A 62,351-nucleotide genomic window follows, 5' to 3' on the forward strand; every position below is an offset into this window, starting at 1 on the left:
AAGGCGTCACCAATACCTGTGAAGTCTGCGAGCGCAGCCTCCTTGATTCCTTCCGCTTCTGCTCTCTTGGTTGCAAGGTAATAACTCTGAATCTTCTAATGTTACTATTAAGCTGTTTGGTTGCTGGGAGATTAAATGGGAGAAATTGGAAGCCTGTGTAGGATTGTATTGTTCTCCTGGCAAAACAAAGAAACAATTCGTCTCAATTGAATTTGAATGTGATACATTTGTTTAGGAATTCATGATTGTTGGTGCAAAGTCTTCAATTTTGATTTTTGGTGGTCATCCCGTTCTTATTAGTCGGCTTTGAATTATATTACAGATTGTTGGGACATCAAAGAACTTCCAAAGGAAGAAAAAGCATCAGCTGGCAATGGTATCGGATTCGGAAGACTCATTCAGCAGCAGCAGCCACGGACGGCAGAAGAGCAGCAGCCACAACAGCCGTAAAGATCAAAGCTTCTCTCCATCAACACCACCCCCAACTGCCACTAGTTTCCGGACGATCAAGCGAAGAAAGGGTATTCCACACCGTGCTCCCATGGGAGGACTAGTCATAGAATACTATTGAATAGTAGCTTCTAGTTTATGATGCCTATCATCACTACATATACAATGTAGAAAAAGTTCTCACAGGATACCCCGACTGGCATGAGAACATAGCCACCTTACTTGTGTACATAGAAGCAGCAATAGAAGTTGAAAAGTTGGGGGTAGAAATTAAAATAAATGAAAAAAAAAAAAAAAAAACAAGACTGGATTGCAAATAAGCTTTTCTTTAGCTATGAAGACAATAGGGTTGCTACTAGAGTGGTTGGTTATACATAAGTCTTGGATTAGTTATGGGGCAAAAATGTATATATGGGTTTAGTGTTTTTTTTTTTCTTATGGTTTTGTTAGTGAAAAGTCTATGTACTCCCTGGAAAAGGGAGGGGATGTTAATATTTAATAATGGGAATGATAGATTTTCTTCTTATTATGAATATATGCATATATGCTCTTCTTTCAAGCTTTCCATTTTCAGAAAATTTTGATCCTATGGTGTTGATTAATTAGAAGGTATGATGAGTCCTTAAGGGCCTTTTTGTCATTGGAACGTGTGGATGGTATTAAAAGTTAGGTCGGACAATAGTTTTACGAATTTCAACATTTTTTGTTACCACCTACCTTAAATGTTGAGATGGGTGCAAAAAATTTTATAGGGATGCACAAGAATATACGATTTTACATGAATTATGTGCGTCATTCTCTGTATTTAAAATAATTGGGATAAAAAAACAGACATTCTTAACATTTTCGTTTGGCACTTGTAAAGCTTGCATTGGTTAAAGTGACAGGGATGGTCATTAAGTAGGTGAGCCGCCCATGGTTTGGATTTTTATACAAGTGGGTTTGGTCATCACTTTTCAATTCATATTTAGTGGGCCATTTTTGTGTCCTTTGATTCATGACCGTACGATTAGATGATTACGCAATTTGATCTCTTTTGGGGTGATATGGACCGCATCTTCTGTGTTTTGGCTGCTACTTGTGGGCCCTCAATTACTTACTCATCTAATTTCTTCATGAACTCTCCTATCTGGGTATATAAAATACAGATCACTTTTTCATCACTAATTTTAAATACGTCGGAACCAAAATTATGAATTTCACTTGTTATTTGATTGATTCACATTCTTAAAATGTTATCTGTATTTTAGATCCGTATAGGAGAATTCCTTCTCGACTCTTGACAAGTTACAATTGTTCTACTTTTCTCCATTACTGAATCATGCACACGACTTTCAGGTTTTAATGCTACAGGTGACTTTAATTTGCTGACGTGGAATTTTGTAAATTTCTCTAAATACGTCCAAATTGCCGACCAAGTGTTCTTTCAGCCAATGAGAAACTAACACATGAGCCCATAGCGTGACTTACTAGAAACCATAGTTGACTCGTGGTTCGGCCTTTTGTTTTACTGGTGATTTCTTCTTTATTGAAGGAGATGACGTGCCGGCTACTTGTACTGAGGCTGGTCTCTCTCCCTATACGATGTTGATTCACTATTGCTGTGTGAGTGAGTGCGATCGGGAATGTGCTGCCACGTGTCCCTGATATGCATCAAGAGTTATCGTGACCGTCCAACGAATCACTTTTTTGGGTTGATCGAGAACTTCCTAGTCCAACGATCATTTTATAATCCCTGGATCAATTTTAAATTCGACAGTGACCATCTTCTGTACACAATGGGTCATCAATTTTGTACACAATGGGTCATCAATTTAGTCATGAGTTGAAGCCCAATGCGCAAGTAACTAGATGCAGGCCTGTGCCATCGGCTCTTGGCTTATGAAACGCAAGATGTTTTGTACCACCGATTTGAATACCCGACCTGAGGGATCTTTCAACTCTAAACTCGATGATATAACCACTAGGTTAATATGAAGTTGTTTTGTCCAGTGAATCACATTGAAGGGTTCATTGTCAGCTGGTATCCTATTGGGATTGTGGTGACAGACTAATCATTTGGACAGTAATTATGAAAACTCGTCTTTTGGATAATAATTATGACTCAAACCGAACATTTTACGACATATGGTAATTCTATGATTACGTCCAGTAAGGGTTTGCTACGCTTGTGACCATCCTAAAAAAATCACATTGAAGTGATCAATGCACCCCACATCTACGTGTGGAGCAGCCTAGAGCGTGCCTATGGTGCCAAGCCTGAATAATTTAACGATCATAAACAAAAATTTGGCAAATCAATGAAATTACATTGTCATTTTTCTATTATATGGTTTGAGAAAACTAATTGCTTATGGTGACCAACTCATTTTAGACTCACAAGAACAATGAAGAGATGCCTCACAGAAAATGCCTCTAGTGAGACACGTTAAACATGTGCACAATATATGATTTCCCTTTCCATACAACTCTATCATCAGATTTCCATTATTGTGAGTGAAAGAGATATGAACATGGTTTTATTATGTTGTCATAGAAGAATGATATGAGTTGTCTATATTAGGTTGTCAATTCTATGTAGATAGGTTATAGATAAGTTGGGATTGACTTACCTAGTTATGGGGCTGGTAAAATTATATCCGATCTGGATGATCGAATTTGTCCGACTTGGATTAAATCAAGTTTGAATATAAATTATATGTTTGAAATTCAGTTCTAAACACAAATTTTTTATCTGGTTTAAAATCAAGTTCGGGTCGGAACACATAAAGTTTGTTCGATTTACTTGTCCAAACCCTAACCCGAATTAGGTTATTATATGGTTTACTTGTTTGGATTTAAACTGCTTTGGGTTTGGTAAATTAAGTACGTTCGAAATTCAATCCGCACATATAAATATTTCATAAACACGTGATGTTGTCCGACCAGGAATCTTTTTATTTTTTTCCACCTTGTCTAGCTATGAGTTTTTTTAAGGCAAGATGTCCATTCATCAACAAAATGAGATGATACATATGAATCATATTGTGGGTCCTAAGTGGCATGCGATTAGTTTACATTGGTTGGTTTTGTTCACTTTCATTCAGGCCACCTAGAATAGCTAATTAAATATGTAGTTATATACATTGTTCCATATGTGCTTAGTTTCAACATTCAAGTGATCTCACATTGCTTTCTAGCTTAGCAAGTGTCACATATTAATTAAAGAATTGGCAAACTCACTTGTGATCACTACCAATGATACTTCAAAAATATATCACAATAATGATGTTGGATGAGGATAAGGCTTGGCTACTTGACTAACAATGATAAGATACTTTAAAATTTGCAAACCCTACATAACTGTTGGAGATGGGGCAATACATTGCATGGGTTTCGACTTTCAACTATGGAGAAAGAACAATTGGTTTTCGAGCACAAGTTGGACAGATTTTATGTCAAAAGTGAAGAAGCCATTTTGGAATTTTTGTACAAGTTGTACACAAGAATCCAAAATAGCTCATTATTTTTCTTCTAGTTTTGGGCATTTACATATATGGGTTTTTTTTAACTCAAATTTAAAATGAAAATACGTAAAATGTTTTGGGTTCATATTTAACGATTTAGAATTGTCATGATTTTTTTATATTAAATTTTATTTTTATTTCAAATAAAAAATACATTATTGAATTGGAAAAATCGATCAAAATATAAATATGATTTCTTTAAAAAAAACATTTATTTAAACCTTAGGATTGTAAGAGCATAATGACTTGGATATTCAAGGGATGGGTCCTAACAATTGATTTGATATTAAGAGACTTCAGAATTCTTCATTGTTCACTTTAAAACTTAAATGACTGACCCAGAATTAAAGGGGTCAATGTGAGCCTAAGTGTTACTTACGAACATCGCCTAGATGTGGGTATGATGTGCTAGATATAAGGGGTCCAACTCCCTTAACAATTTGTAATGATTTTCCTAATTGTAGGACCACTGGCTCGAGCCTGCAGAAGCCGTTGCTGGACCAATTTCCTGGGTCCATTATGAGGTGGGTTTGGAAGGACAAATCCGTGAGGGTCTAGGCTCAAAGTGGACAAACTGTTAATTATTTGATATGGAAACTGGGAAGGGTTGTTGGTATCAATAAGTTGCACAGGCTGTGCCAGGAATTTTCGTAGTGATTTCGAGGCTCTGCACTAATTGACGAAGTTCAGACCAGTTATTGAAGACCAAGGCTAGGCAAAAGAGAACTTCGATTTGGACTCACTGAGGCCCATTAAGTTCTTGATAGTCCATGACAGGCAAGCCTATAAGAGTGGCCCATGTGTTTCCCTTGTTTTGGACTTTGCGAGATAGAAACAAACAGAATCAATTGATACTTGGGCCAGTCGGAGATGGACATGCTGCATTGCTGCTATTAAGATCCATTATAAGGTTTACCTTGGATATAGCCCATGAGGCTGGAAAGCCCGTAAACGTTTCAAAGAACAAAACGGCCCATGATTTTCCTTGTTTTTGCCTTCTTGGATTAAAAGTGGGCCACATTGCTCCCTTGGGCTATTGCTTAAAAGGCCTAAACGTCCAAACAAATTGGATTCTGTTATGATTTGGTGTGCCTGATCTTAACGAAAAATAGACATAGCCCCCCTCCATCAATATCAATATCAACATCAATATCAGCTAATGGGGAGTAGTGTAGTGGGTGTATCAATACTATATCCCAAATCAGGTCTCCAACGGAGTGGTATACAAATAAAATCTTAGCACCTCACACATAAGTAAGACATTTTCTGAGCCTAAGAACTATTGATGACGGTCCATGAAAAATAAATCTGTGGGCCTGTGATCTAGAGCGGATAATATCATTGATGTGCTTAGGCTTAAATTTTCCAATACGGTATTGGAGCAAAGTCTCGATTAATTTGGACGCGACCTCTACCTATCAACTTATTTGGTCTAGCATAACCATCCTATAAGTGCAAGCGAGTGTCAATACTATATCTCACATCAGATTGACGTAATCCAAACCGAGTGATATAAATAAAATCTTAGCACTCTGACACAAGTGACACATTCCCTAGGCCTAAGAACTATTGACAACGATTCATGAAGAATAAATCCGTACCAACTCATGATTCAAGAGTGAACAATATCCTTAACGTATTGGGATGTGAATTTTCAACTTGAGTGTCAATGATGATGTATGTATAGTAAGATGTGTGGTAGTCATACTCTCCCATTCAATCATTCCAAGAGACATGAGTTCACACCTGAATCCCCGAAATAAAAAGTCGTGTAGTGGGGCTGGGGACAAAATCATGTAAAGAGCTGTAACCCTAATAAAGTGAGCTTGACTAAATTTCAATCAAAAGCTGTAGTCCTACAAGTCAACATTTCGGTGCATTCCCGCAAATGACGCTGAACCCATTCACACCTTCCACTCAATTTTCTAACCAAAACATCGAACCCAAGAAACTACAATAATCAGACCACGACAAGACACACACAGACACACTACAGGCTACAGCCTCAATTCTTGCACAAAGTAACATTAAAATAATAATAAAAAAACAACAGTAATGATACAGATCTAGCAGCGGATATCTCAGTCGTACCGATATGATTTTATGCGTATCATGTGGGATATGTGGAGACGACAAATTCATTTGAATCCTATTCATGCAACTCGACTATTGAGATAAGTGGAATACCAACCGTTGCTAAACAAATCCCAGTCGCACCCAAATCGCTACTAGCAGCTGTAGCTAAGTTATTATGTGTAGCCTTGCTTGTACTTGCGAAAGAGGTCGTCTGTTTTGGCATTCCTGAATGCACAACAACCAATCAAATAAACTTTAATCAAAGCAACAAGAGTGATGAGCAATATGATGTCTGCTACTCTCCATTCCTTCTTCAAATTGGCTAGTAAACCAGCTTTGCATGAATCACAGCTGTAGCACAGTTGGTTTTGATCATTGTTCCAGTTCAAGCAGTCCATGTCTGCTGCATTGTCGATTGGACTAATCCAATATGTTGGGTTCACAAATGTGTACCCACATTTGGTGGGTGGCTTGCAGCATCCTGACTGTAGAAGTATACACAGTTAAGGCAAAAGGTATATAGAATAATTATATATTGAATAAAGGAGTAAGATAGGGAGAATAATTAACTTTGAAAAAAAAGAGACTAAAACTTGCTAGATAGAAGATTCTATGACTTTGTGATCTGTAATATATGCCATACTTGCAAGTTATCCTCTAGTATGTGTTCATTTCCTTAAATTTAACTAAAATTATGGCACCCGGTTCTAATGGGCGGGATCACAAACATATGTAATGTCAAGTTTGGTGGTGCTGGATGAGCAACCTAGTGCCAATAAGACTAAGTTTCTTGTCCTACATTGCCCATGGAAAGATGTTTGTAATCCCACAAATGAAAAATGAAACAAAAATTTCATAACTAATAACAAGCGTTTTTTCCGGGTTCAAATTAGTGTGAGATGGTGCTGGTCCTATGGGGACAAAATCGTGCAGATCAGTATGGGTCGATCCAAAACGGATAAAGTGTTACTTGTGCGCAGGAGTGGACTGTTTCAAATGGTATTGGAGTTGAGCATTCAGGATTTAAGGTATGGACACCCACGGACGTTTATGGGCATGTGGGCTGCACAAGGACATGGGCCCTTAATGGGGGAGTCTATAGCGCCCAACTCGAGTGGGCAGGGCCACAAATTTCTGCAGTCTCAAATTTAGTGGTGCTATGCCAGTTACCGTAAAATTAAATCTCTTGTCCCACCTCAGGGGAAGAAATGTGAAATGCATGATATAATAGGTCAAATTTCTTAATTAGTAAGAAACTCTTTTTCTGAACGGAATGGTGTTAGGCATAGGAAAACAAAGTCGTACAGATCAGTATGAACGGACTCAAAATGGACAAAGTATTACTAAATAAATAAACAAATTAACAGAAAGAATGAATTACCTGTAATGGAGTAAGATGAGCATTGAAGAAATCTTGTGCCATGCGATACCTCTGGTTCAATTCAGGGCACATACTAGTTGAACTAAGACAGCCTCTAATCCGATCCCACTTATAACTACTCTGAACTCTCCGGCGAAGCCAACCTGAAAAGTCATCAAGATGATACTCCAAATATGCCCTACTTGGTTCAAGCTCTCCATGCCCTCTAATGGTGACCATGTACACAAAAACCACCAGACAAGCAAGCAATATTATAAGAACAAGCATGGCAATCAAGTAGAATATGAGAAGCCATGGAATCCTCCAAAACCCTCCAACAAAACCAGCTAAACCCACAACTAAGATCAAGATCCCTAAGATAATTACAGGCCATTGGAGGATCTTGACACAAGAGTTGTCTGGTTCTGTTGCAAGCCAAATCCCTGCTCCAATGATTGGGATTGAAAGGAGCATAGAGACAAAGTTGATTGCACCTATGACATTGTTGCTTAATGCCATCTTTGGTTGGGAGGATTTCTTTGGGTTTCTTGTTGGGGTTTGTGTGGGTTTTCTAGGTGTTGGAGATCAATGGTTTACACACCGATTAGTTTTAGTAACATGGGTCCATGTTCTTTTGTTCTAGCCTTGCTTTGGATGCCTAAAGTAAAATATAGTGATAATTGTTTTTTTTTTTATTAAATTGTGTTTTATTTTATGAATTTTGGTGTAACTTTTTTTGAGAGCAATGGGCCGGGAGGAAAAGGCCAGATTTTCAAAGTTATGGTTCGGTCCATTTATGAATGGGCTTTTGCAAAAGTGTTTGGGGCATCTAACTCAAGAAAAATTAAGGCTTTTGATTGGAATGGAGGGTTGGGGGCTCAAAAAATTTTATAAAATTTTTGCAAAATCATATTTGTTTTCTTGATCGGTTTATAAATCTAATGATATATTTTTTGTTCGAGACAAAAAATAAATTCAATATGAAAAGTGCATGAAAATTCTAAATTGTTGAATATAAAAAAAAATTCCATACACTTTTCATGTTGAAGGTAATTTTGATTTCAAAAGAAAAATGTATCGTTATATTCGTAAAACCGATCAAAATATAACCCTTCTCCCAAACAAAGGTTGAAAATTTTTAATTTGGACAACAAGGAACTATCGAAAATGCTAACAATTCCTGAGATGAGGTGGTTAATATAAATGAAAATGACATGTAGTACAAGAAAATAGGTAAAAGAAAAAAGAATTATCCAAAACCCAAATGCATAGCAATTGAAATTACTATTCTACCCCGTCGCGTCTCACTCCGGCTTAAATCTTCGTCCTTGTTTTATCTTCTTCGTTGCCACAAAAATGGCGGCATTGAAAGCAGCACTCTCTCTTCCCTCACTCCTCTCTTCGTCTTGTTCGAAATCCTTCCTCTCTCGCAATCCGCAACTCTATTCTATCAAGCTTCAGATTTCCAATTCCCTTAATGCTCTTTCTCTCAAATTCCCTCTCTCTCATTTCCCCTGCCAAACAAGAAAATTCTGCATTCAACAATGCTCCACTACACAGGAGGTAACTGTAGAAGCAGAGCCAGCGCAAACTGAAGACCCACTCCTGAAGAGAAAGATATATGTGGCCAATTTTCCATGGACTTTCACTGCTGCTGATTTCAAGACCATCTTTGGGCAGTGTGGGACTGTCACAGATGTTGAGGTTATCTCTTCTTCAAGACTCGTCCATTGGTCTTTTTCTTTCTCGTTTCGAAAAATTGGATTTTCTTTATGGGTTTTTAAATTTATTTTTGTGTTGAAATGTAGATTATAAGGGACAGAGATGGTAAGCAAAAGGGCTATGCATTTCTTACAATGGGTTCAGAGGAGGAAGCTCAGGCTGCTATTGAAAAATTTAACTCTCAAGTGAGTTGCTCTTGTTTTGGATGTTTCTAAGGGATTTGAGTTTTTGTTACAGAATTTTATGTGATTTTTTGATTTTCAAAATGCCCTATTCAATAGTAGTGTTGAACTGATACGAGAAATGTCAATTCCAGCTAAGATTTTGCTTTGTACGGTTCCGCTTTGCAATAAGATGAATGCTTTATCAGCTCAAAATGCTTGGAACTGTCTATGATGTAATATTGGTCATATGGATTTATTGGCATTTTGCGTGTTTTCTTAGCAACTTCTCCTGAAGGACATACTCTTTGTTGCTGATGACACAAAAAGTTTCATATAGGCAATAATCTGTATAAATTCTGACTTCCAAGTAGCTGAGTCATGTTAGAGGATAAGATGTATTATGATGTATTATGTATATCTTTTGGAGAAGTAGGACTTAAAAGAGGCAAACCAAGAAAGCTGGCTCAAGCCACATGAAATGAGTTTAAAATATACATAATGTGTCTTTAATCTTCCTCTGGCATGCTTTCAATTCAATAATTATTCCAATACTTTCTGTTTGTTTGTTCTATTTTTAACATATGTCCTACATGTTTGTTTATTCCTAATTGCTCAAGGTTTTAAAGACATCTGGCTTGTGTTTGCAATTAATAGATGTAATCAATGGGAGATGAGAACTGAGTTTAAAAGTGGCCAAAATTTCTTTGAAGGAACTGATTTACGTATGACCGCAAAATATTTAAATTTGATTATCGACATTGCAGGAAGTGTCGGGGAGGACATTTAAGGTGGCGTATGCAAAAAGGTTAAATAAACCTGATCCTCCACCTACTCAGGTTTCCCCTGCCATAGAGACACGGCACAAGCTTTATGTCTCAAATCTTGCTTGGAAAGTTAGAGCTAGTCATCTCAGAGAATTTTTCTCCACCGATTTCACTCTAGTTTCCGCCAGAGTTGTGTTTGAAGGCCCTTCAGGCAGATCTGCTGGATATGGATTTGTTTCATTTGCCACAAAGGAGGAAGCAGAGGCTGCAATTGCTGCTTTGCATGGGAAGGTGAGCAAAGTAAATCTTTTTTTGTGTCTTGGACCTTAAAATTATCAATCCTATCAGTTCATGAACTCTTTTTTTTTTTTTTGTCAAAGTTGCATTCTTCTAGATAATATTTTCCTTACATACGTAGGTTAAGTATGATTAGCATACATGAGGTATATAATTGGCATTAACCATGACACTTCGTTCCAGATATCCTTTTTTGATATAGTTTCTGCCAGAATGGAGCATAATTTGAATTGTGTCGGTTTATGGGTAGATTGAATATATATACTACTTCTAAGTGACATAAAACGTGTTTGGTTTGAAGTATTCTATTTTCCATTTTCATTTTCTATTTTGATCATATTACTTGTTAACTAATTATGATAATAAAAAAAACAAAGATGACTTTTTTTCTTCCCCTTTTTAATACTCAATTGTCCATACTATGTAAATATTGACTATATATAGGCCTAGTTTGGTAAGGCATTTTGAAAATAGCAGATATACTAGTGGAAATGGTGGTAGCAGAAATGTTGGAGAATTTTAGTAGCAGAAATGCTGCTCGAATGTTGTGTGGTGTTTGGTTGAACTTTTGCTGGTAACATTTTTGCTGAGTAGCATATATTAAATGATAAATATTTTATAATATCAATAAATTTATTTATTTATTAATTAATTTATAATAACACATGAAGTGAGGGTATAAATGGAATAAAAAAATTAATGGGGATAATATTGACTTTTGACGGTGAAATGCTACTAAAATGCTTTATACAAGTAGCATGTCAAAAGTAGCATAAAATGCTGAGTAAAAATGTCTCGGATTACGTGCCAAAAAAACTTGTTTGGTAAGGCTGTAGCATTTATACTAGCAAGTAGTATAAATGTTACAAAAAATACTCCTCCAAACGGGGCCATAGTGTATATATAGATAGCACAGCTATATAAGGATAAACATGTGTGTAAGTATTGACTATATATGTGTGTGTGTATAGATATATAAGGATATATGTGTTGTAAATCCACATCCTCATAGCCCAAGCAAGTGAGCTAGGCCTAATTCACGTAAGCCTAGTAAAAGGCCTTATTAGTGGTTAAGGATGAGCTTATTCCTTATAAACAAGGAGTTGTTGCCACGTCTTACCGATGTGGGACTTAACAATATGTGTGTATATATATAAGGATATTAGGATATATATAGTCAATACTACGTAAGGAGATATATATATATCTAATATTTGCATCGCTAATGAAGTAATGATTGGCGGGTATTGGTCGCCATTTTTGGAAATTTTGACGGAGCAAGCTCCGTGTTTTCAATTGAAAATGGTAAACCAAACATCATTTCTATCTTTTCTATATTTTTAGAATAGGAAAATAGAAAATGCTCAAACCAAATAGCCTCTAAGTGTTTTCTTTTCTTTTTTCGGTCCCATCTTAGAATCTTTATCATATAGTGAATAAATGTTAACTTTCTTTCTCCTGCAGGAATTGATGGGTAGGCCGGTTCGCTTAAAATTCAGTGAAAGAAGTGTTGTTGATCCTGAAAACAAGAAGGAAAAGGAAGAGGCGGAGGCGGAGCCAGAGCCAGAGCCAGAGCCAAAGCCAGAGGAAGAGGAAGAGACCCCACCTGAAAATTCCTAGCCATACTGATTAAACATTGAAAACATTTCTATGGTCTGTACATTTTGATTTTCCTTTCATGTTTTGTCCACCAATCCTTGCTTAATTTATTTTGTATAACCTGTACTATATTAACGGCCTGATGATTTTAACTTTTAAAACTTGGATGGATTCATGATGCGTCATGCTCTGTTTCTAACTTTCTATTGTCAGGATTTACAGAGCTTTCAGTGCAACATCACTAATAACCGACCATCTCCAGAAAAGGGAAAAAAAACACTGTCCATCTAACAAATTTTGTCTTCTCTCAACACCCATAGCAGAGTCAACTATTGTTGATCATATAAGAAAACTTTTTATTTGTCTTTCATGTTATTGTTTTTGATCCTTTGTGTCATACTCGAACAAGGTTTATACGTTTGTTAATCTCATCACATGCAACCATAAAAGAAGTTTGTTGAGTCCCTCAATTTGCGCAAATAACTAGTGTCAGTGTTAAGACGTGAGTATGTCCGCATGTAGGAGGGCTGTGTAACAGTATTGGGCATGTTTTACATATTCAAGTCAACACTCTGGGCAACAGCTAGCCAACCTTTCTTGACTTTGTACTCATCACATGTATATATGTTGATGTTGTCAGTATATTTAAAAGAAAATTTTATGTGTTATATGTACCAAGAAGATTGAAGGGCATTAGAATGGGAAAGATTTTGGACAGTATAATTTTTTCTTTAATTATTTTTTTTAATTTGATTTTATCAATAATTGAAACACCTTTTTCCTTGATTCTCTATTTAATGATGAACTTAATCACGTTCCTTGATTTTCTGGAAAAATATCCCTACGTCATTTTTTTTTGATATATAACAATGGTGAAAGCTCTGTTTTATTTATATATATATATTAGAAAAAAGACAGATAGAAAACATTGCAAAATTCGAGTAATGTTTTGAGTGTGCAAAGGTCACTGACACAGAGAGTATTATGGGCTTGTTTTATCCTAGGGACGATGTAGTTGATTTATTGTTTGTACACAAGAGGCAGAGCCACGAATTGTCTTAAAGAGAACAATTAGTATGTGACTCAAGTCATCGGTTTCAATTTATTGTTCAACCTCCTTATTTTGCATATCCTCAGGTAATACCTTTAACAATAGCTAGCCAACCCTTCTTGACTTTGTACTCATTACATGTATATATAAATCAGCCAAGTTAATCTGTAGCAACAACAATTTCACTCCATTTTCTCTCAACATATCAATCCATGGCGGGATCAACAAAGAGGTACTAGAGCATCAATCTACATTTTCCATGGTGAAACATTTCATTCACTGTTCCATTTCGTATTTGTATGCAGGTACGCTGTTGTGACAGGGGCAAACAGAGGGATTGGACTTGGAGTAGTTAAGCGATTGGCTTCCGAGGGCATCATTGTGGTGTTAACAGCCAGAGACGAGAAGAAGGGACTTGAAGCTGTGGAGAAACTTAAGGAGTTTGGTCACATTGTTTTTCATCAACTTGATGTCACAGACCCTGCTAGTGTTTCTTCTCTAACTGATTTTATCAAATCCCAATTCGGAAAGCTTGATATCTTGGTATTACTACCTCATTATTCCCACTTGTCTTAAGTTTTAGAATTCGATTCTCCTTTGTTGTCTCACATATAGATATATATGTTCATTTCATTTACAAAGGTGAACAATGCAGCAAGTGGTGGAATTAAGCTCCTCGGTGATCCTCCAAAGTCTCGGGTTCCTGATGAGGTTGAGGTATGCGTGTCATTTAAATTTTAACATAGGATTCAACCATTTAGAGTATAAGAGTACGGGCTTGGACAGTTGTATTCTGATTTTGATTCTCAGTATAGCTTGTTGCCTTATTAGATAAGTACAGATGTTGACTGCATGAAAACCTGCCGGAATTTGGTACAGGTAAACAATGCAGCAACCTCTGGAGATGCGCTCCCGAGTGATGTTCCAAAAAATGCAATTTCTGAGGATGTAAGTGCCCAAATTCATGTGTACAATTATGTATGTTGATTAGTGGAATGACCTTTTTTTGGAGTAGTTCTTGATGGATCTTGTTGTCTTATTTGTTGAATTAGTTTTGTTTATCTTTGCTGATTTATTTGCTTTTGTTGTTGGTGAGAGTTAGGGACTGACTGACTCCTGCTATGATAAGATTTGTTGTGTTGAGAATTTGTGTGCTTATCAAATGTTTGACGAAATGTCTCAACACTTTACATCATTTATGTTGCTACTCCATAAACTGGCAAAGAGTTTTAAAATGTGGGTTTTCTACTAGGGTCTACTACAAGTTTGGGACTACTGTGCATATATATTGATGTACTGAGATTACCAAGTTAATTTCTTTGCTAGATACCGGAGATTTCACAAATTGATTGGACTCAAATTCTTGAAACTTATGATTTAGCTGGAGACTGCATCGAAACCAACTACTATGGTCCCAAAAGAATGATTGAGGCACTTATTCCCCTTCTCTTGTTATCCGATTTACCAAGGATTGTTAATGTTTCCTCCATTGGAGGCAAACTAGGGGTAATTTCCTTATTTCTCTCATCAGAGGTGTTAGCATACCTTTCCAAGTAATTTCCTTACTCCTTCATCTTACATGAATTGTGAAGTAAATAGTGATTTTTCCTCTTTTTTGTTCTTTTTTTAATGGTGATCATGTTGTAGTATATAACAAACAAGCGAGCTCTAGAATTGCTGAGTGATGTTGAAACCCTTACAGAAGATAGAGTGGAAGACGTATTGAGGGAGTTCCGAAAGGATTTTAAAGATGGTTTACTCGAAATCAATTGTTGGCCTTGTAAACCATCTTCATATAAAATTTCAAAAGCAGCTCTAAATGCATACACAAGAATTATGGCCAAGAAGTACCCAACTTTCTGTGTCAACTGTGTTTGTCCTGGACCTGTGAAAACTGAGACGTCCTTCCATTCAGGCACACGAACTCCTGAAGAAGGTGCTGAAGGTCTAGTGAAATTGGCATTGCTGCCTAAGGGTGGCCCTTCTGGTCTCTTCTTTACAGAGAAAGGAGTGTCAACCTTTTAATTAGTGAAAAGTTTATGAGATGAAGGTTCAATCTTAATATGCTTTTCACTTTTCTAAACGTGAATAAGGTCTAGGACCATGTAATAGGCTACTTAAGCAGTCATTGGCTTTAATTATGTTGTGATATCTTGCTGTGTTTTGCATTCCAATTTCCAATCAAACTATATTGAAAGTATGCCAAAGCATTATATGTAGCGGCCTGAATAATATTTAGAAGATTTCTTGACTTGGTCTTATTCCAGTGTCAGTTGGATTGTTTTTGTTTCTCTTTGCCGATTTGAATGTTTACGTTGTTGTGAGAATTGGGGGTGATTCATGTGGCATTAAAATCTGTTGTGTTGAGAACTTGCTGCGCATACCAATTGTTCGACGAAATGTCTCAAAAATGGTTCTACGTTACTTATGTTAGTTACTGCTCTATAACCTGCCTAAGAGTTTTGGAATAAAGGCCGTAGAGTACAGCCGGGGCATCCCATTACTGTACACATACAGCTACTTATGAAAATGGTTTAGTAAAATGCCTACACAAGAGTTTTGGCCAAGAAGTATTCAACTTTCTGCGTCAATTATGGCTGTCCTGGAGTGGTGAAGACAGATAGGTCCTTTCATCCAGGCACACGAACTATTGAAGAAGATGCTTGAAGGTCCTGTGAAGTTGGCATTGCTTCATAATGATGTTGTTTACAAAGAAAGGAAGGATTGCCAACCTTTTGACTAGGAAAGCATAAGCAGTGAAGTTGTCTTTATTGTGAATAAGGTCTAGGACCATGTAGTGGGACTACCTGAGCAGTCTTCAATGACCTTGTAATGTCTTTATTCGTATTATGTCCCACTCAAGCTATATATTGAAATTTGAAAGCATATATCTGTCTCATAGAAAAGATGTCTGAGACACTTTTTTTCATCTCTAGTACTCTTAACTATTAGGTTCCGAACCACTAGTTGAAGTGGTAAGAATAATGTATATCACCATGGTGATCGGGGTTCGAATCCTCTCTCCCTCGTTTAAAAAAAAAACTATTAAGTTGTGTCTTGTGCCTAGAATGGTCTGAACTAGAAGAGCATATTGAGAAGATTTTACCCATTTAATGGCAAACTTACTGAAACTACATTGACTTGGTCAAATATGCCCCTAGGATTATTGTTGTTGTAGGGGGTGTTTGCCAAAGAAGTTCTGACTTCTGACGGTCAAGTTTCTGATGGCAGCAAGCCAAAAAATAAAGGAGATGAGTGCAGGGTTGAGAGGTACAACCTTTGGCCGTTGTGAGTGGCACGGCATGGAAGTGTTTGGTACACTTTTGATTAAGAGGCTTGAGGTTGGGTGCAGGCTTGCGTGCTGCAGGGCCTGTGTCTTTGGTGTCAGTGGTTTGGTAGCACGAGGCTCAGGGGTGGCTTGAGGCGGGTGCGTGGCTTGATGTGGCTTGATGGGGGTGCGACAGAAGGCATATCGAGTGGTGAAGTGATGGTCTGATGAGGCGGGTTTATGAATCTGTTTAGAATGAGATTTGGGCCGAATATCTACATATATGTAAAAAGTTAAGTAGTGGGCTTGCCATACTTGTTGAAGGTGGGCTTGTATGAGCTGTAGGGCCGGACCCAACAGCTGTAGTGATAAGTGTCCAATACGATTTTTGACCACTAGAGTTGTCACTTTGGAGATAGAAGTGGGAGACCACTCTGGAAGTAAGAATGAAAAGAAGTGAAAAGGTGGTCATTTGTACCTTAAGAGAACAGGGAGGATGATTGGGAGGAGAGAAAGAGAGTTCTTGGTTCTCTCATTTGACCATAATTACCCTATTTCAAAGACAAACACAGAGGCTTTGACCAAATCTTGATCAAAAGTGTATTGATTTCAGCTTGCTATTTGGTTCCCTCTTTATTTAAAAACCCAGGAAAAGCACTAAGACTGTTGAAAGTTTCTGGGAGAATATATAGGAATTTTGATAGAACACTAATATCCAGTCTCATTTGCAAACTTGGGGGGTTAATTTCCACTACTTGATTTATGAGGTTTATACAATTCAATACTTTTTTGGAAAAGAAAAAGGACTATGTTCCATCCAATCTACTTCAACCACAACTAGCTTGAAAAAAACAATTAAAGCATTGATTACTTTAATAATGCCCAACTAACATCTCCTGTTAGAAATTCAAGTCCAAACACATCGAGGATATTGTCTCCTCTGGACGTTGGCATTGGCCATCGCTATTGATTCTTTAAGCCCAAAAAACACGTCCTTGTATGAGAGGTGCAATACTTTTACTTATATACCACCACTTAGTTGAGTTATACCAATCTGATGTGGGATATTAGTTTAGATCTCCTTCGTCAAGAGACCACTATCTCCCAAAACGAAAACAAAAGCTATTGCCAAGGAAAAAGAAAAAGAGAGATACCCTCAAAGAAAAAGAAAATTAAAGAGAAGAAAAGCTGGAAAAAGAAGGGAAAAAAAAATCACCACCTCATTTTGCTATGTTTGCTCTGCTGTTCACTCAACTCTTCCTTTTTTTCATTATTCTCATCTCTTACATAGATTTTCATCACAGGACTTCTCACTATTATGTGCTTGCCTTCCAGATCATCGTCCCGCATTGCCAGTTCTGCTTACGAAAACCGGTAACTATTTGCTTCTTCTCTATCTCACAATAGCATCATTTTGTTTAACTGAAATGTCAATTGCATAGAATCCAGCAAGAAAAATTGTGGGTTTAGAGTCTTAAATCGATTGGAGTAGTTGACATGGGATCTCTGGAGAGCCCAAAAACCTGGATACCTTACAATTATGCAAACAGTAAAGACTGTTCTCAAGGCTTTTGCAGCATCTACTGCCCACAGTGGTGCTACATCACCTTCCCTCCTCCACCTCCAATTGAATTCCCAGATGATGATTCAAGCCCAACTTTTTCACCTCTTGTGATCGCGATCATCGGCATCTTAGCAAGTGCTTTTCTTCTGGTGAGTTACTACACTATCATTTCTAAGTACTGTGGAGACAGGGGCCGTACAAGAAGAGAAAATGAGGGAGAAAGTGAGGGATTGGGAGAGAGTCACAACCCGTCAATTCATGAGCCATGGCATGCTCCAACTTCCGGGTTAGATGAGTCCCTGATCAAGTCAATTACTGTCTGTAAGTACAAAAAGGGAGATGGGTTGATTGAAGGCACAGATTGTTCTGTTTGTTTAAGTGAATTTGAGGAAGATGAGAGTGTTAGGCTGTTACCCAAGTGTAGTCATGCCTTCCATGTCCCCTGCATTGATACTTGGCTTAAATCACATTCCAATTGCCCTCTTTGTCGCGCGAATATAGTACTAATCGGTGCTTCATCATCTCCGTTAACTACTACTCAAGCACGAGATACTCGCTCAACTCAGTCACAAGTGATTGAAAATGTAGCTGCTGATGCAGAAAATGCAGAGAGTGTTGTTGGCGAAGTGGCAATGATGCAATGTGAGGCACCAAGGACTCACACCATAATTGAAATCGACGGAGGATACCAACATCAACATATGAGGAGGTCTGTTTCAATGAATCATTGTGTTTCGATTGCCGATTTCTTGCGCGTGGACCAGGAGAACAATGATCATGTTGAAGAGTGTTATGGAGATGGTGCAACTGCTGGTTCTTCTAAACAACAAGAAGAGGAAGTAAGCAGCAAGAGTAGCCAGAAAAGAAGGATTGGTTCCATGAAGAGATCAGTTTCAAGTGGAAGATTGCTTCTTGCTAGGAATGGTTGGAGAGTAAGAGACACAATTACTCCTGTCTGAATATTAATTTTGATTTATATGGGGATTAACTTCACATTAATATATGCTTTTATTTCATTAATATAAGACTGAGAATTCAATTTCTCTTGAAGTTTTGTTCTTCCTTTTTTCGCGCTTAAAATGTTGGTTGGTTTATATGTCAGTCAGTTGGATTTGTATCAGTCCGATGTGAGATTACAAGTCTCGACAGCATATAAAGCCTATTTTTCATTGATGTTTCCATTAGATTTTTTCAAATTTGTTGCTCTGTGAATTACATGCAACTGCAAGCAATGTTGTTGTTCTACATAGTTAATTAGCTCCCCTTACAAGCTCAATCTTGTGAAATTAAAGATAATTCGACAAACATTGTTGGAAATCCCATTCCACCCACATCAACTTACAAGTCTTGACACTTCCCCGCACTTGTGGGTAGGTCATGATATCATGTTGAAAATCCGTCCTTCCTTGGCCAACACATTCTAACACAACTAGAAAAAATTTGTGTCTGGAAGTGAAGTAAAAGAGGAAGAAATTGAAGAAACATAACCAAGATTTATACTTTATTGATGTCACCAACTGAAAAGCCTGATCTCTCTCCAAAACCCCCATTTTTATGGTCTGAGATTTCTCCAAATGTAATGCAACTTACGGTTGAATGATGTTGTCCTCTAGTAATTTCAATCTTTACATGCTCTTGTAATCTCAATCTATGCCTATCTTCCTCTTCTTCTTCTTCTTCTTTTACTTTAGTCCTACCTACTGAATGCCCCGTCGAATGAGACCTCGGAAATCTGTCAATCTTTGCGCCTCTTTCGCTGCGTTTCATCCCATTTTGAGCAAACTGATCACCATCTCCTCTGTTAATTTCCTCAACATCATCATCTTTAATGGAAATGCTGATTGAATCTGAATGTGTTGAGCCATTCTGATGATCATGTGCGGGCGGTGGCGATTTTTCTAACGACTCTTTAGGCAGATCAAGATCTCTGCGACAGACTGGGCATGTTTTGTGAGATTCAAGCCACAAATCAATGCATTCTTGATGGAAAACATGGTAACAAACTGTTAGAAGGCGAAGGAGATCATCGTCTTCGAACTCTGCTAAGCAAATTGCACATTCAAACCCATACTTCTCGCGTCGAAAGTCTTTTACTGTCGAATATGTGAAGGTTGGAAATGACTGTATCAATGAAGGATCAAGGCCTGGATTTGCTGGAGCATTCGTGACCGCGATAATGCCTGAAGGGTTTCGCCGGAATTGCCATATGTTAATGAGATTTTGAATGAAACACTTGCAGAAGTATATTGAGAAGAACCCCATAAAGAAGAAAACTAGGAGAACCACAGTTAGAACGATTGTTATAGGAGGAGAGACAGGATTTTGTGGTGATGGTGATGGTGATGGTGATGGTGGTGGTGATGATGTTTGTGGGATAATATTGGAGCTTGTCGTCGACATAGCCAATGCGAGTGGCCGGAGATGGTAAGGTTCTGGCCAAGGGTGTCTGATGGATTGAGACTAGAAGTAGCCAAAAGAAGAAAATGAAGGTGGAGAAGGTGATATGGGGGTACTTTGATTGTTTTTCTTCTTCTTTTCTTTTGTTTGGTTTTGGTGGGGAAGAGAAAAACAAGGTGGCTGGTGGTATGTAATGTGAGTGAATCTTGAGTTTTGTGATTGCTTAATTTGGGATGATGATGTGGAGGGGGTTGGTTTGTTGTTCTTGGCAAGGATGCTGCCTTATTGAACGAGTCATTGTGGAGAATAGAAGGATGAAGAGAGCTTTTGTATGCTTCAATCTTAACCAAGTATTCCATTTATAAATTTTGTGTATTAATCTTACATGTTAATTATTAATCATGATCATCAATGACGAACCAAAACCAAACACGTACAACCTTACTCTTTGGACATCCCCTATAAAAGATTTGGCCCGATGCATGGTCATAAGGATATTGCTCTTAGTGATAATCGAACTGAGAACCTCCCGAATCCATACGATTTGGATCTAGAGAGATTCACCAATTAGGCTATCACTCAAGTACTTTCAGCTGCATTGCTATTTGATTACTACTAATCTTTGGGGACTTCTCACTGAAAGATTTGTTTGCCATTCTTTCACAGTTAAAAGAGGGTTATGCTGTGTCATAGCATCTCCAACAAGATTCACTTTTGTCCTACAGAAAATATTGGGGAATTTTGGAAGCATAACATTCGAACAGTTGAATATTGGGTAAGTGCAGGTATTGAGATTGCAGGGGTAATGCAACTACTGACACTGCAAAATCTAATTTAAAAAGCTGAACTTCTGATGAACAAACAAACAGAGAGAGAGACTGTAAATTCGCGCAAATGGTACAAATACAGAGATAGCATTAGTCTCCAACGGTGAGTTCATCTAGTGATTATAGTTTAAAAACAGGGATCAAAGACTACAAAGCAACACAAGATTCAAGCAAACAGGATAACAGGCCGCGCAATCAACATGGGGCTAAGAGCCCCAATAAGCAGGTGTGAAGGGACTTCAGGCAAACAAGAATCTCCTTCTGATGCTCCATCATGAATTATGAGAATTACATTCTTCTGTTATCCCTTCAGTCTTCCTTCATGTAGGCTGTCTAAGTTCTCATTAGATTTCGTCGAGAATTTGCAGAAAACAGTTCGAAAATCTTATTCGATATCATCAATCCAGTCACCATATATCCTACTGATCCTGTCCGGACCCTTCCATTTCTGATGAGTTCTCTGCCCAGGCTTCTGGATTATAATACATGACCTTTGTGATGGAACTCCAATAAGATAAACATCTGAATGAGGAACTGAAGGGACCAATCCAACCATGCTATCTGTGGGAGTGTTTGAAGGCACGCCAGCTTGCTTTGAATCAGCTGGGCCAGCTGAAGAATTAGCTTCTGCCTCAACAAGACCTCCACCATACCGATGTAATTCTGCAGTAAAAAATAAAGATTCCAAATCAGATACAGCCACATGATCTCTTACCTATCATGATTATTTAAAAGAAAAGGTATTGACATTTGACAATTTGATCTAATTAGTTCTATGTGTTTGGTATCAACAAAACAAATGAAGCACAGAAAAGCAGTTAAATAAGTTGGCATGCCACAAAATTGCTCAAAGTAATTAACCAAAAAAAACAACCCTAAGAACCACCATGAAAGCAAGTATTCCAAGCACCATGGTATCTCCAGTCGAGACATTGGGATCAATCATAAATAAACACAATAAGTAGCCTAAGAAAATCGAGTTCAATAAGTAGCCTAAGAAAATTGAGTTCCAAAAGATTAGTACAAGCATTATGATCTATGTGTGAAGTCTGCAAAGTATGAATGATGTTCTTCTGTGAAGCATACCATTTCCTAGGCATCAAAATCAAAGTAAAAAATCAAACACTTCCATAGACAACCCCAAGATCTAAACTCCCGAAGATGGGCATTCCCTTTTGGAATTGTGCTTAATTTGAATTATATTTCAGTCCAAATCAGAGAATGGTTAGAATACTGGCTAGGCTGCTTGCTGTTGACTAAATGGCGTAGATTCCTATTCTTATAGGTTATAACAAGCCTGAAGGAAGCACAGAACCACTGAATCACAGTAAATTTTAGAGAAAGAAAGTAGAGGACAGCATGACTGAAAGACTTCAAACTCCAGTGACGTCAGTCCGTTTCTTTCTCCTCCTTTTTAGTTGCTTTGAGGAAGATTTGAAACTCGAAATTCCAACAAAATGAGATGGACATATTTGTGAGCATTGCTTCACCGTGAATACTGAATCTGAAGACAATGACTCTGTCGGAGAAAGATTTGCTATTAGATGGTTGTTGGCTGGTTGCACATAGAAGGGCGAGTGGGCGACCCCCTCTTTCTCTAGTGATCAATCGGGTCATGGAGCCTAGAGCTCACAACAACCAAATATCTTCTCCAATACCATGGTTTAGGATTGGAAGTTTGGAACTGTTTTCAAACACAATGAAGAGAGTTGCATACTTATATAAATCAACATTATTAGCCTAGATAACCTAAAGAAGTGTGAAATAAACCTTCATAAGACAACCAGGCTAATACAAATGCACAAGTCCAGTCATACAATGTCTATAACTAGCAATTCACGTAGCTCAAAAAAGCTAGTAAATATGACAAAAAGGATTTAGATTTTTGTAGTGGCAGTTTCAAGTAGAAACTAGAAAGGCAGAGCCACATGTGTGATTTTATAATTAACTGTTAAGACAACTACTTTGATCCATTCACATTTCCATCCAAATAAAGCAATAATCTTCAGCATTCAAAGATGGCATAAGGTAAAGGTACCATAAAGATGCAGCAATTCTACACTTCTGTACGACAGTCGAAGAAGCAATGGTTTTAGTAAATTCCCACAACAAATAAAAATTTCTGTTGAACAGAGGGTTTCAGAAAATATCTATAAAGGACAACACACTGCCATTCAGACATGCATTGAAGGATGCATCCATTTGCCATTCCTATACTCACTCCCTAAATGTCCTACAACAAGGGTTGCACAGTGGATACACATTCATTTCAATTGCATTACCAAAATTGGGTACATGGGTTGCTAAAGAGATACAAAAACAAACACAAGTCTGCAGATAATGGATTGATAAATGAAAAGAACTGCATCAAATAGTAGTCACAAAATGAGAAGTCCTTCAATTTTCATGACAAATATTATATCTTAAGTCTTTTCTTTCTTAAATTGAAGCATTTCAAATTAATATGGTCAATTAACACAGCTCTCCACATCAAATCTCAAAATTGCTTCTGAACTACAATTAGTAGTTATTAGTTAAAGTCATTGTCCAACTTACTCCTAGTCCCAACAAAAATGGAAAAAGAGATCTATCCAAACCATATTGATTCATTACCTGCAGCACCATGTGCAAAATGGCACTTGCTCCCAAACGGGCAATACCCAGTAATCTCCCACTTATTGCATATCCTTGTCTTCCAATTTGAGGGCTTCAAATTCCCAGCACAGGCCACTCCTGCTCCTCCTCCTCCTACTACTACTACACCACTGCTGCTGCCACCAACACCACCGGCACTGCCACCACCATACCCTCCTGGACCCAAACTTATAGCCACACTCTCCCTATTCTTTGACTGCTCATCATGCAAAAACGTGCAGTTATCACCATAGGGACAGCCTTCCTCCGTGTAAAACTTCTTGCAATGCCTACCTTTATAGGACCTCTGTGTCTCAACCCCATAGGAAGGAATTTGATATTCTTCCATAGGCTCCGATTGAATCACACCTTTCTCCTCCTCATGGGAGGCCACAATTTCCTGCCAGTTTGGGGGTGGCCGACGGAGTTCCTCCATGTTGTGGGCAAAGTTGCAGTTGGTGACGTAAGGGCAGGTACCAGCACGGAACTTACAGCAGAGCTTGGTCTTGAAGAACATCTTCCCTATCGCCTTCGATTTCGATTCCTGGCCTGCATTTCTTGACTTCTTATTAGCGGGTTCACCGCCTGACCGCGATTGGGACAGTCTCTGGTCATAGTTGAAGTTGGAGGTTGTATCGATGGAGGATTCTCGCGAGTTCCACACCCGGTACTCATCTTCTGTGGCCCAAACAGACGGATCCCCAGAATTCGGCATCCAATTCTCGCTGGCATTAGGGATGACGTGTACAACATTTCCACTATACTCCATCTTAGCACGAAGAACTCAGTAACCCAAACGGGAATCGAAACAACTTCACAAACTAACTGATGACACAAAAGCCCTAACTTCAGTGATCAAATAAAACAAAAATTCCTCGAATTCTCAAATGGGGTTGGTGGCATTTCAAAAATCGAAGAGATGAGTATCTGAAATTACACCTCTAACGCCAAATTAGCACCTGAAAATCGAACCTTGTCAACCAACGGTAACAACAACAACGGCAAGCAGAGTCTTTAACCTATAATAACTCCATAGAACAAGAGACATATCATATCAGGAAGCCATGGAAAAGATGCTGACTTTAAAAAAGGAAAAATATAATAGCAAATGGAGAGGACATGGCGTGTTGGATTTAAAATTATTGTAGCTTAGATTTGGCTTTGAACAGAGAAAGGAAGAGAAGATCAGCAGAGACTTTTACAGAGGCATTCATGTGGGAGATGGGCTTTTCACTCTGCAATCTATTTCTTCTATGTTCATCTTTGGACAAATGCTAACGTGGCATTATACTACTCTCTGAAGTTCAGGTGGATAGATTGGGCTTACGTAGAGGAATGGCTCGTTGCTACCTGTGGGACTGTGACCTAGGGGAAAGCCCATACAAGGCCCAGCCTTACCGACGGACTACTATTGTCGTATGCCGATAGGATTGTAAGAAAATAACCCAACCATCGTAACTGATTGATAAATGAATCGATTGATCAGTTATTTTCAAAAAATATTACATATTATTTTAATAAAACGATGGATAACTGAAATAATCGCTAATAACAGGCCATCGATTCGATTAAATTCATGTCAAAAAACCTACGATTTAGAGGATTCATTGTATGCATGCAGATGCACTATGAGAGAGTCAGAGCCATGAGAATGATATTGAATTTGTAAATTAGGCAGTCATCCAAAGCCCGTCTAGCTCAGTTGGTAGAGCGCAAGGCTCTTAACCTTGTGGTCGTGGGTTCGAGCCCCACGGTGGGCGATCTGTTTTTTATTTCCGCAAAGCCCAAAAAATGCTCGGGCTTTGTACCGAAAACCCCCAATCTTGGGCGTCAAGATTTGGGTTTGGATCTTAACCAGATGGGCTTACTAGATATATAATCAAGGCCCACAGCAACAAATTCGATTCAGTGAAGAATCCGACCCGATTTTCGTTTTCTCCCACCAAAAGAGTAAAGCCGTGTCTAGGGTTTAGAGAATTGCTTCCAATTCGAACTCTTCCCACAAAATTCTGAAACCGACTTACTGGTCCAAACCTCTCTGACAATGGCCAAGAATAAATCTAAAGATCCGGATACCTTCGCAGCTGGGAAAGACGAAACCGTTTCAGCCCCGTCGAATATTTTCAAGACCCTCTTCGGCGGCGGACAGGAGCAAAATGGTGCTGTTTCGTCCATTTTCTCTGACTCCAACCCATTCAGAAGAAAACCCCAGGAAACAAATTCGGAACTTTCTTTCATTGAAGCAGCATATGACTCCAAAAACGATGCTGCTGTTACGGACGATGTTTTTGAGTCTAAAAAGGGGGAAACAAGTAAGGTGAAGAGACCCAGTGCGGATTCAATTGAAGAAGTCGCAAAGACTCCCTCTTTGACCAAGAAATCAAAGAAGGAGAAAACCCAAAATCCCAGTTTGGTTTTGGGATCGAATGAAGAGGGTAGTACAAAGATCCTTCCTTTGGGTGTTGAATTGAATGATGAGGTCGAAGGCGGTAATATTCATGCAGGAGAAAAGGAGACAAAAAGTAGGAGGGAGAAGAGGAAGAGAGACGAGCTGGAGATGGAGTACGAGGCAAGGAAGTATGGGGTGGCGGCAAATATTGATCAGGGTGGAGAGGGAGAATCAAAAGAAAAGCTTGTGGGGCAGAAGAGGAAGAAAGCCGAAAATGCGGCAGATATGATGGTTTCGCAGGAGGGTTTTGATGATGAAAGCAAACTCTTGAGGACTGTGTTTGTTGGCAATTTGCCTATGAAGGTGAAAAAGAAGGTGCTCTTGAAAGAGTTTAGTAGGTTTGGAGAGGTGGAGTCCATAAGGATCCGGTCAGTGCCATTGTTGGATGTGGGTATTAGAACTTTTGCTATTGGTCTTATTTTTTTCTGTTTCCCTTTGGGTTTTTTCTTATTTGAAGGAATGCTTTTGGATTTTGTGCAGACCAAGAAACCCAGAAAAGGCGCCATTATGATGAAGCAGATTAATGATGCTGCTGAAAGGTATTCCCTGGATTTAGATACTCGATTCTGTTTATTTATAATTTGTTTGAATAGGAATTATTTTGCCACCGGAAGTTATCATTTTCTTTTTGGATCAGAATTCGATTCTTCATTTATTTTTTTGTGTATATGCTTAGCCTATTATGTTAGATGTACAATGGCGAAATGTAAATTCGAATAATATAGTACTTGTGTAAGTTATTTGTCTTCCTTTTAGATGTCAATATGTATCTTTGCCTGTAGGCTTTTGATGGGAATAGAGGCAATACGGGTTGATTTCCATGGATTGCTAAGGCTCTGTTATGAATTTATGATTGATTTGTGCAAAAATTTGAGAAGGTCATCTATTATTCACTTGTGTTATCATAATTTGCAGAGACCAGAAGATCTTGTAAAAGTACTAGTTTCTATGTTTCTTAAAGTCTAATTGCAAATTCACTTGGCTTGACCTGTCAGATTATGGTGCATTTTGATCATTTAATTTTTTCTGTATTGATGCAGTTTATTAGTTTGAGCATGTTAAAAATCCTTATATTGGTTATTAATCTCTACTCATTCTGTGAGAATTTTTGTTTTTGGTGGCTTTGCCATTTGTTGCAGTGTTCATGCATACATTGTTTTCAAGACAGAACAATCTGCCATGGCTGCATTGGCCCATAATATGGCTGCGGTATGTTGCTCTTTAAACTTTTGGCCACTGAACATTTTGTTTCGCTAGTGTTTGATTTAGTTTCTTTATTTCTCTTTTCATTGAATCTGGTAAAACGAAACTTTATGTCTTCAGTTTTCATGGTTTTGTCTTTGGCTGTAGCTTGGAGGGAACCATATCCGTGTTGACAGGGCCTGTCCACCTCGCAAGAAGTTAAAAGGTGAAACAACTCCACTGTATGATAACAAGAGGACTGTTTTCATTGGCAACTTACCATTTGATGTGAAGGTATTATATTTTTATGCGATTTTTGTTTTTGTGGAGTCCTGACTTAATTGATATTTGTATTTGTGGATTCCTAACTTAATTTATGTTGCCAATCTCAATTAACATTATCTGGAAATGTGTTATAATTTCTCTGTAGGATGAAGACATATTCCAGCTATTTTCTGGTATCAGCGGTATGGAAACTAGCATTGAAGCAATTCGTGTCATTAGAGATCCTGGTACAAGTCTAGGAAAGGGAATTGCGTATGTCTTATTTAAAACAAGGGTATGTTTCCATTGTTCTAATGCATTATCATTGTTTGATAATTCTCATTGAAATTTTACTTAGTTGAGTGGGTTAGTGTTTATTGATATTGTGGTCGAGATGGGCGAGGATTCTAGGTGTTCTTGGGTTTTGCTGATCAAGGAGACTTGTGATGGAGATTGGGTCAAAAGCTAATACTAATAATTATTACAATTGCAAATAAAAGTTGTTGGAGTAATTATGATGTATTTGGTGATAATGGCAGTGTAGGTCTTAGGAGATTATGAAAGCATAAGCAATGTTGAATGAATACACCTTGTTCATATGTTGGCTAGTTATTACCCTATATATATATTATGCCATTTTAATCGGGTTCATGTGTTTAAATGCATTGCAGGAAGCAGCACATACAGTCATTAAGAAACGGAACTTGAAGCTCCGAGATCGGGAGTTGAGGCTTTCTCATGCTAGGCAGGATGCCACCCCATCAAAGAGAAAGAATTCATCCCCATTAGAGACAGCTGGTTCCCCAGCTAAGAAGATTGCAATGGATTCAAGGACTCCCCAAAGCAGCAGTAAATCAACTCTCTCGTACCAGGGATTGCGTGCGTCGAAATCTGGTGTCCAAAAGAAAGTCTATCCAAAAAGTTCTGGACTGGTTAAAACGACATCTAATACTCGAAAAGAAGAGAAAACACAAGAACGCAACGAAAAAAGACCAGCAGTTGCTGCGAGAAAGGCCAAGGCAAACGCGTTTAAGAATGGTAATACCTCCAAACAAGTAGGGGGAAAGCGCAAGATGGACAGCCGAACTCCAGAGACCTCCCAATGGAAGAAGAAAGCCAAAAAATTCAAGTAGGAGGCCAGGACGAATTGCTCTACTAAGATTACTAGGCAAAAAGCCCTATGCAAAGGAGGATCACATGTAAAATTTCTGCAGGATTGGGAAGATAAATTTATTTCAAATTTTGTAATTCTTTGGATCCTGGGTGAAATTTTTAAGCTGGTATTGCAGGCCAACCCTGTACGGCTGTAAACATTCTTATTTAGTAATAGGTGCTGTACAATGACTTATCTTGAGTCTCTTTAGGGCTGTTATTTCTTTGCTTTTATACTTGTTTGTTACCATGCCCTAAAGATCTTTTTAAGCAAAGAGTATACACACAAAGAAGCTCCACTAGTTGAAGTGGTATTGGGAATAGCTGCACCCTCACCCACTATATGGTCAGGGGTTCTAATTTCCCTATCCCAAATCGTGCATTAAACAAGAAAAGGATTGGAGACTGTTTAGCATGGTGAACCATGGAGCAATAGTTCAGTTGGTTACATTTTTTGGCTATGGTTCAGTTGGTTACATTTTTTGGCTTAAGGTGGATGATGCTTAGGTTTGAGAGTTCGGATCAATGTAGGAGTAACAGAGTGGCAACTGAGTTGAAGTTGTATAAATCCCTAAGTGATTGCAACGTGGATGACGTTAAGGTTGGGAGTTTGAATCAATTTATATTTTTGGGCTTAAGGCGGATGACGTTAAGGTTGGGAATTCGGATAAATGAAAGAGTAACAGAGTGACAACTGAACTGAAGTTGTATAGAACCTTAAGTGATTACAGTGCAAAGGATGTTGAGGTTTGGAGTTCGAATCATTGTAGGAGTAACAGAGTGGCAACTAAGCTGAAGTTTTATAGATCCCTAACTGATTGCAGTTCACCAAGAGCTAATCCTACCTGCATAACAACCAGATTGGCTCAGTTAAGTTTAGAAAGCGTCATTGCCAGTATTAACAATGTTCAGAAATGAAATTGAAGAACTCTTGGTTACAGCACAATAAATGAGAGTTTTAAATGGCAGAAATTAAGGTTGGAACTCAAATCTTCCCGCTCCGACTACGATGCCATATAAAGATTAATTACTTTTTCATTTAATCCAATAAGATGGCTTATTGGGTTGAACCATTTCGCATCATTTATCTATATTCCAACATAAAATAAATGAATTATGTTTAGTTTATTTGTAGTGATCAACGTATAATGAATCATATCTTCTTAATATATTTTTCAATCTTTTTTTTTCCTCCTTTTCTTTCATGGGTGTTCATGGTACAAAATGGGTGGATTCTGATTTTGCATTCTATATGTCTAGATATGCTTGTTATCATATAATTACTTTGTAAAACATTAGCCTTAGAAATGAAATAAATAAATAAAAGGCATTTCCTTAAAAATCCAACACCTGTCAAAGTCTATAATAATTGAACAAATAAAGGACATTTGAAAAGTCTTGGCCCTAAAAAGAAAAAATTCCCTTCTAATGATTTGATTTAAGGTACCAACTACTCCCATAATAAAACCTTTTTTATCGGACGGTTGTCTTGCATGAGACATCCCCCTCCTCCACCTCCAATGATTCAAATAAGATTTAATTTTAAAAAATAAAATTATAAAAGTTATGTAATTATTTGTTTATTATTGATAACTTAAGAACATATATAGCTAATTAAATCTGAGTGATTGCATATGAAGACTTTTGAGACAACTTTTTAGGAATTTATATATATTTGATTGAAGGAAAATCAGGTTGTCTCTTAGAATAATTTGGTTATAATGTCTTTATGTCATTTGTTGTCTTGGGATTTGTGATAAATCATTGAAGAATTATTCGATCTTGCATTCCAATTTGGTAGCAAATGGTGCTTAATCTTCGCTCATATGATTTCATCTTCCAATGTGGGAATCAAATTCAATAACTTTCAAATTCATATGATTTAGTCCAAGAAAAATTCACCATTAAACTATTACCCAACTGATTGTTTACTCAATGTACAACTTTTAAGTGACCTATATGTGCTTCTGTCTAGATAGCATGTGTGCCTTCCTTGAGCGGTTGTCCAGGAAGGTCACTCTGCCTCAAAAGAGCTCCAGTTGTTCGAACAGAAACCTGCACTTTCATGTAAAAAATAAAAATATAAAAAAAAATTCATAATCTTTTATTGTCTAAATATTATATATAGCTAGTAGCTAATAATATAAGGAATGAGGAGACAATGTTGAGAACATCACTTTATATAACATGAAATCATAGCATATAATGTGCATGGTATTAATGTAAGATTCCTCTCTAATTAATTATATATGGTCACATCTTAATTAGGGCAACTAAATCAAGATTTGTAAAATAATTTTCTAAGGTATGAAAAACATTTACCGACAAGTTTAGATGCTTCGGGAGGACATATCTTCTTATAAAGAAATCCTTCAAACATGTGTGTTTGGAAAATAAACCAATAAAGGTTGAAATAATATTAATCATCACATATTAATAGTTATAATATACACAAATCCCCCAACTTAATTAATTAATTAATAATATGACCATTTTCAACATTAATTAAAATAAACATGCACTTAGAAACAACCCAAGCTAGGTTGTTTGTAACATTGCTTCCAAGGCTGTCGAGAACCCTAAGAAAACCAAATCATAATTTAATACATATCATTTGTGAATGTGTGTATGTATTGAATCACCTAGCCTTTTTTTTAAACCGAGTTCTTCATCCCAACATGTCCACTGAACAGTTGAATCAGTTCTAAACTCGGGCCTTCAACCTAGTCCGCTTAACGCTAACGATAAGTAAGACTGGGAGAAAGCCCGTATGTAAAGAAAGATATCGAAGTCCACAAAAGAGAGTTAACTACGCAAAGTCTCCCTTGGAAATGCAAAGAAATAACGTCAACTCTGTTAGGCGTGGCAGTTGAACTTGCGACTCCCGCATTTGCGAGGAGTTATAACATTCAACTCTAATATCCCAACCAAAACTTTTTTTGTTGGGCTAGTCTTATAGTATAATGGCCATAGCTAGGTTACAAGTTACAACTATATTTAACGATTTGGACTCATTTTGTTGGAGTAGAAAAGTCAAATTAAGGAAGAGTACATCTTTTTGGGATCACATTCTGGTCTCACGATCTGAAGTTCCAAGCCATTTTATTTATTTATAATTCTCTCTCAAATGAGGAGTTGATTAAGGAGTAATATAATTAATCCGATTTCTCTTCTCATTGAGGATTCCCATGCATGGCATCTTGTTGATCTCAAGGTGAGCAGGCTAGAGACAATGTGATGCCTGCCTCAACTTATAATACTTTCAACTTACTTATATATATATATATATATATATATATATATATATATATATGCATATATTTCAAAGACAACAATTAATTGCTCTCGGACGAGTTAGGACACGGGTGGAGGCTATCAATGGAATGACTAAACTAGTCAGTGGATTCGAGTAATCAAAAGAGGTCCCTTTTGATGGGTTAATAGTTATTATTGGTTGTGTACGTAGTATAACTATATATGTAAAGAGAGCGTGTGTGTATTTATAAATAGGGACCCAAATTTATCCAAAAAGGCAAGAAATTAAAGTAAAGTTAGCACAAGGCAAAAGTAACACTCACAATTGCTTATAGGCAAGTGTTAAAGGCAATAAAAAAAGCCTTTGCATCATCTTTTTTATGTGCCCAATGATAATTGATTCTACTTTTCTTTTCTTTATTTTTTTCAATAGAAAGAGGGATAAACCCCAAAATAAAAAAGAATGAGCCCTTTTGTTCCTAACAAGCTGGCTTGTTATATATATGTTGTTAATAATTTATATATATATATATATACTGTAGTTAATTTGACCAAATATGTTGTAATTAAATGTACTTAACAATTAAACTTAATAATAATCCTACCCGACAATTGTTGTTAAGAAGTCAAAAGATATAAAAACAACTTTTTTTTCTTTTTTTTTTGAAAGCAAATGTGGTCATTCAATTCAGTATAGCTAGTTAGATTGATTGGTTTATATATATACAATATATATATAAAGACTACAATGATTTACCGACAAAAGGAGGTCAAGCTATTAGGACCAACTTGCATATTCGATCAATTATTTTGCAAAATACAACTGTTGCATTGATTTAACTCATAATCAATATTTACCACACAATATATGTAGCAACTTGCTCGAGTGGGTGTAGCCACAAACTTCCGCAGTGTCATATTTTATGGTGTTGGACGAGTTATATACCGAGCGGCGATGGAACAAAATCTCTTCTTTCAAATTGTACAGAGGAAAATGTGAAGTATAAAATATAATAGGTCAAACTTCAAACGTAATAAGAAGCTTTTTTTTTTACTCCTGAGAATTCGAAAGTGTTACTTGTGTAGAGGAACGGGCTTTAGAATATATAAACTTACGAGTAGTAGATTAAATATCCTTTGTTAAACTATTAAAAACTACCACATTGGTAGTTTGTGATTGTATGATTCAACATATAAGGAGGCCCACACATCTTAACACAACAACTGGTATTGTTAGTCCATAACATCAAATTAAACATGACCAACTTCATTAAACACAAAGGACTATAACTACCTAACCTTGATGTCTAATAATGGGTAATCTTTTGATCACCTAGAGAAACTATATAGTTAGCAATACCAAATTTAGTATCGATTTGCATTTAAATGTATGAATTGAACAAATTTGTTAAGCATTATGTTTTCCAGAAAGAAATTAAATACCAAGCAATTTCAATCAAAATCTCCATTTGATTGTTTATCAATAAACAATCCAAAATGGCTCTAGAAAATGATGGAATACCTTATATATTCAATCCTCTTTCCAGATTAGAGAGATCATCAAATGTGTTTTTGATAGCTTTAGCATTGAAGAAGATATAAATCCACATTAATCCCACGGCCCTACGAGACCAATTGAAAGAATTATGTACAACCTCTTGATATTTAATATATGGGTCTAATTTTACCTAATTGGTGTGATCAAATATGTACATTCAAAGTTCAATTATTCACATTTCTAATTGATGGGTTTTTAATTTTTTATTCAAAATTCATAAATTTATATTGAAAACTAATAATTAGTTTTGAAAAAGGTACAATTAAGTAGAATTCAAAATTTAAAAGTTAAGAACTACGTACTTGGGTAATAGTCATGTTGGTGAATCTCTTTGAGACCAAACCGTATGGACTTGGGAGGTCTCGAGTTTTATTTTCACTGGGAGCGATACCTTTATGACCACTAGTTAGAATTTGACCCCAACCGTCTGGGCTTGGAAGGTTCTGAGTTCGATTCTCACTAGGAGCGATACCTTTGTGACCATTCATTAGACTTTGACCCAACTTATTTTGTCCTCAGGTGACAACTTTTGTGACCGTGGTCCGTCGAGTTTAGGCTCATATCGGATGTCGAGAGGGTAACCTTCAATTACAAAATAAAATTTAAAAGTTATGGGCCATGAATGGTATCATTGTAGAGATGTATTCAATTGTTTCAACAATTTAAGCTAGCAAGAGAAGGAAAATTCAACCAATCTACATTGTAGGCATTGATTCTTTCATGAATTTTGACTAACAACCCTTTTGTTCATCTGCACTGATCTCATGATCCAGATTAGATTGTCCATGCTGTGGAAACAATTGGTTATGCAATCAATGATCACAAACTAATTAGATTTTCCTGCAAAGCCAAACATATATACTCGTTCTGATATGGTAATTGGCTACAGAGAGTCTGAACTACTGATTAAATTCACTTTGCATTTTGGACATTCAACACATACATATGGGTTCTGACTACTGTATCTAGATGGTTGCAGCTAGCTACCTCAATATAATACATTTTTAAAGTGAAAAGGCATATTTACCACTACAAACCCACTTCTCTCCTTTGTTCTAATAAAAGGCAATTTTGACTTTCTCACTTACTTCTTTTATGATAGAACCATATGGTCCATATCCCTGTGCCCTTGTGAGACTACTGCCCATAAATTCACTCTCTCTCTCTAGAAATTGGGGAGTAATTAATAATGGGTGTAAAAGTAACACCTACATGAAGAACAAAAGAATGATTAGTGACAATAATAAGATGATTTTTCATGATGATCACAATGAGTGGCTGTGATTGGGTAATCATATATATAAAATCTACACACACACATATATGGGGGGGGGGGGACATTCATGGGTTTTGTGAAAAGAAGAACCAAACCATGAATTTCAGTATGTAAGAGTAGTAGTTGAGGACAAATACACACGTTAAAGGTTCCTAACACATAAAATCTTCCTTTTTTTATCCTTTAAAGATAGAAAAGAAAAGGAGTTAGTAATAAAAAGGAAAAAGAAAAGGAAGAATCAAGTCTCAAAACTTGTTTTACTTTTTTTTTTCTCTCTCTCAAGTATTTTTTTTTTTTCAATTTTTCTCTGCCTTCTCTCACCCTAGTACTACCCTACTCCCCACGTCCACAAAAGAGAATTAACACATTCTCTCTCTCTACATCTTCTCTCTCTCTCAAGTGTCATTTTCTCACATATACTTCATACAAAATAAACAACCATTCACTTCATACCTTGTCATCTCTCTCTCTTCTTTCTTCCTCTCAAAATCTCTTCTTTTCTTCTGCAACTACTCTCCCTCAATTTGATCCTCCCAAACAAACAAAACAAAACCCAGAAAATTTTAACCCTAATAATTCAAAACCCATCTGCCCAGATCCCCTGACAAATTCAAACCTCAACACATACATACTTCTATTAACTACACCACTAACAGAAAGGAAGAGCAAGAAGAAGAACAAAAGAGAGAGGATCTTGGTTAGTTAGGGTCTTGTTTGGGGTTTTGGTAATTAGAAGAGATGGAGTTGTTCCCAGCACAACCAGATTTGTCTCTACAAATCAGTCCACCAAACAGTACTACTACTAAACCCACATCAACATGGAGGAGAAGCAGCTCTACTACTGAAGAAGATATGAATTTGGGGTTTTGGAAGAGAGCTTTGGACTCAAGAAACTCTAGTTTTGATCTCTCACTCTCTAATACAAATCTCTCAAGGGTTTCTTCAGAGTCCAATAACTCCAACCACAACCACCATTTCCACACTCTTAATGCTAACAACAATATCTTCCAAACAAGCCACTATTTCCCTCCCCAAAATCATCAACTCCAAGGAGGGTTGAGTCAAGAACTTGGTTTCTTGAGACCCATTAGAGGAATTCCTGTTTACCGTCAAAACCCTCATCCTTCTTCTTCTCCTAATCAATTCCCATTTGTGCAACAATCTTTTAACACAATTACTTGTGCTTCTCAATCTTCTCCTTCTTCTATTAGAACTAATTTCGATAATAATTCAAGTGGTCTTCATCATCATCATAGGCACCATCATCAACCTCATATGATGAGATCAAGATTCATGCCAAGGTTTCCGGCTAAGCGAAGCATGAGAGCACCGAGGATGCGGTGGACAACGACACTCCATGGTCGCTTTGTTCATGCTGTTGAACTCTTGGGGGGCCATGAAAGTAAGTAAATAGTTCTTTTTTTTACTTCTCCTTTTAAATTTATTATTCTGTAAATCTTTTTTAGTCTTACATTTTTATTCATCTTTACATATATCTCTTTCTTTGTTGCACCATGAATATATAATATATATCAAGAATAAAATGGGAATTGAAAAAGAAATTCAACTTTTTTATTTCTTTCTAACTTATCTCTCTGTTGTGGGCTTTAGGGGCTACACCCAAATCAGTTCTTGAACTCATGGATGTCAAAGATCTCACCTTGGCTCATGTTAAATCTCATTTACAGGTAAATTAATTAATTAGTTATTCTGTGAATTGTGTGAATTATAATTTAGATGTCAAAATTTTTTTAAAAGTTGGGAAGTTTGTGTTTTCGATAGTGTAAATGGTACTTGCTGATGGTAATTATTAATCAAGAGAGCTTTAGAATACATTATTGTACTGGAGGTGTTAATGCACATATATATATATATACACATATATATATATATTGTGAAGATTACAAATTCCAATGTTTCCCTGCAGAGGGTTTTCTCAAATTCTTTTTCAACTAGATCTGATGCTTCTACTAGCTAGTAAACAGCTTTTCAACTTTGAAGAATGAACCAACTCTACACAGAGAGAGAGAGAGAGAGAGAGAGAGAGTACAATAACTAGTATTGATTCCAGAAAAGAAGAAAGACAAAGCCCGAGGAATTAAATATAAGGGTATTTGATTTTATATTTTTTATGGGGGGTGTTTGTTTTCTAGAGAAGAACATTTTGTGGAAAAAAATTGAAAAAGAAAGCAAGTACAAAAACGCCATCATTTCTCAATGATGGTCTTTCTAAGATGGGTTAACTTAACTAGGGTTAGTTACATACATGCATGCATGTCCATCGGTTCATGTATATGTATATATGTGTGTGTGTATATATACACACACAGAGGTGAGCATAAATGCTTGTGTGTTTGTGTGGTTACATTTATGTTTATCGCTCACTTTTTGCAGTTTGTCCTTGCACTGCAAATGTTGTCATCACCAGAGTCTTATAGATAACAGTGCATTTGGTTTCTTTTCTTGTTTTACGTACTCTTTATCTCCTTATGTGTGTGTTATGTAACTCTCATAACACAACCTCATTTGTGTATACAATACCAACATTCGTATGGATCTTAGTGTTTTTTGTCACAGCTATCACAAATATTAAAATGGACGCAAATGTTTTCACGTGGATCACGTGCATCTATCTCAACATCTAGAATAATTGGGATTAAAAAAAAACCGGAATACTAAGCATTTTCAATACAATACTGCAAAACTATTGATTATGCCTAAAACTGACATTATAATCTAAATATATATATATTTTTATTTTTTAATTTCAGATGTATCGGACAGTTAAGACCACGGATCGAGCCCCAGCTTCCTCAGGTTAGTTATTTAGTTTTGGTCACATTTTGTTGTGTGTATATATATATGTATGTATGTATATAAGTAAGATATTTTAACTTTTTGTGTGTGGAATGGACAGGACAATCAGATGTATTTGATAATGGATCATCTGGAGACACGTCAGAGGATATGATGTTTGATATTCAGAACCGAAGAAGGTCTGATCAATTACCAACTACTCCACAAGTAAGACTGAATAACCAGGACAAAGATTACCATGGCCTCTGGAGCAATTCTTCAAGGTTAGTAGTGAAACCATACCTACCATCTATACACACATACATATATATATATATATATTCTCTCTGCCTGTCTTTGTGTTCTTTGTGATTCTTTAGTTGGTTATGTACTGCATGCCTTGCTAGAGAGGAATGAGAGGACAATTTTTTTTTTTTTAAAAAAAGCTCTCCATATGGCTCATTTTAGGTTGAAATACTAGAACAATTCAAATTCGACATATAGACCATTTATCTTCATTATAGAAAATATCCTTAATTTTTATAACTTATTTCAAGGAAATTATGTGAGTAGATCCCCTAAACTTTGGTCTCGTTGTATAAACGGATCTAGGGCTCTGTAATTCGTAGACAATTATCATCTAATGATTTGAAAGGTGTGTTACACTAGATCACCCTTTTATATTTTCTCCACCAGACTTATTCTACACCATTGGATGAGAATTATGTACTCCGAAAAATTCCAGAGTTCCCTCATCCTGTATAAATACCCTCGATCTTTGGGAAGTGTTTATGCATATTTTTCTCTTATTTTTGTAACTAAGTGTCATAACAAATATGAACTTTAGGTTAAAATGCTATATTACATATATAAAGTTATATGGAATTGAAATGAAAACGGGATGATATGTTCTCTTATTTTTGTGTGTCATCAGAAATAGGAACTTTAGGTTAAAATGTCATCATAGAAAAACTTGTACGGAATTTTAAAAAAAAGAAGCTTATTTAGTTTAAAATCCTATATATTTACACTCATATGTGTATGTGTGTGTTTCTCTCAGCATCCATGCACAGATAGAAGAAACATTGATAGACAGACAGATAGATACATGCAAGAAATCACAAAAAGGGGAAATAAGTTCAGTGCATTTTGTTGTGTCAGTCCATGAATATGGAATTATGGAGAGCACTGAAACACCATGATAGGGTAATTATATGCACATCATCTCTTCTTCCTAGTAGTGGGTGAAAGCAAGTTAAAAAGAAAACCACCCATTCTCCCGATTCCAAGACACAAAATTGACATATATGTATATATATATACACATATATATACATACATATGCATATATATTGGAGAGATCTCTTTCCTGGGGATTTTGTGGGGTCCTCATCAGCTAATTGAATAGGATCCACAATTAGAAAACTTAGTATCTAAGCTATATAGCTAAAGAACCCTCCCATGGCCCCCTGTGAGAGGACCCATTAGTGGAAATCTTGGTGCTAAAGCTATACATACATGCAAGCACTCTGAAACTTCCTTTGTAAATGATCTCTGTTTTAATGTGTTTTATGGGTAAATGTGCTCTCCCATGGAGGATAAGGGTTGCATGGATGGATTCCAACCTTTTTCTTTTTCCAATCAAAAGCACATAAAATGTTATAAAGTGAAGCACCATAAACGGGACAGCAAAAGATTGCTTTCTTTTTAATTTTTATCAGTTTTTTTTTTAGAAAAACTCTTATTGCATTGCATGTAATGCTAATGCTAATGCGATGCATGGCTTCCCAGCGATGTGAAATATTCTCTCAATATGCATGTTTTTTTTTTTTTTTTTTTGTAGCAGAGAAGCTTGGCTGCATGGGAAACCAATTGATTCTGTTTCAAACATGCAATCTCTTGAGGTATATACTACTCTATATAATCTCACAAAATATATATGTGTGCGTGTGTGTGTATCATTTATTTCAAATTTTGTCCCTGGATTTGAAACTAAACCTGCATTGAATGAATTATTAAAGCCATTAACTGTGCAATTGATGAAAGCAGAACAAGGCAAATTAAGGCCTTTCAAAAGCTGTTTTAGTTATTAATAATGGGGTAATCTCTTCATTTTACAAGTCAAAAGTGTACAAACTATATGTAAATACTCTATGGTCTATACAACCTAAAAAGGCCTATGAATCCTGCTTGAATCATTATTTATTAGGCCAAGTTTTCAATGTATACAATCTGTTCATGAATAATTATTATATATAATGGACAAAACTGTAGGAGGCTTTGAATTTTCTATGTTCTCTTTTTCTTTAATAAATATTCTATTATTGTCTGAGTCAATATGTCCTTTGATTCCTCCAATCTTCACATACTTCTCTTGTATGCTAACTTCTTCTTTTAGTTAATTTATTGCCCTACTTTTTCTCTTCTTTTGGAGATTTCTATTAATGTCCAATTTTTAAATTTTATTATTATTTTTTCCTGAATTATTTACAGAAGAACTTGGATCCTAATAATTGCTTAAGCTTTGAGAGAATATCACCATCAGATGTTAGCTCTTCACCAAGCCCCAAGAAGCCTAATTTGGAGTTCACATTGGGGAGGCCAGCATTGTTATGATATATATATATGTATATGATTAATTATCTATACATGTCAATTTAGTTACTACTACTACAATGTAGTATAACTCATTTTGAAGTGATGATTATTTATATATCTCTTGAGGAAGAGAATCAGGTGCCCCAGCTGAGAAAATCAGAGGGAAAAGAAAAGAAGAAAGAGAGAGAGATAAAGAAAGACAAGGAGACAAGAAAGACAGAAAGCTAACAAAAGGCTAGAAGGGATTGGGAAAAAAGAGAAGAAGCAAGTCCTTCCTAATTCCTTAGCCTGTCAAGCTGCTGTGTGTGTGGGATCCAATTCCCATATATATTATTTATTATTCTAGTATTTTGTTTCTACGTAAATATAAAATCTATTTTTTTTAATTTCTTTAGTTCTTCTATTCTAGAGAGAGAGAGAGAGAGAGAGAGCCTTTTAACAATATGAAATGATACTTGGTATTTGTAATGGAGCAATTAATTAAATATTATGTGTTTTTGTTTATTTTTGCCTAATGAGTATTAGGGTTTTAATATTTTCTCTCTCTTTATATATATATATATTCATTCCTCGACTTTGTCAGCACATGCTTACTTTATTCACTTTTTCAACAAAGGAAAAAAGGGGAACAAGAATGTATCACCATCTATTAATTAAAGAAACTACTTAGAAAAGTAAAAAAAAAAAAAAAGGTGCATGGTGTGGACAGAAAATACAAAAAGAGGGAAGGCCATGAATGTTTCAAGCCAATGCATATTACTTTGATTTTCTTATTGTTTTTCAAACCCAAATGTGAGTACATGTGTTTGATGAATTTTTGTCATTTGCAGCACTTTACATTTAGTATTGATAAAGGTTTATACTTTGCTTTTCAAAAAGATGAATTTAAATCTCACTTCATGAAGGAACCTTCCATGAAAGTTCTAATTAACCAATATATACTGATTAATAAGAAAACAATTTTTGGTCTTTTGTTTTTCTTTTTAAACTCCTATTTGTCATTAAAACTGTTTATAGCCAAATTATTGGTCTTATAATTATATATAATAATTTAAAGAGAAGTCTGATTAGGAGGAGCTATTTCATCCAAAAAAAATGTTAGGAGGAGCTAAGGAGAAGTATGTTGAGAAGAACTAGTAGCAAAAGACAATTAACAATTCCCACTAAGTTTTTCATTTATTAAATGGGTCCAATTACTATGTATGTGTCTTTGTGTAAAAGTGTTAGGGACCCACAAACGCATCATCCTATCTTTTGATTGATGTAAGTGTAAGGACCCACAAAAGCTAGTGATTGAACTAGAGAGCGACATGGCAGTCACTGAGATCTCATTTATTGGGATCTCTATCACCTCTAGTCTTTGTTTGATTTGCACTGTGTCACCTAAACAATATGATCAAAAATCAAAATTTACCCTAAATGACATGCTTAATTAAAATATATTTAATAAAAGGAAAAGAAAACAAAGATGGACAGAAATATGTTATTAATTAGGTTTTTGAATTGGTTATTGTCACCCACTTTTGTTCTTCTTCTTAAATTATGCATGGAGAAAAGGCCTTAACATCTTTCTTGGGAGAGATTTGTGCATAAAATCTCTCTTTTTGAGGCAAAAGAGAAAGTTAAAGGTAGGGCATAAAAATCAAAGTGAAAAGATATGCAAACAATAATTCCTTTTTTTAATCATCTTTTTTTTTCTTGTATAGCTTAGGTTAGATGAGGCTTTAGTTGCACGTATGATTTTTGGTTAAAGAGTAAAGACAGACAATGGTGTTAAAATCCGGGACTATAAAAGTCTGTGAGGGAATGACTTTCCCTTTAATTTCTCAGCTTTTATTTGCCTAGCTAAACATATATGCATGAACATTGGCAAATCCCAATTTAGGACAAAAGAGGTGAAACGTTGGATTGAGTTAATCGGTCTAAGTGAACTTCCTTATCTTAGTCTATTAATGTGGAATTATAGAGTACTCTCTAATTAAGTTAGATAGTCTTGTTGTTTGTGTATATATATATATATACACACACTGAAACTCAAATCTTCATCCGTTTTAACTAAAATGTCCGAAAACCAACCATACACACTTGATTACAAATTGACAAGTGAACCCACCTTAGATAGCTACATTTTGTATTATTTAAGAAATAATTAATCTTATATAATTGATAATAACTTTATTAGTACTCTATCAAGATCGTAATATCGGATTGAGTGAGCGGGGCCACAAATATCTATCATGTCAAGTTTGGTGGTGTTGGACGAACTATCGAGTGGCGATAGGACTACGTCTCTTGTCTCACATCCCCTAGGAAAAATGTGAAATACATAATATAACATGTCAAATTTCTCAACTAATAACAAACATTTTTCTTAAGTTCGAATGTGTATGGGTTGATGCTAGGCCTAAGAATGACAAAGCCATGTAGACTAGCTAGCTTGAGCTGGTCCAAAATGTTATTCATACGGAGAGGCTTGATGTTACAACTTACAACCCATAACTCAAAATTTGAAATTTTTTATTAAATGCACTAAACTTATTAATATTTTTAAAAAACAAACAATTAATTAGGGTTTCAAGAAGAGGAGGGATGTGTAGAGGTTTTGAATGTTGAATATAATATGGGCAAATGAAGAGGATGAGTACAATCCTCTCTACGTAGGGGGAAAAAAAACAAAAGAGGAGGAGGAGGACCAGTGACTGAGACACAGACTGTTCATCACCCTAAAAGCCTTGAGCTACGCACCCTCTCTTCACCCTTACAGGACAGAGAGAGATCAGAGAGAGAGAGAGAGGGAGAGACAGTGCTGTTTTCTCTGTACACTCTCATTCAGTCATCTTTCATCACAGAATGTCAAAGTTAAAATTATTTATTCATCATTACACTATCATTCATTCTTGGCCCTACCCCCACAACTTTCTTTCCACGTGGAACCTTTTGTCCCATCCAACGATGTTGACACACCACACATCAGATCAGATCAATTTCTGCAAAAAGAAACTAAAAAAAAATAATTTAAAAAGTGACCTGTGAATTTGAAGTCATTGTGACACTATTTCTCACACAAACACCTTGTTTTCACCATACAAAATTAAACCCACCAGTGTTTTTGAGCAGCTCCATGTGGTGTGTGAGTATTCTTTGTTAAGCATAGGTTGGAATGGTGAAATTGATTGTAGTAATTCCTTGTTAATACACGAGAGCGCATGTTCAACTCCCACGCTAAGTTCTTTCGGGGTTTTTCTTGCATGGGCCTTTGGCCCATGAGAGATTCTCCCTGCATGGACGTTGACTCAGTCGTAACTGTCGTCGATGTAGAGCAGACTGATTTGGTTGCCCGAATTTAGAACTGACTCAGTAGTCCGATGAGTATGTTGAGCTGGAGAACTCTCAGTTACCAAGAAATTTTCTTCCTTTTGAGACAAAATGTTGTTGTAGTTGCCTAATTGGGCCCCACTTCATGTGTCACAGTACTGTACGTGACAGTGTATAGAATGCATGGGTATGGTACATTCATTCATACAAAACATAAATATTTGAACTTTGTTTTTAATTTGTTGCAGGCTGCCAGGCTCTGTGTACAATGGCAGGACACAGAGAAAGAGAGAGTCTTGTTACTCTCATCATCCCTTGAAGTTTTCTATTTGTTCATTTCTGCCTTCAGAGATCAAAGTTTCATTTCACGCTTACCCAATCTCTTTTGTTTCAATTATTTTGCCATCTATACATATATATAGATGTAACAATTACTATTACATGTATATATATATATATATATATTATATGATTTATGTGATCTTTTTTATGGCGTGAAGAAGCTGCCAAACTTGGATTCTGAATTTGGCATCCAATGTATACAGTTTGCAACAAAATGTGACAAAAGTTGTTTTATAAGACATGGAAGGAAACTTGTCATCTCATTCAAATTAACCTTGTAACTAATTAAGGCCCAAATTGAAGCAATTATATGACATATGAACATGAGAGTCTTGGTCTTGAATGGTGGACTAAAAAAGCTTAAAAGTTTGTTGCTTTTATATTTGTCTCCTTTTGGGTCATTAAAGATGTGCATATATTTTAAGAAGAAACTTTTGAGAAATGTCATACATACATTGTTAAAATAAAGATGTATTGAGTAGTTTATAAATCCACATATTTTTTTGACTTACTAAAAAGCGTTTTAAAATCGTGAGTCTTGAAAAATCCTAGAAGACCATGTAATGGGTTGTGCTTGGACTCGGAAAACCAGATATTATCATACAATGATAGTCAAGATTACGTAAGTGAGTACACCGATATTTTCTAACAAAAACATATTAACAATTAAAAAAAAAACACTAACTACTTTTTCCATGGTTAACAATTTTTGAAAAGAGAATGCGACATTTAAAATTAAAAAAAAAAAAAAAAAAAAACCCCCAAAGAAGATATGCTAAGACAAAAGACAAATGACAAAAAAAATCTCACAAGGCAAAGAAACTCAAATTCATTCTTACAACACAACGAATAATAAGGCGTGATTCTCGCGGGTGCCAAACGGTACGTTTTCCGTTCGTTTTGGAGGATTTTTTTTTTCAGCAAAACAACAACAATATATATTAACAGATAAAATTATATATATATTTTTTTTCAAAAAACAAAACAATATTTTCACACGTGTCAAGAGAAGTTGACATGTCAAGAGATATACGTACAGTCAAAGGCACACACGGACAGCGTATGAGCCAATGAAAAGAGGAGAGAGGCGAGAAGGCCAAGGCAAATGATTTTGCAATCCATTGCTTTATGATAAGAGGCCTCGATGACAGTGCTGTCAGATTAGCCAGTGATGATGGCAGCTTTGTCCTTTCACATCTTTGGTCAGCCTATCTCGGGCAGTTGATGGAGACCATACCTTCACTTGCCCCTCCTTTGAGGGCACTCTTGTCTCCTTGTCCTTTTGTGATCATTCCATTCGGCCCTAAACCATGGGCCTTAATGGGCTGGGCTCCATATCAGTTGTCTTTAAGCACACAACATAATTCCTTAACAGATCCCAAGAGTTATATTCCAGTTATCTCAGTTGTTGAACCGGACGCACAATATCTAAATGAATTCGTGAGCTTCGCATGTCTCACATGATACACGTGAAATCTCGTGCATACAACTTAACAGTTGGGATAAACATATGTAGATTAAGTTTGATGTAGTTAAGATAGGATAAATTCCATTACCAAGAAAGAGAGGAGGACAAAAAAGATGGTTCATTCTTAATGGCATGCCTTGCATCTTGGTCACTCTCAACCATAAACCATTCAATATTATTGTATTCTAAAAAGGAATAAAAGACAACTAATTGGGTATTGGAAATTAAGTTGAATAAAGGCAAGGATGCATGAAAAAGGTGAGACGAGAGAATTTGAATCTTTCATTCATAATTTTTTTTTTTTTGATACCAAGGAGGGGATACCCACAAGGACAAACAAACTAACTATTCAGCATTCCTGACTACACGTATAGGCCAAGATACTCCAATAACATCTTCTCTTAACATCTCTATAATATCCACAGGAGGTTGATGAAGGACCAAAACTCCACGATCATGCTTAAGAGCCAAATTTGCTAACAGATCTGCACATCTGTTTCCCTCCCGAAGCACATGACAAATATTGACCTCCCAATCTTTCTTCAAAAGATCACAACATTTGTAAATCAAATTAGAAATAGGAATATTTGGAACACAACCATCCTGCAGCCAGGAGGCCACAACAAGCGAATCTGTCTCAAGAAAAACTTTTCGAAACCCATTTTGCCATGCCAAAGAAAGACCCTCGAATACTGCCCAAAGCTCAGCCTCAACTGCACTACAAATCCCGATATTAATAGAGAACCCAATCAACCATCTCCCTCTAACATCTCGCACAAGGCCCCCTCCTGCAGCTAAGCCAGTCATTCCTTTACAACAACCATCTGTATTAAGTTTGACCCACCCATCAGGAGGAGGAGACCACCCAACAAACTCCAACATCACCCTTTTATTAACACTTATACCATTCAGTTGCAATTGATTAGCAAATGCTCTTTCAATTTCAGCCATATGGAGTTGAAACCACTCCACTTTCACTGCCAAAGACAAAACTTTATCATTGAACACATACTCATTTCGCCACTTCCAAAGACACCAAAGAATTACAGCAAACATCGCGGCCCAATTAGAAGATAAATTGCGAGCATCTCTCCCACATATATTATAATGAAGCCAATCATTAAAGCCCAAATCAGCTTGAAAACTCAACTCTTGATCTGGAAGAATGGCTTGCCAAAATTGTTTAGCTCTTGGGCATCTCCTGAAAATATGATTCACATCCTCATCAACACCACTACAAAGCTTACAGCTAGGATCACCTGTAAATCTTCTCTTAAAACGCTCCGAGTTACACATTATACGTTGATGAGTAAGCTGCCAAATAAACACTGTAACTCGTTGAGGAACATTAAGTCTCCAAATTTTCGGCCAAAGAGGATCTACATTCAACCCACCTAACCCAACGGTGGCCATATAAGCAGATTTTACCGAGAATTTTCCATTATTTGATAAACCCCAACAAATACCGTCTTCCATATCATCCTCCTCACGCACCATGAATGCCGTTAGTTGCTGCACTATATTTTCAGGTAATAGATGATGAAACTTCGCCCATATCCAACCCAGTCCGCGCTGCCAATAACAAGAGATCATCTTGTGCTTTTCCACCAAAGAAATATCATGCAAGCATACATCAATGAGAGGGCTATCCCCCATCCAATGATCAAGCCAAAACCGTGTTCTCCGACCATTCCTCACCAACGCCTTCACTCCCTTATGCAAAATATTGCCAGCTTTCACAATACCACGCCATAAGTTTGAAGATCCTTGCTTCCCTTTGAGATTCACAACACTAGGATTCCCTCTCATATATTTACTTGAAACTACCTTAGCCCACAAATTTTGTTTTTCATTGAGAAGCCTCCAGCCCACTTTAGCCATAAAAGCATGATTAGTTTGCTCCAATTTCCTAATCCCAAGTCCTCCCATTTCAATTGGTCTGGTAACTTGCTCCCAACTAACAAGACTAACCGGTCTCTTATCTTCACTACCTCCCCACAAGAAGCGGCGTACAAGCCTCTCAATATGCAAACAAGTTTCCTTCGGAAGCAAAGCCGTTTGCATTACATATATTGGAATAGTAGTCAAGACGGATTTCGCCAAAGTGATACGACCGGCAAATGATAAGTGTCTAGTTTTCCAACCTTCCAAACGAGAAGAAATACGATCCACTACATATTGATACTCCTTGGAACTTACCCGACCATGGATTGAAGGGGTACCCAAATATTTGCCCAAATTATCAGTGAGAGGGATCCCTGACAATCTAGAAATATCAGAAGCAACACCCTGATCCACATTCTTCGAGACATAAATACTAGATTTCTGGAAACTAACACGCTGCCCCGAGCTTGCACAAAAAAAATTTAAACACTCCATTACCACCTTTATTTGATCCACCGAAGCTTCAGCAAATAATACCATATCATCCGCAAAAAACAAATGAGATAAAGCAGGTCCATAAGGAGACAGTTTAATAGCCTTCCAGGCTCCAGACAAAACAGCATTATTTATCAGGTGACCCAGCCTTTCAACACAAAGCACAAATAAATAAGGAGAAATAGCATCGCCTTGACGAACCCCTCGACTTGGCTTAAACCAATCCAACTGTTGGCCATTCCAAACTATGGACATGCGGGAAGTAGAAACACAACTCATAATATTTCATTCATAATTACTAGCTTTTAATGCATTGATGCGACATATGGTGAAACATTTCCTCTGCAATATGACACAGCAACAAATAGGGGAGAGAGAGTCTTTTTTCCTTTTTATAATTTGGAAGCAGTTGAACTAGGAATCCCAAGTATTTTTTTCTCAATTATTCAAAATATTTGGATGGATGCATACATTTTCATATGAATTACGTGCGTCCATCTCAACATTTAAGTTAGATGAGACAAAAAAACATATTGAAATCCTTAATATTTTCAATGCGAAAATAGGAGAGACTCCTTGATTGGGTTATCTGTATTTTGGTCATGTTTTTGTGGACTTCCATGCACTCTGCGCCAAAACCACCTTTAAAGGGCACCCTAAGTTGTGGACCACCTTAAGAAATGCATCTACTACACTAACAAAAATGATAAAAATGGATGTGATTTTCAATGGGCTCCTTGTTATGATGTCGCAACATTCAATGAATGAATGTCACACATTGCTTGGATGCTTTTTGAATGGTTTTAACTGGAATTCCTAACATTCTTGCTTCTCTAAACACAGGAGTTCTTATGAGGAGAATAGAATAACAAAACACATCATCAGCAACACTTGCTCTCCTCAAAAATTCAAATTCAAATTCCAAAGCCTGAACGGTAATGTCAGTGTGAGGAGTGGACTCATTTACGTTGAAGGCCCATGTTTGGGGATTGGGCCCTCCCAAAGATATTCGATTCACGTCAATGCTGCTGCTGATTGAACAACGGGTCTTCTATGGGCCCAGTACTTTGCAACTAATATGTCCATGGCAATAGAGGCCCATATGTTACCTGTCCTCGGTGCAAAAGTCCTTTTCGACACAGAGAGGTAGATGATATATATCATAACAGTTGTACATTATTGTCCACATGCGAGCAGTCAACTACCATGTAGTACTAAAGCTTCAACTTTACAAAAAGGCCTTATTTAATGTACTTAACAGTAGATAGATACGAGAAAATCACTTAATTCATGATAAAAATGAATGTAAAAAATGAATACACGTGATGGATTCTCATTGATATTCTCATAAACTCGTGTAATCGAACACAAATTTTTAGGATAAAAGCTTTGACGATGATGATCAGTAGATAGAGATATAACCAAATAGAAGGGACGAAATCAACAATATAGCCGTTCCTGCTTCTGCGCATGACTGGCCCAGGCATCTCAGAATTCAATCAACAGAACTTCAGGTGACATATTCCCCAACAACAGATGAGCTTCAATAAATATTCAATGGACCTTAAAATCATCAAATCATTTCTCATGCTATATATCAAACATGAGCCACCAATAATATAAATGCAAGCTAGAGTGAAATTAAAAAAAAAAATGATCAAATATGACAAGAGACAAAAGCATTTCTCGGAATTTATTCGAGTAGTCCCTTGCTAACAAAAGAATGGAGAATGTAAATCAAGGGCAGCAGCAATACTGATGTTAAATGGAGAAGTGGAAATACCCACTTTCCTCTGTAAGAATTAATTGGACTGCTAACGTCAAATTTACATCCAAGTTACTAACCCCCAAATTTTGAACTTTGCAGGAAGGTTCTCCTGCCAAAGAAGGAAAAATACCCCTGGCCAGAGAACCCAAAAATCACATTCCGTGGAAGGCACCCAATTTGAGGCCCTACACAAAGAATAAAAATTTTGCCCTAAACTTGGTTAATTTTAGCCACTGCTCCCCAAACAGATCTTGCAGGCTTGCCTTGTTCGTTAGAACCCCCCACCATTAGAGAAAAATGAAGTTAGCGAGTCGGCCTCTAGACATTGCTCCAGAGGCAGGTCAACCAGATCTACTGTCATTCTTGACCCAAGGGCCAATCTATATCCTTCTCTGTGAGCCTAAAAATGAGGAATCGTACTTTGTGATCTTCTTCCCCAACTCAAGCTGGAATCTGTCTACTCTGCTGCGTTCTTGCTTTCTACTTGGTTCATCATTTGCCAACTTTTTGAACTTAATAGATATAGGAATCATACTTCCATTAGCAAGCCTCTCCTTCTGGCCCTCTTTAAAGTTAGAAGTGGAATTGAAGGTTAGTCCAGCAGTTCTCCGGTAATCTGATGACATTGATTGCTCATTTCTTCCTTCAGGTAGAAGCCTGTCCTTCTGACCCTCTTCAAAGTTAGAAGTGGAATTGTAGGTTAGTCCAGCAGTTCTCCGACTCTCTGATGACATTGATTGCTCATTTCTTCCTTCAGGTAGAAGCCTGTCCTTCTGACCCTCTTTAAAGTTACAAGTGGAATTGTAGGTTAGTCCAGCAGCTCTCCGACTCTCTGATGACATTGATTGCTCACTTCTTCCTTCAGGTAGAAGCCTGTCCTTCTGACCCTCTTTAAAGTTAGAAGTGGAGTTGCAGGTTAGTCCAGCAGTTCTCCGGCACTCTGATGACATTGATTGCTCACTTCTTCCTTCAGGTAGAAGTTTCTTCAATCTTTTAAGCCCCTGTTACATATGAAATTAAAAAGTGAATAAAAATTGAAAGCAAGAATCAGAGCCCACCGCCACTGGAAAATAATATATAGAGCTATGACAATAAAAACTCCAAATGATTTGATTTCATTGAGGGCAAGCATTGAGCTAGCCTAGTATACAAGGATATTCAGGGGCTCAATGTAATTGGAGACCACCAATCCATGGAACTCAGGTGGGTGCACACGTTAGGAAATGAAGTCAATAAAAATTTCAGAACATACAAAAAAATTGCATCTATCAAGTAACTATTCGACAGAAGTGTCCAAATTTGTGCAAATCAAAGAGCAACCTGGTGCAGAGGGTTAAACAGCACTCAACTCTTATTAAACCAACTACATATCAGGGCATTTAAATGATGGAAAATCATTATGCATTTCTAACTTGATTTTATTTGAAGCACAGAAACCTGCATGGTGTAAGATTGAAGCTAAACACAAAAGCAGATGGTAAAATGATTAAAAAAGTATATGTTTCTGGAATTTAAATCCAACAAGACACAAAGATGTATATTGCAAAAGCAAGATATTCAGTTAAAGAAAAAAATAAATGAATACACCTTAAAAATCCAATACACAAAAACATCAAAGAGCAAAAGATCAGAAAAACATGCTAAGGATCCACTGAAATGTCATTGACCTATACATGTTTATTGCACTTGTACAGTGAATAAAACGTATTCCAGCCTCGAGTTATAAAAGTTCATCATTCAAGCACAGATAATAGAGATGCAGTGGACAGGAATTCGCCATTTAAACAAAATTATTTTCAAGAACAGCCTAGAAGAAAAAGGCATTAAAATTAAGAGGTCTGAACAAGATCAAACCTGGTATTCAGAACTCCTCGATGATATGACATTATTTGCATTTCTTTTATCCACTTTCATAGATGATATGCCATTATTTGCATTTCTTTTATCCACTTTCAAAGATGGACGCCGTTTAACTCTAAATATCTCTGAATCAGAACCGTCACTGTCTTGGTCCATACTAGCCTTAGGCTCTGATACATAATTTCTTTGCTGTGTACTAAAGCATTCATCTCGTGAGAGAGAGGACAGAGAAGAATCATATGTGCAATGTGATATTTCTTCAGAGAATGTCTTAGAATCAGTACTCCCCAAGTTAGCTCGCACCAGATGCTCCTACAGTGAAACAAAAATTGAAATTGCACTTCAATTAAATAAACCATTGAAGTATTATAAATCTTGCTAAAAGCGCAAGAGTGAAACCAGGACTAAAAAATTGTAAATAATATGAAAAGAGAAGCAACAAACTGGAAACCAGAAAGACGCCTTACATTTCTGGGCGTAGATGAAATTCCAAAAGGCACCAAACTCAAAGCTGCGCAAGAAATGGAGGAATCTGAAGTTTCAGGTCTAAATTTTCTTGTGCTTTTGTTCAATGTAGGCTGGTGATGAATTGGCTCTCCTGAATTAGCCAGAGTAGAATTCTCATTCATAGAAAATCTAACCTCACAATAAGGAGCGTATCCTTCCTCGACAAATCCCTGGCACATGTATGGGGCAGGATACATGTACAAATCATCGCCACTTTTAGTTAGCTGCAAAATCTCCTCTAATATTCCATCTTCCTGCTCAAAGTTCTTTGCTGCGGCTTCCATTTCTAAAATGTCATCCCTCAAAAACATAGTACGACTTCTCCCACATGAGAACTCAAGGGACTCCATATCTGGATAGAGCATCAAGATCATCATAATCAATCAGTGGGACAGAATATAAAAAGGTTAACAAACGATTTAAATTAATGGTTTTGGATTGTTTTGCCGATAAAAGTTCAAATGAATGGACTCTTTATGATCAACTGTAAATGACTGGGAAATTTTCTTCCAAGAGTAATTGTCAGCAATAGTAGCAAGCAGCAGACAGAACTCTGCCAACCAGTTTGCATTTTATCATCATTGCCAGAGGCAAAAATAACTGAATGAGGTCGACAATGGTAATTAATGGTAATTTGATAATTTCCAATTTGGCCACAGGTGGTAACAAGTTATTCGTAATGTAGCAAACTACCAGTGGTCAAGAGTCAAGACAGTCAAGAGCTACTGGGGGCCAATGAGTGGGGGATAGAGATCTATAAAACTACAAACCAACAATGTGAGACTTGTATGCAACTCGAGAAAAAAGCATCCAGTCCAATACATTAAATTACTTTTCTGAATCTAAACTTAATTTTCTATTAACCTTAAAAAAAGAAATTCTTGAACTATTTTCAGTGAAATAATGGAGCCTTATTCTAAAACAAAGTGCTGAACAGAACATACCATGGTGAAGACACACTGGATGCAAGCAACAGCTGCAGTTAAGGAAAGCTATGTAACAATCTCGTTTGCATAAAGTGCATAGAATTGTTCCATGAGGATTCGGAGAAAGACCGATACATCCCCGTGATTTCATAAGAGACCAGCGAGCACGATGCTGGAAACGCATAAGTTTCACAAAAGAAACCTTAACACAATGTTGAGAGGTAAAGTCTGTAGAAGAATAATCTGGGTCTTCAAGTTCTAAACTCGTATGAAGAAACATTGCTTCTTTGCACAGAAGCTCCTCATGAGAAAGCAGAGGCATTCTGTTGAGAAAAGCATAACGGCGGCTGGCTACAGCCCCCAGAGGAAACCAGTCACCAATTGCAAAGTTCACAGCCTCCCCACAGTTAAAACCTACACATTTACAGCGGGGAAAGAAGAATAAGTAATCGTTTCCATATTTCAGAGATGCAAGATAAATGAGATTTGGAAATCATATTCAACAATAATTGACATAGTTCAAATCTCCAGCAGCTAAAGTTCAAGCTATCTTACCGTGACTAAACCCGGCATGATATGCTCGAGGGAAAGTAATTACAAATTCCCCCGGCTTTTGTACAGCCTTGTACACAGGAACATCATGTTCTAACAGAATACTTGGAGGAAACAAAGTTGTTTTCCCCAGAAGTACGTCAAATGCTCCATCCTCCCCATCAGTGGATAGGATATCTTGGGTATAGACATGTTCCCTAACCACCTTCTCAAATTTTAAAGCCGCATGACCCGGAATGCCATACCAAGTTTTTGCTGCCCCACAGTGATGATAATTAATGCTGCAACAACAATATGTACAAATGTGAGCTAGGACTATTTTTGAAGAAATACTTTCTTCCTTTGCTCTCTTATTGTCAAATGTATTCAAATAATCACATACCTATACAAATAATGATCTTCCACGTGCCAAGCGAACATGCTAAACAGCATCCCAATGTAAAGCATGGGCTCAGTTACTCCCTGAAATACAACCATTGTGAGCATGGCAGGGCATAAACAACCAACGACTAAAATTATTATTTTATTGTCGACTTACAGGAATAGCAGTTTCCAAAAGACGCAAAATGGACTTTGGCAGCCGAGAAAGTTTCTGATATAAAAGGTAGTAATTAATATACAAGAATAATTAGAACGCACATGTAAAATCCAGAGAGCTCACAACATTATCAAGGACCAATGTATAAACAAAAATATAATAAATAAGAAAATAGCAATCCAGGCAAAATCACGTTGCATAAAATACCATTTATGCTTCTCTTGTTCACCACCCAAATAAACTCAACACAATGTTTCTTTTGTTATCAACATATTACATACACATCGGAAAAGGTTGCAAATTCTAAGGCTCTGGCATGTTATGAAGCATATTCTGATTATCATAACTTCAAATCCACATAAGTCTGAGCGTATATTGCAAAAGATAGGATTCAATGCAATGAGGAGCTTTAGGCCTAGTTGTAGCCACTTTTTAGAATTTCGAACAGGTTAAATGTTTAGAATCCTCATGCATACTAAAAACAACTTATAAAAATCATTATTGAAAGGTAAATAACTCATGTGCACAAGGACATATAGGAGCAATCTAGAAAGCCAAAGGTCATATAGGAGCAACGCATAAAACCAATCGAATTCAATGGCGTCTCTGTAGAGATTTATTAGGGTGGGGTTAACCCTTGGTGCCTTAACAATACGATTCTTCTTTTGCTGCACAGAAATATACCATCTCCTTCTAAATGCATGAATTCCAGGTCCATCTTTATCACAAATATCCATATTTTACTACTCAAACCATTGGATACTACATGAGGAAACACAGCCCCCATATTTGTAAAGTATATTTCTCCAAAGATAAAAAATGATTGTCAACCTATTTCTACAGAAGAATGTATGCCACCTCAAAACAAAAAAATTAATATCAGAAGAAAATACGGGTAAATATTTTGAGTGGAAATAAAGCAACACCTTCAAGTTCCATTTGCTACTTCCAAGTGGATCGTTGGGAGAAGAGGAAAAGGCACTACCATCAACATCGCATGCGTACTCAACGGTTTCGGTGTTTCCACAAGCAATTTCACGCCAAAATTCTTTTTCCAAGTATGAAGCAGGAAGACAACCGGCACTATAGTATCTACGAGCAAAAACCTTGTTCGCCATTTTCTCAAATTCGCGGAAAGTATAGTTTCTGAAAAGTGGTACTGGTACTCAGAACAGAGCAACAACATTCGGGCTAATTATATCGTGTTTTTCAGAAGAACACTCACCTTCCACTCATGAAGAAAGTGACTCTGTCATCAGTATCCCACTCAGCGAGACGAAGAGGTTGCACCCTAGTAGTAAATTTGAATCCTGCTTTCTCCTTCATTAGTACAACGCCTGCAGGGACAGACGCATTCAGAGGGGAAATGATCTTGCACATACCTGAAAAATTAAGAGCAGATATTAGCAAATAGTGGGCCAAAGTGCATTCAAGCCATGGAAAGAGAAGTAATGCGAAGACTACACTATTGGATAAATACTCCATACAAATACCCAAACTGTTCCAAGTTTCCTATCAGCATGTTATCAGCTATGACCCACTTTAAACAACCATGACTCAGAGAAGCAGCATTACCATATCTTGAAGCTTCCGGAGCAATCCTCTGCAAATAAACTAAAGGATCCTCAAACTCCTCTTTTGTCGGATAGTATATAGGACACTCCGGAATTCTTGCAGTCCATTCTAGATCACTTGTATCAAACTTATCCACCTTGCGCTTTGGAAACGCATCCTTTCCAATTGAAACACCACGTGACTGTGATGATGAATCTGCAGTACCATGTATTCTCACACCACATGCTGCCGCAGACCTCAGAGCCTCTCCTCCGCTTCTACTCATCATGTTGGTAACACCAATTGTCTCACTGACAATGATGGATTTCATTCGTTGAAGCCTTTTGTGCTTGATAAATTCTAACCCATTTCTAGCCTCTTTAGACAAACAGGCCCTTCCTTCCACCTGTCAGAGATGAAAGGAATTAACCAAAAACAGGGGGGAAAAGAGAAGGTAGAAGGACTCAATTACAAAGAATGTATAATAATACATAAATCTGGTGCATAAACAATTGAAAGAAGATAGTCACTTAGTCAGATATTTACACATAATGCTCAAAGTGCAAATTTCTAAGGGATTCATTGTACACTACATAAATCCCAAACTTCAAGATAGTTAACAAACTTAGCCATTTGATCACACTTGTACTGTGGCCAGTTTGCCAAAACACGGTTAGTGAAGGTTTGAATATATACAGCACTCAAAGCAAAATATAAAATAAAAAATAATTCAAACAGCCACAAAGCATTTCTACAAAACTATCATACATGTATGTCATGTAAACTGCAGGAGTACAACACATCCCATATGACACATACTGCACATCACATTCAGCAACCAGTAGAAAAACGATTCATGAATCCGCAATTGTCTTCTAACATGCAATTACAATACCTAAGTAGACCATAAAATACAAACAATAGAAAAGGTTTTCCAAACTTTCTCCAGCTAAACCAGAAAAGTCCAAATGACATGGTAATTCTTTCTTTTTCACTTGAAAAAGTGCAAAATATTGAAGCAGCCTTACCTAGGTATTCACAGCACACAGAATTACAGAATAAAGAATTGAAGCCCTGAGACTTTGAAGATCACCAACTACAGCATATTGCATACATATGAGTCAACTAATCAACCGTCTCACCCAATAAATTATGTTCCAACAGTGATAAGAAGTCTGCTGAGTACTGCAAACACTCTATATTCTGTGTCCAAAAATTGATCTCTCACTCGGTACAAATTTCAACAAAAGAAGCTCAAATGGACTCGAGACAAGATACGACCATATCAACACTCGTTATGATGGCTTTCCTGTTCCCACTCTCATCCTTATCCAGATGAAAATCAGAACACGGAAACAACTAAACCAAGCGTCCGATACATTTTGGCGATTTCACCTCCAATCAAACCATCTCTCAAGAGTTAAAAAAAAATTGACAATTTCCGCTAAGCTACAGACCATGAAGACATGATAATAGTCAAAGTTTCTCCAGAAAGAGAAGGAAAACTTAAACTAAAAAAAAAAATATGACTACCTTAAAAAAACAGAAGAACGCCTAAGATCTGAGCAAGAAAAGATTGCGGGAGAAATATAATCCATCATATCTAACCAGAGACTTCAACAACAATCAGCAAAGCAAAGGACGACAAAAAATTACAAGAAAAATAACAAATATATAAATCACATACCATCTCATTCCGCAAACGCCGCCTATACGCCTCCGTCTTAAACTCGCAAAGAATCGAACCCAACCGCTAAAGAAAAGAATCCAAATCCGAAAACCAAACCCTAGATCACGATCTCGTCCTCCTACCAAAACAAAGCCTTCAACGACCGCCAACCGCCCCACATTCTCTCAAAACGCGCCAAACAATAAGCGACCGAGTCAAACTCGGAGATCCAAAACCGAGTCACAAAATAGGAACATATGTTTCGAGAATAAAAATAGAATGTGAAAAGGAATGAGTTAGTCTCGGAAAGTCAAGTTTATTGGTCGCCGGCGAAAGCAACAGTGAGCGGTTTGCCGGCGAGAAGAAGACGTTTACCGGCGTAGTCAGGATAAACAGGATAGAGAGAAAAGTACAAGAAAGAGAGAGAGAGAACCGGAAGGCTTAGAAAACCGAAAAAGAACACAGAGCGAATGATATGTTAGTATTTATACTACTTTGACAATTAATTGGTAAAAATAAAATTTGATTGCGGAAGGAAGGAAGGAAAGTGGTAGTTGTTAGGTGGTTCAACCAAACGCCTTGCCGCCCAAAACGCGTTTTTTACTTCTTCAGCGTTCGCGGGTGTCAACAGACAGACCTGCTATTGTTATGACCATATTACCCTTGGCTCTCGGATTAGGATCCGATCTTTGACATGGATCCACGCCTTTTCAATTGGTTGGGTATAGGTGACTAATTAGGTGGTCGGATTAACATCAGAAAGTGTCTAATTGGGTTCACCAAGGTGATTTGCATAGGAGAAAATATAAGTCAAGGGGTCCCGAATTTGTTATCGGGTATCTCTCTTATGTCAAGTCAATTCAAGGTGTTATCAATGGGGATTGTTCGGTGCTCAGAGCGCGCTCTCTCTTTAAATTAACAAATAAAAGTGTACGAGTGTAGGGTTTGTTGGAGATCCCATAGGTGACTAATTAGGTGGTCGGATTACCATCAGAAAGTGTCTAATTGGGTTCACCAAGGTGATCTGCATAGGAGAAAATATAAGTCAAGGGGTCCCGAATTTGTTATCGGGTATCTCTCTTATGTCAAGTCAATTCAAGGTGTTATCAATGAGGATTGTTCGGTGCTCAGAGCGCGCTCTCTCTTTAAATTAACAAATAAAAGTGTACGAGTATAGGGTTTGTTGGAGATCCCATTTTATATGAGTTGGAGAGTTCTATTTTGGTGAAGATCTCTTCCTTCCTAATTGCTAGGTGAATTTTGAGGGGATAAATCTAATTCAAAATTTATTTCTTAATCTGAGTAGGTTACCTTCAAGACTCTAGGTTCCCCTTGCTGTTCGGGTCACCCGGGATTTCTTAGGTGATACTGCTATGTTGTCCAGACCATGATGCTTTTACTCGGTCATCTTGATTCAAGTGCACCATCTGGCGACTCTTCAGATACCTTTGCTCGGCCTGACACCTCGACTGTGCCTTGGTCAGTGTCTCAAGGAGAAGGTGTTTTACGCCTATGTAATATCTTACTCGTCACCTCGATTCGTCACATCGACGGCCTATTGGAGAGTAATTTTTCGTATCATCATTTTTATGTGAATTCATTTATTTTTAATTTAAATGTTATTATTCGGATCTTTATTTTGGTTCGGCCCATTTGTTCATTGGTGGTTCTCAAAAACTGGAGGATATATCCGTCAATTCAATGGACGGTGTTACCGAAGAGCGCAGGTTGCTGTTTGGTCAGAGGAAAAGAAAGTGGGAAGGAAAGACGAAATCATCACGTGTGTTTAATCGCAATATGTACATGAGCGAAACAGTAAAATCCAACCGTCAATCTCATTCAACGACGTAACTTGAACGGTCAAGGAATTGACAAGTCCACGGCATGTGAAATCAAAGCTGCGTGTACTTTCTTCTTATAAAATGCCGACATACAGAGGATATGTTCCACTTCTTCCTTTTTTGTATGGTATAAGTTCCACCTACCTTCTAGTTAGTTACACCGCCCTTAAAAAGACAATTGTCTCCTCGATTGGTCACCCTTTAGAGCTTAAAGGCAAGGGCTTTATAGACTTTTTAATACCTTCCGTAATGCGAGTGGAATCCCCCTCAGAGTTATTTTTTTTTTTTTAAAAAAAAGTCTGACCAAACGTAAGACCAAAACAAAACGAGGGATCGACACGTAGCGGAATTGTAATTGCAGTGGAAACGTGGCGGACGCGTGAGGGTTCAGTTACAGGCGTTTTGTGTTTTACTGTGGGTAATGCCAGAACGGAAGTAGCTGGCGGTTACAGCAGGTTTCACGGACCCATCTATGTACCGGGCCCCAGCTTTTGGGGCTCACGAGAGAACTTACGCTGACAAAATCTCCCAGAAAATCCAAAAACCACTGTACTTGCCGGTTTCCGGTAACTCCTCTCTCTCTTTCTCTCTCTAAATTTGATTGGTTGATGCTTTGCTTGCCTTTTGTTACGCTGAGGTTGGTCTAATGATTAGTTTTCAACAGTCAGCGAAAACGAAGGCTTTGAAGGTCTCTGGCGGCGGCTTGGCTTTCATAACTGAGTTAGCGTTCTACACTAATGTCCGGCTTCTTGGATCGTCTCGGCTAGGCTCTCGGTCATCGCTAAGCGGCTTTAATTTCCATTTGAAATTACTCAATTATTGAAAATTATTAGTGGTGGATTAGCATTATTAAGATGGGATTAACGATGAGCTGTCATCAGTTCATCATCTTAATTAAAATTAAATTAGAATTGGCACGATTTATTTTCTTTTATTTGATCTTATTCGGCATTAAATATTTAGAAGTAATGGACAAAATAGCTTTGTTTCAAGGGGTGGAGATGGCAATACAAATCTTAGGCCCAAACTCATTGTTAAATGTGTTTTCGGCCGGATAATGTCATGGAATTAATCAATTAAGATGTGTTTAGCATGTTTAACTTGTTATTATATTTGTCAAGTTCTACCTTCTTGGGCCGATCTGAGGAAAATGGGTGATCGGCCCCTTATTTGATCTTTAGATACTTGAATTAAGACAAGATCAATGGGTCCAACGATCGTCCTAGGGGTGGTCGAAGACGTTCTGATGGTCAAGTCAGTCTCTTATCTCAAGTAATCTGAGTAAGTAGTCAAAAATTATCCCCTACGTTCTCTTTTTTTCCTAGTTTATATGGTGTCAACTTTTTTGGAGATGTTCCATGATTTGGGAAAGTAATTGGTTCTCTTGATTTAATGTCATGAAATCAACTACTAAATCAAGACAATCGGCCAGAATGGCCGTTTGCACACCTTAATTATGGAATCTTTACAACTATCTTATCCCTTGATTCGTTCCTCATGTGACATGTGTCTCTTGGTTTGTTTCTACCGGGGGATTTTTCCTTTACACTAAGTGAATTTCTACAATTAGGGATGCAAATTTGGCACCCATGTCAACATTGTAAATTATCGAAGCCAACAAAAGTGAAAAATATGTTAACATCAAATCTATAACAAAAATTGTAGATTTCCAATGCAATTGGAGGTCAGTGAAATTGAAGTCCAAGTTGGTCATTTAAAAGGATAAACATATATAGTCTTTTAACTTTTAAGCATGATTGGACCTAAATTCATACCAAAAAAGGGTGAGTGTTAATTATAGTAATTAACATCTAAAATAGGATTAGTGATGTAGATGTGTGTTTTAAGTGGGTCACACCATGTGTTGCCGTGTAGGGCACATGAGATGGGCTCGTTGACATGGTTAATTTAAACTAATGCAAGTTGATGAACAAGACAACTAAGAACCCTCGTCATACGGACTAACGCTAATTTTGGTGACTATTTGGAGTCGTTTGATCAAATTAGGTCAACTACGAATAAATGAAATCAAAGATTAAAAATTATAAGAGTAGTCATAACAATGTCAACGGAATGAGAACCATTTGGATTGGTCAAACCGTATGAACTTGGAAGATCATGAGTTCAATTATCATTGAGAGCAATATCCGTATGGTCAAGCGTTGAGTTTTAACCAAATTTATTATATCGTTAAGTGAAAAACTTCTGTGCACGCAAACCTAATAGTATGAGTTTATATTCATATCAAATTTCTAAATGATAAGTTTTTAAGGTGTCATGTTGAAATGAGTCGCAATAAAAGGTATTATTACGATATGATTGGTTTTTTTTATTACAGGGGAAGGGGATGGGGGAGGTTCGAACTCGAGACCTCTATGAAATACTACACACATAAGTGTCATCTGAACTACTCGTGGTTCTCATTTCGTCTACTTTTGAAACAATATATATTTTATTTGAATGTATGAGAAGTAGTTGTATTAGAAGATCGTTTTGGTTTTATTTTTTTGGCATGGCTAATCAACCGATTACTTGATATCGAATCAAATAAGGGTTTCTTGAAATGCAACCAAACAAAAGCCTTGTTTCTAAAGATTTACACCAAACAAGGCATATTCTCTCTTTATTGCGTGTGTGCATGTCACATTCTTTGTGGATGATTTCATCGAGGAATATATATTATTATTAAAGAACCAATTGATCACTCACATTAAGGCACTCCAAGGGAAAATAAATAATTAACAATTCAATCACAAAGCCTGCTCCAAAGTCTTATTGTGTATGTTCAACCACTTCATCTAAACAAAATAGCAACCCATATCATACAACATTTTTTTCATCACCCAAAACCACTTCATATAAGTTTACCCTTTAAACTATTTGATATGCGCCTAAACTCGGGTCGTCAAACCCGCGTACAAAAATCCCCACCTGATGACATGATGAGTTGCGTAAAAACTCAGCTCTTAACCACAATGTTATTGCTTCCAGTAAGAATTGAACTCAGAATCTTCCGACTCCATACAGTTTGGCCCCAAAGAGATTTGCCATTAAACTATCAATCAAGTGATTTTATTCATATATTAATTAATTAATCAAAGAAATCCGGTTGATGATTGTAGCCATCTTATTGATAATTAAAAACAACTTTTAATTGTTAATATATGTTATAAAGTGTACACAATAATGATCCCATAAGAGGGTGTCACGACAGGAAAGTTGAGTGTTTCTTTGTTTAATTAATTAATACATAACTATATTAGTGAAGTCTTAATCAACTATTCCAATGTGTCTCTATGGCACAGACACAATTCCCATTCGACCAAGGTTGTATCCACTAGTACTTGTCATGTGTTTTAAAGGCAATGTTGGAGACCAAACCCAAAATCTTCTACCACTTTGTAACCTTTACCTATTAATTTA

At 36.9% G+C, this 62,351-nt stretch overlaps 10 protein-coding genes and 1 non-coding gene across 17 annotated transcripts in view; 7 read left to right on the top strand and 4 right to left on the bottom strand.

The window, feature by feature from the left end:
• LOC119987489 overlaps positions 1–1,005 on the top strand; it is a 2,637-nt gene extending 1,632 nt beyond the window's left edge. The window contains exons 4-5 of the mRNA XM_038832411.1: positions 1–77; positions 323–1,005. The exon at positions 1–77 is cut by the window's left edge and continues 139 nt beyond it. Coding sequence (XP_038688339.1) covers positions 1–77; positions 323–571 — 326 coding nt within the window. The 3' untranslated portion in view covers positions 572–1,005. The remainder of the gene's footprint in view (positions 78–322) is intronic.
• A 4,757-nt stretch (positions 1,006–5,762) lies between these two features.
• LOC119986564 (protein TORNADO 2-like) lies at positions 5,763–8,015 on the bottom strand. Its single transcript, XM_038831175.1, has 2 exons — positions 7,414–8,015; positions 5,763–6,517 (listed from the first exon to the last, which is right to left on the bottom strand). The coding sequence occupies exons 1-2, from the start codon at positions 7,909–7,911 to the stop codon at positions 6,206–6,208; spliced, it is 810 nt and encodes a 269-aa protein (XP_038687103.1). The 5' UTR covers positions 7,912–8,015; the 3' UTR covers positions 5,763–6,205.
• A 709-nt stretch (positions 8,016–8,724) lies between these two features.
• Positions 8,725–12,111, top strand: LOC119987377 (RNA-binding protein CP33, chloroplastic-like). The gene is made up of 4 exons (XM_038832267.1): positions 8,725–9,096; positions 9,201–9,299; positions 10,043–10,333; positions 11,804–12,111. Exons 1-4 carry the CDS (start codon positions 8,749–8,751, stop codon positions 11,957–11,959), a joined length of 894 nt encoding a protein of 297 aa, XP_038688195.1. The 5' UTR covers positions 8,725–8,748; the 3' UTR covers positions 11,960–12,111.
• A 1,012-nt stretch (positions 12,112–13,123) lies between these two features.
• On the top strand, positions 13,124–15,250 carry LOC119986667 ((+)-neomenthol dehydrogenase-like). 3 transcript variants are annotated; one of them, XM_038831316.1, is made up of 7 exons: positions 13,124–13,221; positions 13,295–13,532; positions 13,632–13,706; positions 13,869–13,937; positions 14,316–14,495; positions 14,637–15,048; positions 15,087–15,250. In XM_038831316.1, exons 1-6 carry the CDS (start codon positions 13,202–13,204, stop codon positions 15,012–15,014), a joined length of 960 nt encoding a protein of 319 aa, XP_038687244.1. In that variant the 5' UTR covers positions 13,124–13,201; the 3' UTR covers positions 15,015–15,048; positions 15,087–15,250. The 3 variants fall into 3 exon arrangements, with proteins under 3 accessions (XP_038687244.1, XP_038687245.1, XP_038687243.1); XM_038831317.1 differs by having other exon boundaries at positions 14,637–15,045; positions 15,084–15,250; XM_038831315.1 differs by having other exon boundaries at positions 14,637–15,250.
• A 2,148-nt stretch (positions 15,251–17,398) lies between these two features.
• Positions 17,399–18,871, top strand: LOC119986709 (RING-H2 finger protein ATL52-like). Its single transcript, XM_038831378.1, has one exon. It carries the CDS (start codon positions 17,755–17,757, stop codon positions 18,778–18,780), a length of 1,026 nt encoding a protein of 341 aa, XP_038687306.1. The 5' UTR covers positions 17,399–17,754; the 3' UTR covers positions 18,781–18,871.
• Positions 18,872–19,315: 444 nt separating this feature from the next.
• On the bottom strand, positions 19,316–20,221 carry LOC119987490 (RING-H2 finger protein ATL29-like). The gene has a single exon (XM_038832412.1). It carries the CDS (start codon positions 20,219–20,221, stop codon positions 19,316–19,318), a length of 906 nt encoding a protein of 301 aa, XP_038688340.1.
• Positions 20,222–21,048: 827 nt separating this feature from the next.
• On the bottom strand, positions 21,049–24,936 carry LOC119987384 (zinc finger CCCH domain-containing protein 12-like). The gene is made up of 2 exons (XM_038832277.1): positions 23,659–24,936; positions 21,049–21,708 (listed from the first exon to the last, which is right to left on the bottom strand). Exons 1-2 carry the CDS (start codon positions 24,446–24,448, stop codon positions 21,431–21,433), a joined length of 1,068 nt encoding a protein of 355 aa, XP_038688205.1. The 5' UTR covers positions 24,449–24,936; the 3' UTR covers positions 21,049–21,430.
• Positions 24,937–25,366: 430 nt separating this feature from the next.
• TRNAK-CUU lies at positions 25,367–25,439 on the top strand. The gene has a single exon. It is a non-coding gene; the product is annotated as a tRNA-Lys (tRNA).
• Positions 25,440–25,596: 157 nt separating this feature from the next.
• LOC119987338 (RNA-binding protein 34-like) lies at positions 25,597–29,040 on the top strand. Its single transcript, XM_038832218.1, has 6 exons — positions 25,597–26,515; positions 26,609–26,667; positions 27,268–27,337; positions 27,479–27,604; positions 27,741–27,869; positions 28,246–29,040. The coding sequence occupies exons 1-6, from the start codon at positions 25,724–25,726 to the stop codon at positions 28,705–28,707; spliced, it is 1,638 nt and encodes a 545-aa protein (XP_038688146.1). The 5' UTR covers positions 25,597–25,723; the 3' UTR covers positions 28,708–29,040.
• Positions 29,041–35,240: 6,200 nt separating this feature from the next.
• LOC119987339 (probable transcription factor KAN2) lies at positions 35,241–40,742 on the top strand. Of its 4 annotated transcripts, none has more exons than XM_038832222.1 (6): positions 35,241–36,217; positions 36,427–36,503; positions 37,587–37,632; positions 37,733–37,895; positions 39,458–39,515; positions 40,108–40,742. In XM_038832222.1, the coding sequence occupies exons 1-6, from the start codon at positions 35,554–35,556 to the stop codon at positions 40,225–40,227; spliced, it is 1,128 nt and encodes a 375-aa protein (XP_038688150.1). In that variant the 5' UTR covers positions 35,241–35,553; the 3' UTR covers positions 40,228–40,742. The 4 variants fall into 4 exon arrangements, with proteins under 4 accessions (XP_038688150.1, XP_038688149.1, XP_038688148.1 ...); XM_038832221.1 differs by having other exon boundaries at positions 35,242–36,217; positions 39,455–39,515; XM_038832220.1 differs by having other exon boundaries at positions 35,243–36,217; positions 40,105–40,742.
• An 8,635-nt stretch (positions 40,743–49,377) lies between these two features.
• On the bottom strand, positions 49,378–57,551 carry LOC119987108 (lysine-specific demethylase JMJ706-like). Of its 2 annotated transcripts, none has more exons than XM_038831855.1 (11): positions 57,106–57,551; positions 55,440–55,824; positions 55,090–55,246; positions 54,791–55,010; positions 53,865–53,918; positions 53,709–53,788; positions 53,330–53,607; positions 52,793–53,188; positions 51,809–52,200; positions 51,336–51,653; positions 49,378–50,482 (listed from the first exon to the last, which is right to left on the bottom strand). In XM_038831855.1, the coding sequence occupies exons 1-11, from the start codon at positions 57,106–57,108 to the stop codon at positions 49,862–49,864; spliced, it is 2,904 nt and encodes a 967-aa protein (XP_038687783.1). In that variant the 5' UTR covers positions 57,109–57,551; the 3' UTR covers positions 49,378–49,861. The 2 variants fall into 2 exon arrangements, with proteins under 2 accessions (XP_038687783.1, XP_038687784.1); XM_038831856.1 differs by lacking the exon at positions 57,106–57,551 and adding an exon at positions 56,447–56,466.
• Between the last annotated feature and the right edge of the window lie 4,800 nt (positions 57,552–62,351).

This window comes from Tripterygium wilfordii, chromosome 20 (genome assembly GCF_013401445.1).
Source record: "Tripterygium wilfordii isolate XIE 37 chromosome 20, ASM1340144v1, whole genome shotgun sequence".
NCBI lineage: Eukaryota > Viridiplantae > Streptophyta > Magnoliopsida > Celastrales > Celastraceae > Tripterygium > Tripterygium wilfordii.

Bases quoted from the DNA above. Each gene is read 5' to 3' on its own strand.
- LOC119986564 (XM_038831175.1), bottom strand. From the start codon at position 7,911: ATGGCATTAAGCAACAATGTCATAGGTGCAATCAACTTTGTCTCTATG. The intron at 6,518-7,413 runs GTAATTCATTCT...ATACTTCTACAG, and splicing joins CTCATCTTACTCCATTACAG to TCAGGATGCTGCAAGCCACC.
- LOC119987377 (XM_038832267.1), top strand. From the start codon at position 8,749: ATGGCGGCATTGAAAGCAGCACTCTCTCTTCCCTCACTCCTCTCTTCG. The intron at 9,097-9,200 runs GTTATCTCTTCT...GTTGAAATGTAG, and splicing joins GGACTGTCACAGATGTTGAG to ATTATAAGGGACAGAGATGG. The intron at 10,334-11,803 runs GTGAGCAAAGTA...TTTCTCCTGCAG, and splicing joins TTGCTGCTTTGCATGGGAAG to GAATTGATGGGTAGGCCGGT.
- LOC119986667 (XM_038831315.1), top strand. From the start codon at position 13,202: ATGGCGGGATCAACAAAGAG. The intron at 13,222-13,294 runs GTACTAGAGCAT...ATTTGTATGCAG, and splicing joins ATGGCGGGATCAACAAAGAG to GTACGCTGTTGTGACAGGGG. The intron at 14,496-14,636 runs GTAATTTCCTTA...ATCATGTTGTAG, and splicing joins CCATTGGAGGCAAACTAGGG to TATATAACAAACAAGCGAGC.
- LOC119986709 (XM_038831378.1), top strand. From the start codon at position 17,755: ATGGGATCTCTGGAGAGCCCAAAAACCTGGATACCTTACAATTATGCA.
- LOC119987490 (XM_038832412.1), bottom strand. From the start codon at position 20,221: ATGTCGACGACAAGCTCCAATATTATCCCACAAACATCATCACCACCA.
- LOC119987384 (XM_038832277.1), bottom strand. From the start codon at position 24,448: ATGGAGTATAGTGGAAATGTTGTACACGTCATCCCTAATGCCAGCGAG. The intron at 21,709-23,658 runs GTAATGAATCAA...TTTTTACTGCAG, and splicing joins TTTTGCACATGGTGCTGCAG to AATTACATCGGTATGGTGGA.
- LOC119987338 (XM_038832218.1), top strand. From the start codon at position 25,724: ATGGCCAAGAATAAATCTAAAGATCCGGATACCTTCGCAGCTGGGAAA. The intron at 26,668-27,267 runs GTATTCCCTGGA...CATTTGTTGCAG, and splicing joins ATTAATGATGCTGCTGAAAG to TGTTCATGCATACATTGTTT. The intron at 27,338-27,478 runs GTATGTTGCTCT...CTTTGGCTGTAG, and splicing joins TGGCCCATAATATGGCTGCG to CTTGGAGGGAACCATATCCG.
- LOC119987339 (XM_038832219.1), top strand. From the start codon at position 35,554: ATGGAGTTGTTCCCAGCACAACCAGATTTGTCTCTACAAATCAGTCCA. The intron at 36,504-37,586 runs GTAAATTAATTA...TTTTAATTTCAG, and splicing joins ATGTTAAATCTCATTTACAG to ATGTATCGGACAGTTAAGAC. The intron at 39,516-40,104 runs GTATATACTACT...AATTATTTACAG, and splicing joins CAAACATGCAATCTCTTGAG to AAGAACTTGGATCCTAATAA.
- LOC119987108 (XM_038831855.1), bottom strand. The intron at 53,919-54,790 runs GTGTTGCTTTAT...CTTTTATATCAG, and splicing joins GTAGCAAATGGAACTTGAAG to AAACTTTCTCGGCTGCCAAA. The intron at 52,201-52,792 runs GTATGTTCTGTT...TGCTCTATCCAG, and splicing joins TCCAGTGTGTCTTCACCATG to ATATGGAGTCCCTTGAGTTC.